The 71,694-nt window shown below is 44.1% G+C and overlaps 2 protein-coding genes across 2 annotated transcripts; both read right to left on the bottom strand.

The window, feature by feature from the left end:
• Nucleotides 1-35,961: 35,961 nt before the first annotated feature.
• On the bottom strand, nt 35,962-41,709 carry COPRS (coordinator of PRMT5 and differentiation stimulator). Its single transcript, XM_088027338.1, has 4 exons — nt 41,567-41,709; nt 39,156-39,226; nt 36,819-37,036; nt 35,962-36,377 (listed from the first exon to the last, which is right to left on the bottom strand). The coding sequence occupies exons 1-4, from the start codon at nt 41,663-41,665 to the stop codon at nt 36,208-36,210; spliced, it is 558 nt and encodes a 185-aa protein (XP_087883464.1). The 5' UTR covers nt 41,666-41,709; the 3' UTR covers nt 35,962-36,207.
• A 2,910-nt stretch (nt 41,710-44,619) lies between these two features.
• UTP6 (UTP6 small subunit processome component) lies at nt 44,620-69,585 on the bottom strand. The gene is made up of 19 exons (XM_028109321.2): nt 69,380-69,585; nt 67,828-67,912; nt 64,951-64,992; nt 64,192-64,284; nt 63,449-63,496; nt 62,946-63,009; nt 61,086-61,204; nt 59,512-59,589; nt 58,641-58,722; nt 58,072-58,153; nt 57,016-57,200; nt 56,202-56,281; nt 55,744-55,821; nt 53,200-53,379; nt 51,346-51,426; nt 51,032-51,141; nt 49,943-50,009; nt 47,174-47,246; nt 44,620-46,242 (listed from the first exon to the last, which is right to left on the bottom strand). The coding sequence occupies exons 1-19, from the start codon at nt 69,469-69,471 to the stop codon at nt 46,085-46,087; spliced, it is 1,797 nt and encodes a 598-aa protein (XP_027965122.1). The 5' UTR covers nt 69,472-69,585; the 3' UTR covers nt 44,620-46,084.
• Nucleotides 69,586-71,694: the final 2,109 nt, after the last annotated feature.

Here is a 71,694-nt window from a genome sequence, read left to right as displayed (position 1 = left end):
AGTAAAGAAATGTTTCTGAAGAAGCCACATAGGGTCCAGCTGGCTCCACCTCAGGCAAAGTTCTGGGGGAGTAGCTGAGAGTATTAGTCAAGGTTGTGGGTGATATCATCGGATGAATAAAGGGTTAATTTGAACATGAACACTCAAGGGAACAGGTGGGTTCAGCTCATACCTGTTGCGCCTGCTACTGAGGCTGATCAAAGTCTGTGTGACTAGTCAAGTGTATACTCGCTCATCCAAATGGTCTCACGTGCTCTCCTCCCTGGCATCTCTGCCTGCAGGAAGCCCCGAACTGGAAAATGATAGAAGTTCTCCCCAGTTTGGGAGTGGGCAGGCACCACAGCTGCTCCGCCTGACCCCTATGTCTGCCAGTAAGAGGTTTAGGGAGTAAAACAGAGAATTCTTAGGGTCATAATTGAAATTGAAGGTTGGAGAGGGTAAATACCATGCCCCAGGTTGCCTGGCTAGCAAGATGTGGCCGGGGCATTTGAACCTAGCCTATCTTCAAATCCCAGCCCCTTAATCACCAAGAGCAGATACAGAACCCTGTTCAGACGGTAACTTACTGTGTGACCTTAGCGAGTGAGTTCAGTTCACTGAGTCTATCTTCCCATCAGCAAAAAGATAACAAAAAGATCTACCTAACAGGGTCGATGAGAGGATTGGAAATGATATGTGCCAAGTTCACTCGGCACCAGCCTCCCAACCAAGGGGGATCAATGAACAAAAGTACTAGTCCCATTTTCAGATAGAAAATAGCATCATAGGAGTTAAGGAACATGGCCAAGGTTATACGTTCATTTGCTATCAAAACAGATCTTGGGGGCTCTTGGGTGGCACTTGGGGGCGCTTGGGTGGTACAGTCCGACTCTTGGTTTTGGCTCAGGTCGTGATCTCAGGGTCGTGAGATCAAGCCCTGAGTCAGGTTTTGTACTCAGTGCAGTGTCTGCTTGCAACTCTCTCTCCCTCTCCCTCTCCCCCTGCCCCTCCCCACTGCTCACTCTCTCTCTCTCAAAAATATATAAATAAATCTTTAAAAAAACAAAAACAAAAAAAACAGATCTTGATCCTGGGACTTTTACTCCAAACTCCGTGCGTCTGGCTCACTTGAGTGTTGGATGAGAGTGTGGGGAGACTAAATCTCAGGGCCCACCATAAGAAATTCGATTTTATTTCACTGAGGACAAGGCTGTGCATCTACTCCATTAAAGGACTGTGGTGAGCACTGCAGAATAGGACACAGTGAGGATGGCCCAGCTCTGTCCTCAAGGGTGGTGATGTGGCCAGTGAAATGGACCTGGTGTAAAGTTTGTAACAAGAGCACCTTTCCTTTCCCCTTCCATCAGGGAAGAGGGTTTAGCTAAGCCAGGGATTCCTAGCCTGGGCTGCCCATTGTTATCACCTGGGTAGCTTTGGAAAAGCTGCTCCCTGGTCCCACCCCTGGGGGTGCTACAGCCTAGACATTAGTGAACGGGCAGCCAGGCTGGGAACTCCCGAGCTAGGCAAAGAGGAAGTTCTAGGGCCGACTGGGGCGCAGGAGGTGGTGGGAGCATGAGTGGGGAAGTGGGGAATTTTGCATTGCGGAAGCGAATGACCAATGAGGAGACTGCCCAGGACTGTGGTCTTTATGGTCCTAGATGCAAGACCTAGGCACTCATGACCGGATCGGGATGGAGCCCCTGCCTCTCCACGGGCAGCTGCAGATGCCACAGGTAAGACCTCAGACATGCAGTCAGGAGGGAAATGCTTCCATCAGCTTGAGACACCGCCTTCACGGCAAGAGCTGCTCCCTGAGCTGCTTGGAAGGGAAGATCTGACTACGAGCCAAGAACTGGCCTTCCTGACCGTTGGAGGCGAGACGCATGGCCGCCTGGAAACAGTTTGTTGCATTTCCAAACACGAAGTCAGATAAATAAAATGCGTTATTATTTTATTAGGGGCCCTTAAAAGCTCCTGCAGTGCTGTGAGTTACAGCAGATACAGCTAGATTCATATATTTATTTTATGTGTTTAGCACTTAATTCACTCTAGCTTGCCTTGCGAGACACCCCGCCATAACACATTTTTACTGTTATGTCCCTCCACATTAATCAGACTTCGTTGATTACGCACAACCACTACTTCTAGAGAGCAGGCGTCTCGTTTCCAATAATTCACTTCTGTTTTCAATGTGATCTGTCCAGCGCTGTTATTGTGGGGTTTGGTTTCCATATTGCATTCTCAGTTGTCTCCTGTCTTGCACTAGTTTTTCTTCTACGGCTTTTCAGAGTTCTTACATGCTATCCTACCATTTTGTACTTTTTAAAATGTTAAGACAGAAGGTTATTCCTTTCAGGAAGAAAAATCCGAAAACACCGTTTTTTTAAAGATTTTATTTATTTGAGCTAGAGAGCAAGCGCACAAGGAGGGGGGGAGCAGCAGAGGGAGAGGGAGAAGCAGGCTCCCCACCGAGCAGGGAGCCCGATGCGGGGCTCGATCCCAGGACCCTGGAATCATGACCAGGGCCGAAGGCAGACGCCCAACCGACTGAGCCACCCAGGAGCCCCAAAAAACACAATTCTCATAAAAACTTTTATGTTCTATATTAGGTCCGAGATTTGGTGGGATACTGAACATTACTCGCCAGAGAAATTCTAAGCTTACCTTTTCAAGGACTAAATAAAAGCTGAGAAACATGCCCAGAGCTTCCCCTCAATGCCACTTCCACCCAGACCACCTGTACTGGTCTGGGTCATCCAGGAAGGAGTTAGGAGTGATAGACTGTGGGAGGGCAGGAACTCTGGAAGATGAAGGGGAAGGAGGTGGGACTGGGCGGGAAAAGCCTTCCGAGTGCCGTGCAGACCCAACCCTGTGAAAGGAACGAGAGGAGGGAGAAAAATGGGACGAAGAGAACCTCAGGCCACTGTGCAGATCGCGGGCAGTCTTGGCAATCCGGTGGGCAGCGGAACAAAGTGCCGGTTCGAGGACTCTCCTGTTGGGGAATAATGGGTGCTGGTGCCCCCACCCTGCTGTCATTGGCTTGGGAGCTGCCAGGGACGAGCAGGAAGCTGCCACAAAGGCTGCTGGAAGCTCTCTGCTAATCCAATTCTTCTTGGCAAATTTTTTCTTGAAGGGAGATGGGAGCAATGCTCCTCCATGGTTGTCATGCCCCCTCCCAGCTCCTGATGATGTACACCTTTTTTTTTTTTTAAGATTTTATTTTATTTATTTGTTTTAGAGGGAGAGAGAATCCCAAGTAGGCTCCATACCCAGGGCACAGCCCGACGCGGGGCTCCATCTCACAACCCCGAGATCATGACCTGAGCTGAAATCCCTATAATAAGTATTTTAACATCAATTCCAGGGGCGCCTAGTGACTCAGTTGGTTAAGCGTCTGCCTTCGGCTCAGGTCATGGTCCCGGGGTCCTGGGATCGAGCCCCGCATCGGGCTCCCTGCTCGGCGGGAAGCCTGCTTCTCCCTCTCCCGCTCCCCCTGCCTGTGTTCCCTCTCTCGCTGTGTCTCTGTCAAATAAATAAAATCTTTTAAAAAAATGAAAAATAAAAAATAAAATAAAATAAAATAAAATCAATTCCATAATGACACTTTTGATCCAAAATGCTATTCCCCAATTTGGAAAACCAACGATAGCTTCAAAGTCAGAGAACATGACCCCAGCCTGACCCCTGGCCCCGTGACTACTTCTATGCACACTGGGCAGGCTCCGACCCCCTCTCGGCTCCAGCTCCCTGATCCAGAAAGGAAGACACGTGTCCTACTTCTCAGCATTGCTTTATTAGATGATGTAGCCAATCAATTTTGATGCCTCCCCAAAACTGCTGGAAGTTTCTAAAAATCCGCTTTCAAAGGACAAAGATTGGCTATAGCTGAGGAAATTCCAAGTAATGCCCTAGGAAAGTCCCAAAAATGAGTTCTGGAAACCTCCTTGACAGCTGGTCCACTTCTCAGTGTATACCCAAGAGAAGCGAAAGCAGAGACTCAAACAGTTATCTGCACATCCATGCTCAGAGCAGCACTACTCACGGTAGCCAAAAGTGGACACTGCCCGTACGCCCCTCGACAGATGAATGGATAAACAAAATGTGGTACATACCTAGATGGAATATTACTCAGCATTAAAAAGGAAGGAAATTCCAACACGCTACACCACGGGAGAACCTTGAGGACATTAAGCCAAGTGAAATAAACCAGACACAAAAGGACACATATTGTATGATTCCACTTACATGAAGTACATTGAGTAGTCAAATCCATAGAGACAGAACATTGAACAAAGGTCACCAAGGGCGGGGGAAGGAAGGAAAGGGGACTTAGTGTTTAATGGATACAGAACTTCCGTTTGGGATGATAAAGTTCTGAAGGTGGATGGGGAGGATAATTGCACAATAATGTGAACACAGTGCCACTGAAATGTACATTTAAAAATGTTAAGATGGTAAGTTTTATGTTTTGTATGTTTCACCACAATAAAAAAATTTAAATGATGGTTAAAAGCCTCCTTGGCACAACAGTATTACTACTTTGCAGGAAGCAAAGCTGAGCTACTGGCAGGTTATTTTTCAAATAGAGAAGAAACATACAGCTTGTGCAATTCATTGCATTTTTTAATCACTTTTAATTATGAAAATAAGAAAACCACATTACAAATTTTGAAAATTAAAAAAAATCTCAGGGTGCCTGGGTGGCTCAGCCAGTTGAGTGTCTGCCTTCCACTCAGGTCATGATCCTAGGATCCTGGGATAGAGCCCCGCATCGGGTTTCTCGCTCAGCAAGGAGTCTGCTTTTCCCTCTCCCTCTGCCTACCACTCCCCCTACTTGTGCTCAATCTCTCTCTCTCAAATTAAAAAAAAAAAAAAATCTTTTTTTTAAAGAAAATCTAAAAAACCTCATACTTCCATTTCTTATTTTTTTACAGCATTTTTTAATAACTTAATTGTACCCATAGCATTTGGACACCAGGGGCTCTGAAGTCAGGTCCCAGAAATAACTTGCAGAAACCTCCTTGGCAATACACAGGCTCAAGATGGACACTATGATTTCTCTTGGGACACCCAGGCTTGCTTCCTCCAGGGTGGGAAGCATCCATACTTCCGGTGTCTGAGAAAGGTAGGGCCACGGGATGGTTGGTAGAGAGGAAGGAGAGCAGGAAGAAAGAAGACTCATGGCTGTCCATGTCTCCTTTACACCAGCAGCAGGTCATTGGCACACACATGTGGGCACAACAGGTGCATACACACAGGTCCTCCCCATGCTGAGTTCTATCACTTATGGCTCTGTTTCAGGCCAAAGTCTGAAAAAAAAAAAAAGAAAAGAAAAAGAAGAAGAAGAACTGGTTGTTGAGGCAGCCCCAGGCCATGGACGTAAGAACAAACTGGCTGATGGTTGAGACCCACTGGAGGGAACCTAGAACCAAGTACTCTGGGGGAAATGAAGTGGAACTATGGCCTCCTATTCAGTTGGACTCCCACCAGACCCAGCCCCTCTGGTCCCCCAGAAGCAACGCCACTGATCTGACCAACGAGCAAAAACTGCAAACCCTTCCACTGGCAGACCTGGTTGTGCACTCTTGCAAATAACTCAGCAAATTCTCTCTCACCGTTATGAAGAAACACTTGAAAGACTGAGTAAAAAGGTTTACATGAGTATGTCATTCCTTAAGAAATAAACTGACCTAATGCAAAGAACAGATTCTGGAAGTAGCTTCAGATGGCCTCTTCACACAAAAATTTGTTGAAAAGAAGTCTCCTACGTCATTCTGATTACAAATTCATGTTTAGTCTCCAACCATACCAAAGAAGGCAGGTGCATTCTCTGAGTTAGGAGAACACTAGTTACTGTTACATATAACTTCGGAATGCCAGTGGCTAAACAGGATAGAAAGTTATTTCTCACTACAGTTCATTGCAGTGTTCTAGTGGACAGGCAGGGACCCAAGCTTCTTCCCCCTGTGGGTCCACCATCCCCTGGGCTCTTTTCACAGCCGATGGAAAGATCACAGAAAAGCAGAGAAGCTCTACTGCTTCTTACAAGTTGACCCCCGAGCAGCACACATCACTTCCACTCACATGTCGTTGATGAGAACTAGTCGCACTGCCACAGTGGCAGCAAGACTATTGGCAAAAAAATATATTTGAGGGGCCCCTGGCTGGCTCAGTCCATGGAGTGTGTGACTCTTGATCTCAGGGTTATGGGTTCGGGCCCCACGTTGGGTGTAGAGATTATTAAAAATAAAATCTTCTTTAAAATGTTTTTTAGGGGGCGCCTGGGTGGCTCAGTCGTTAAGCATCTGCCGTCGGCTCAGGTCATGATCCCAGGGTCCTGGGATCGAGCCCCACATTGGGCTCCCTGCTCAGCGGGGAGTTTGCTTCTCCCTCTCCCTCTGCCCCTCCACCTGTTTGTGCTCTCTTTCTGTCAAATAAATAAATAAAATTTTAAAAATAAACAAATGTTTTTAATTTAAAATATAGATACATTTGACAAAGTTTGACAAAATTCTTGTATCTAGAATATATAATGTACATATAATGAGAATATATCATATGCAGAATATTACATAGAATTTATATACAGAATATATAAAGAACTCTTATAACTCAATAATAAGAAGACAAACAATTCAGTTGGAAGATTGGCAAAAGATTTGAAGACATACCTCACCAGAGAAAATATATAGATGGCAAATAAACACATGAAAAGGTACTAAACATCATTGGTCATTAGGGAAGTTCAAATTACAACCACAACTAGATACCACTACACACCCCTGGAATGGCTAAAATTAAAGAGCCCCAAGTGTTGACAGGGATGTGAAGCAACTGAGAGTCACACACAATGGGGATGAGAATGTAAAATGGTAACCTCCTTAGAAAACAGTTTGGAAATCTTTTATATAAGATGTTTATGGGGTTTTTTTTAAGATTTTATTTATTTGAGAGAGAGCGCACGAGCAGGGGTAAGGGAGGGAGAAGGGCAGAGGCAGAGGGAGAGGCAGACTCCTGGCTGAGCAGGGAGCCTGACCCAGGGCTCGATCCCAGAACCCTGAGATCATGACCTGAGCTGAAGGCAGACGCTTAACCGACCAAGCCACCCAGGTATCCTATAGACCACTTTTTCTGGTCACAATACAATTAAATTTGAAGTCAGTTACAAATAGAAAACTAGAAAAAAAAATGTGTTTGGAAATAAATCACATTTTTTAAAGTCATAGCTTAAATAATAAATCAGTGGAAATTTTAAAATATGTATTATATTTTTAAATAACAAAGGTACTATATGTTAAAACATATAGAGTTTAGGGGCGTCTGGGTGGCTCAGTCGTTAGGCGTCTGCCTTTGGTTCAGGTCATGATCCCGGGGTCCTGGGATCAAGCCCCATGTCAGGTTCCCTGCTCAGCAGGGGGCCTGCTTCTCCCTCTCCCACTCCCCCTGCTTGTGTTCCCTCTCACTGTGTCTCTTCCTGTCAAATAAATAAATAAAACCTTAAAAAAAAAAACAAAACCTACAGAGTTTAGCTAAACCATTACTGTGCTAGTGGGAAATGTATACTTTTATATGCTTTTATTACATATTAAGGGAAAAAAACACACTAGAAAAACTAATAGAACAAACACAAAGAAAGTTGTAAAGAAGAAAATAATAAAAATAAGAGCACAGAATAATGAAATAGTAAATAAACGCACATAAACAAAACCAGTATTTGATTCTTTTAACACATCAATAATACTAACAAAGCTTTGGCAATATTGACCGAGAAAAACATAACCGAAGGCGTAATATAGACTGAAAAAATAGAGAATATTATAAACCATTTTATGTTAATAAATTTGTGAAAACTCAGAAAACATGGATAAATTCCTATAAAAATAAGCTGGCTCAGGAAGAAATTAAAAACTGAGTAGTCCTATAACCATTAAAGATATTGAATCAGCAGTTAAAAATTTTGCCACAAGGAAAACACCAGTTCACTAGTAACTTCTACCAATAATTCAAGGAACAAATTACTCCAATATCACACAAATCCTTTCAAATTATAGTAAAGGAAGAAACACTCCCCAATTCATGTTATGAGGCTAGCATAAAATTAATACCAAAACTGACAAGGACAGAGCATAAAGAAAAATTATGAGACAATTTCACTGATGAACATAGATGCAAAATGCTTTTTTAAAGATTAGCAGGACCCACAACTCTATGGTCAACTAATCTTCAACAAAGCAGGATAGAATATCCAATAGAAAAAAGACAGTCTCTTCAATAGATGATGTTGGGAAAACTGGACAGCAACATGCAAAAGAATGAAACTGGACCACTTTCTTACACCATACAAAGAAATAAATTCAAAATGGATGAAAGACCTAAATGTGAGACAGGAAATCATCAAAATCCTAGAAGAGAACGCAGGCAGCAACCTCTTTGACATCGTCCATAGCAACTTCTTACTAGGTATGTCTCCTGAGGCAAGGGACGCAAAGGCAAAAATAAACTATTGGGACTATAGCAAGATAAGAAGCCTCTGCACAGCAAAGGTAACAACCAACAAAACTAAAAGGCAACCTTTGGAATGGGAAGAGATATTTGCAGATGACATCTCTGATACAGGGTTAGTATCCAAAATATATAAAGAACTTTTAAAACTTCTGCGTGGAGCACTGGGTGTTATGCACAAACAATGAATCATGGAACACTACATCAAAAACTAATGATGTAATGTATGGTGATTAACATAACAATAAAAAATTATTTAAAAAAAGAACTTACAAAACAACACCCAGGGGGGCCTGGGGGGCTCAGTCGATTAAGCATCCAACTCTTGATTTTGGCTCAGGTCATGATCTCAGGGTCATGAGATCGAGCTCCGCATGAGGCTCCACACTGAGTGGGGAGTCTGCTTGAGATTCTCTCTCTCTCTCTCCCTCTGCCCCTCCCCTTGTTCATGCACTCTCTAAATAGATAGATAGATAGATAGATAGATAGATAGATAGATAGATAGATGATAGATAAATCCTTTAAAAAAAAAATTTTTTTGTTGTTGTAGATGGGCCATTGCTGGCCCATCTACAGAGCACCCAGACAGGGCTCAACACCCAAAAAACAAATAATCCAGTTAAAAAATGGACAGAAGACATGAAAAGACATTTTTCGAAAGAAGACATACAGATGGCCGACACATGAAAAGATGTTCAACATCACTCATCATCAGGGAAACACAAATCAAAACTACAATGAGGTATTACCTCACACCTGTCAGAATGGCTACATTAATAACACAGGAAATGACAGATGTTGGTGAGAATGCAGAGAAAGGGGAACCCTCTTACAATCTTTGTGAAATGCAAACTGGTGCAGCCACTCTGGAAAACAGTATGGAGTTTCCCCAAAAAGTTAAAAATAGTACTACCCTACAGCCCAGCAATCGCACTACTAGGTATTTACCCAAAGGATACAAAAATACAGATTCAAAGGGGGTACATGCACCCCAATGTTTATAGCAGCATTATCAACAATAGCCAAATTATGGAAAGAGCCCAAATGTCCATCAATTGATGAATGGATAAAGATGTGGGGTGTGTGTGTGTGTGTGTGTGTGTGTGTGTGTGTGTGTGTGTGTGTGTATCCAATGGAATATTACTCAGCCAAAAAAAAAGAATGAAGGGTTGTCTGGGTGGCTCAGTCATTAAACGTCTGCCTTCAGCTCAGGTCATGATCCCAGGGTCCTGGGATTGAGCCCTGCATCTGGCTCCCTGCTCCGCGGGAAGCCTCTGACCCTCCCCCCTCTCATGCTCTCTCTCTCTCAGATAAATAAATAAAATCTTAAAAAAAAATGAAATCTTGCCATTTGTGAGGATGTGTATGGAGCTAGAGAGTATTATGCTGAGCAAAGTAAGTCAGTCAGAAAAAAGATAAATACCATATGATTTCACTCATACATGGAATTTAAGAAACAAAACAGATGAACATGGGGGCGAGGGGAAAGAGAGGCAAACCATAAAACAGACTCTTAACTATAGAGAACAAACTGAGGGTTGTGGCAGGGGAGGTGGTTGGGGGATAGGCTAAATGGGTGAGGGGGATTAAGGAGGGAACTGGTGATGAGCACTGAGTGTTGAATGTAAGTGATGAATCACTAAGTCCTACACCTGAAACTAATATTACACTGTATGTTAACTAACGAATTTAAATAAGAACTTGAAAGAAAAAGTAAATAATAAAAATTAAAATTAGTAAACAAATTCTAGCAATGCATAAAACAGTGGTGACCAAGTTGTGCTTGTTGCAGGAATACAAAATTGTTTTAATGTTAGAAAACCAATTCCTATAATTAACAGATTAAAGGAGAAAAATCACATGAGCATCTCAGTAAAGTAAAACATTTTCCACAAATTTAAATATCCATTCATGACAAAATAAATGTAAAAATAAATCCTTACAAAAATAAATCCTTACAAAGTAGAAGCAGAATTTCCTTAGCCTCCTACCAGGTCTCTACAGAAAACTGACAGCAAAAATCCCATTAAGAGTGAAACATTGAATGTTTTCCCTTTGAGACCCCCCCCAAAAAAGTAACTGCTTATATTTTCATTCAACATTGTATTGGAGGAAGAGAAGAGAAATGAAGGTATAAGATTTAAAAAAACAAATAAAACATTCATTATTTGTATATAACTGCTACATGGAAAACACAAAAATCTATAGAGAAATTACTAGCTTTGATAAGAGAGTTTAGCAAGGTTGCTGAATTAAAAAATCAATATACAAAAGTCAATGAATTTCTATAATCAGCCACAAATAAAAAAAGTAATTTTTGAAAAGATCATGCCAAAAATATAAACTGAAATGAATAAATCTAACAAAAACTATGTAAGTGTTTTATGGAGAAAATTATAAACCCTTTTAAAATGCATTAAAGAAAATCTAAAAAATGGGGATTTCATGGATATCTTTTTTTTAAGATTTATTTATTTATTTATTTGAGAGAGAGAGAGAGAGAGAGAGAGAGAGAGCGAGCATGCACAGGGTAGGGAGGGCAGAGGGAGAGAGAGAGAGAACTTCAAGCAGACTCCCTGCTGAGCGCAGAGCCTGACACAGGGCTCCATCCCAGGACCCTGAGATCATGACCTGAGCCAAAAACCAAGAGTCGGAGGCTTAAATGACTGCGCCACCCAGGCGCCCCATGGATATCTTTTAATTTTAATATAGTTTTCCTCTAAAATGTTCAAAATTAACTCTTTTAAAACATACATAAAAACAATTTTAATTTTTAATGTTTTTATTATATTCATTCATACATCGCTGGCCCATCTACAGAGCACCCAGACAGAAACAATTATGGTCACAGTTATACCACTTTCAGTACTAGGAATGACATAGCTGTACACATATCTTTACACATATTTACACATATTATTTAACCTTGTCATTATGAAGGTACATTTGTTAAGGTAGAAGGATGGAACACATTGAACATTTTGTTCATTTGATTCATAACTTCTAAATATTCGGACGGATTACCGTCTGCGGGCCCTCTTCTGAGTTCTCACCGTGGGCCCCTTGGACATTAGAGGCAGGCCTGATCAGAGGCGCTGCAGGGGTCCTGGCTGTGGGCAGGAAACCCGTCGCTGGCTCCTGCAGATTCTCGTGGAGGGCACCAGCCCAAGGGAGTCAGGGTGTCCTACTTGGAAAGGTCAGTCAAACCCCATGAAGCTGGTTCCTGAGAAGAAGCTTGGGGGCCTTGAAGATAAACCCACTCAAGCTGCCAGGAGAGGCTCCTTAGCATTTGAGGCTTCTTGCTTTGTTGAGTCAGGGCTGGATGGTGGGCATGTTTGCCAGGAGGTTCTAGAGAGGAGGCCAGGGATCACGGGAAAGTGAAGCAATTGTTCCTTTTTGTCTGTGCAGGAGCGAAGTCTGAAATTCATTCAACAAACATTTCCAGAGTGCTAATCAGCATCAGCTTGAAAACCAATAAGATTTATTAAAGCATCACTGTCCTGGGTCTCTGTGAGGTAATTTTTATATATAACCATACATAATGCACATTATACACAATAGCCGTATGAATTAGGTGCTATTATTTTCCCAGTTTTACAGATGAGGAAACTGATGCTTGATTTTAAGTGATTTGTCCAGGGTCATTCAGTTTGTATATGACAGAGCCAGGATTTGAGTCCGGGCTGTCTGCCAGCATCTAAATTACAGAAATGAGTCGGTCATAGTCCTTACCTGCAAGGACGTCATGGTCTAGTGGGAAAATCAAATATGCAGGTAGATATGTTTTAATAAACCAACCTGAACAGAGCTGGATAAACAAGAAGGACACCTAGATGAAACAAAGTAAATGAGCTGGGAATGACAGGAAATGTTGGATCGATAGTCAGGGGCCTATCAGATTCTAGAAAAAGTTCATACAGAAACAGTGGGTGAGCGGTAACCAAGTTAGGTTAATATTAGATGGTGCAAGACTTCTAATGCCTAGCAAAAGAGTTTGGATTTTATCATCCAGTTAATGTTAAGGTAGAGGAGGGACATGAAAAACACAGCATTCACTTGTGTCCTCTGTGTTGGGTGGGAGGAGTGGGCCCAGTGAAGGGCAGAATGACCCCCGGACCAGCGAGGAAGCCCCTGGTATGCAGTAATCCAACGTTAAGGCAGGGTGTTGGCCATAAGGGAGAAAGCAATGGAGACAAGGAGCTTGATAAAAGGAAGAATAGACAGGGCTTGCCGTTGGATGGCTACCCAGGGGAAACTGGTTCAGATAAAGATGAGGAAAAATAATAGGGTACCACCAGGAATGCAACATAGCCTTCAAAACTGATGGTCATGAACACTACATAGCAATACGGGAAAATGCTTATATTATGATAAGTGAAAAGAACTGATTTTTTTTAAAGATTTATTTATTTATTTTAGAGAGAGAGAGAGAGAGCACAGGCAGGGGGAGGGGCACAGGGAGAGGGCGAGAGAATCCTCAAGCAGACTCCCTACTGAGCACAGAGCCTGATGTGGGCCTCGATCCTAGGACCCTGAAATCATGACCTGTGCTGAAACCAATTGTCAGCCGCTTAACCAACGGAGCCACCTAGGTGCCCCAAGAACAGAATTTTTTAAGTCACATGTACCCGTGATTACAAATATCTTTTCAAAGCACAAGAAAGAAAAAACCAAACAAATCAGTAATCCTGCTCCAAAAACTTATTTCTAATTGGTTAGTATCTTGGACTGAGTTGTGGCCCCCAAAAATTCATACATCAAAGCCCTCACCCCCAGCGTAACTGTGTTTGGAGATAGGACCTTTATGGAGGTCAAGTTAACAAGGGTGGGGCCCTGATCTGATAGGACCCGCGTCCTTATGAGAAGAGGAAAAGGCACCAGAGTTCTCTCTCTCCCCACGCGTGCCCAAAGGAAAGGCCAAGTGAGCACACAGCCAGAAGGCACCATCTTCAAGATGAGGACAGAGGCCTCACCAGGAGCCAACGCGGCTGGCACCTTGATCTTGGACTTCTGCCACTGGATTTCTGTTGTTGAAGCAGCCCAGTCTGTGCTATTTTGTTACGGCAGCCCGAGAGGACTAATACAGGCTACCAGTCAGTCACCAAGTCCTGCTGATTCTTTCTTTGCAATTCTCCTTACGATCGCGGCTTCCTTCCTTGTCATTCCCACTGCAAACGTGGCTCAAGGCCATCTTGTGCCCAGATGAATGCAACCAATTCTTTCATCTCTCTGGCTTTGTACTTCCTGACTTGCTTCTCAGACTCCCGGCCACCAATTCGTACCTTGCCCCATCCCGACTGTCATCTCACACAGCTGAGATGTCTGAATCTGACAACCGATATCTTCCTCGAGTACCAGCCCTCAGCTCCCTCTTCTAGAACTCTCTGCTCACCTCTCAGATGTAAGTTCTCTGGCCTCTCCTGGTGAACTGTAGCTTTTCCATGGTACACGCGGAAAGAAATCCAGTTCAGACAGGTACTCAAATGGCTGGCGTGAGGACAGGCTCTTCCCGCCCCTCCTCCCTCATCTCTTCGTGTCTTTCCTGAGCTCCATACTCCCAGGCTTCTACTGCAGATGGCATTTGCTGCATGGAGGGAAAGAGGACCACCAGCAGCCTTAAGCCTAAAGCATCCCAGATTACCAAATTTCATGGGAAAACAAAGTTTCTTTCTCCCAGCATCCATACATGTCAAAATCCCAGAGGGACTGTGACTGGTCCTTCTTGGGTCCAGGGCAAGAGGAAGGGGGATCCTAACAGGCCAAGGCTAGATCAGAGTACAGTAATTTGCAAGAGTGAGAGAAGCCCCTATCATCAAAAGAGGAAAAAGATGTTGAGCAGATAAAAGCAAATGTCTATTCTTCCAGGCGACACCTGCTCTGATGCGGCCCAGCACACAGGACACCTGGCCCGGGGTCACCCTCACTGACTATGCCACACCCAGAGAGAGGGGGAATCAAACAGCACCTCCCTGGGCAGAGCCAGGCATCCTGTGCTGCCCCCAAGCCTCCTGGGCCATAGGCAATCTATTCCAATTGGTAAGCCAGTCCAGAAGCATTTGAGCACTTCTTGGAACAATGGCAATGTTTTTCTTCCACAGTGATTCATACGAGCCTGGCCGTGGGGTTTTACAAAGAGAGGAAAATAGACACTGACATCTCTGATGCAGAACTCTGAGTTCTTCCAGAACAAAGCTGGGCCCCAGTTTGACAAGGAAGGATTTGGTTCGTGATACAAAGGGGGAAAAAGTCTCCTGGCTTTAAAGTTAGGCTAACGCTGGGTTAGAGCACACAATAGGTCTTCAGAAGCTGCGTCCTGAGAGATCCTTTAAATATGGTAAGCTGATGCTGGTGATGGGAAAGTGAGTTGGCACACGTGTCCATTGTTAGGGGGGTTGCAAACTAGCATAAGCCTTTCCAGGAGCAATGTCTTTAAATGCCAATACCCTTTGACCCACAAATTTCATTTCCAGGAATTCATTCTAAGAAAACAATACAGAATGCTAAAGGAACTTAATGCAAAAAAGCTGTTCACTATCGTATCATTTATAACAGTGAAAATTTAGGAACAACACAAAGGAATGGTTAGATGCATTACAGTGAATCCTCTCCACGGGATATTTTTCAGCAATTAAAAATGGTATCTAGTCAGTTCAGAAAACAAAAGATAAGCAGCTCTGAAGGGTTATTCAGGCTTTCTTATAAGAAAAAAATGTATATTAAAGTAAAATTGAAATACTGTTTTTGACTTTCGGTTTGTCAAAGATCAAAGGCATTGTTGACATTGTGCTGGCGATGGTATGGGGAAACAGGTACTTTTATATGTTATTGGGTAGAGTTTTAATCGGTACAACTCCTATGAAAGGTAACCTGATGGTATCTATCAAAAATTAAAGTGTACATTTTATATTTTTTTAAGATTTTATTTTTCAGTAATCTCTACGCCCAATGTGGGGCTCAAACTCACAACCCCGAGATGAAGAGTCGAATGCTCTACCAACTGAGCCAGCCAGGTGCCCCTAAAGTATACATTTTAAAACGAATCTGCTGACTTGGCAAAATTTCACTGCCAGGAATTTATCCTACAGATATGACACATGTGCATGAAGAGTAAGTCGGTTGCTTGGAACACTTGTCTATGAGAACAAGAGGAAGGACTAATCCTCGATAGGAGACTGGATAATACGTTATGGTACATCCATGCAATACATATATTAGTGGCTGTTAAAAAGAAAGATCATGTCAAAACCACATGTGCTTTTGTGGGATGATTGCCAAGATATATTCAGCGAAAGATATCAGGAAAGCAAGGGGCAAAACAATATGTCTGGTATTCTACTATTTGTGTAGGGGAAAAAAAGCTCATTTTTTTTTGCATATGCATAGACTTTCTCAGAATACACAAGCAAGCAATGACAATGATTCCTCTCGGAGGGGGACTGAGGTCAAGGGCGGCAAAGAGACTTTTTATTGTACACCCGGCACTATGCAAATTTCTAAAAATCATGAGTATGTATTTCCTTTTATAAAAAAAAGACAAGGGGCACCTGGGGGGTGCAGTCAGTTAAGGTTCCGACTCGGTTTTGGCTCAGGTCATGATCTTGCGGTGGTGAGATCCAGCCCCACGTGGGGCTCCGTGCTCTGCACAAAGTCTGCTGGAGATTGGTTTCCTCTCCCTCTCCCTCTGCTACTCCCTCTACTCATGCTCTCTCTCTCTCTCTAATAAATAAATAAAATCTTTAAAAAAATAAAAATAATTGGGGCACCTGGGTGGCTCAGTCAATAAGCGTCTGTCTTCGGCTCAGGTCATGATCCCAGGGTCCTGGGATCGAGTCCCGCATCGGGCTCCCTGCTCAGCGGGGAGCCTGCTGCTCCCCCTCCTATTCCCCCTGCTTGTGTTCCCTTTCTTGCTGTGTCTCTGTCAAATAAATAAATAAAATCTTAAAGAAATACAAAAATAATTAAAAATAAAGACAAAAATAAAATACATGAGATATAAAAAAGATGTCTATATATGTTTATAGTTACATAGATAAATACCTATATTATACTGTTAAGTGAGAAAGGTAAGTTAAAAATTGTACCTATAGTATATTCAGTTATGTAAAAGGGAAAAAATTGGAGAAAAAAAACTGGAAGAAAAGAGGAAATGTATCAAAATGTTAACCTTAGGACTAAGAATGATTTATCTTTCAACTTTTTCTGTAGTTTCCAAAGTGTCTTTAATAATCACACTTTACTCGGGACATCTGGGTGCCTCAATGGGTTGAGCATCCGGCTCTTGATTTTGGCTCATGTCTTAATCTCAGGGTTGTGAGATCAAGCCCCCGAGTCAGGCTCCACACTCTGTGTGGAGTCTGCTTGAGACTCCCTCTCCCTTTCCCTCTACCCCTTCTGCTCATGCTCTTGCTCTCTCTCTCTCTCAAATAAATAAATCTTTTTTAAAAAATCACATTTTGGGGCACCTGGGTGGCTCAGTCGTTAAGTGTCTGCCTTCGGCTCAGGTCATGGTCCCAGGGTCCTGGGATCGAGCCCCACATCAGGCTCCTGGCTCCGCGGGAAGCCTGCTGCTCCCTCTCCCGCTCCCCCTGCTTGTGTTCCATCTCTCTGTGTCTCTCTCTGTCAAATAAATAAAATCTTAAAAAAAATGTTAAATTAAAATATAGTATCCATCCATCTTTGCAGTCTAAATGCAGAGGGTAAAATCAGAGAGACAAGAAGTTAGTATGCCACTCAAGCTCTTTTTGATGCCATGATTCTGCATTAATGAAGTTTGTTGTGATTTCTTAAGTCCTTTTTACTTTCTCCAGCTTGGCAACTACTGCCAATAAAGACAAGACATAGTTCATAAATCAGCCAAAAGAAAACTGTATTTATAATACCCAATACCAATGACTATGCAGTTGGATGAGCTCTATCAGACATTACTGCATTGCAAATTGATACCATCTTTTTGGAAAGCAATTTGGCTATATGAATCTGAAGCCATAAAAGGTGACCCAGTGATTTGACTTCTGGAATCCTTAGGAAAAAACCTGAAATACTGGAGAAGTTTATGTTAAAAGATCTTACTTAAGAGTGGTATGCAACCATTAAAAAATTACAATTATGAATAACATATAGCAACATGGGAAAATGTTTGTGATACAGTATTTGCACATCAAGGGAAAAAGAATACAGACATGCATATAAGTGACAATTACAACCACTTCATTAAACCCCATGAAAAAGCCCTGGAAAGAAGGACACCACATGGTCACAATACGTGTGTTCAGGTAGTAGGATCTTGGGGGAATTCTAGGGGTTTTTCTCCTTTTTTCTTTTCCAAAACGTTTATATTTTTTTTTTAAATAATATATTTATAAATACTTAAAAATCTGACGTCTGGGGTGTTCCACAGGAAATGATTACTCTCTGTGTCACTGAGTCTCTTATGTCCCATTAGTGAAAACAAAAGCCTTCCATCTCATGTAATGACAGTCACTGATATTTACTAAGCAACCCCTTCTGCCAAGGGATGGTGACATATTTTAGTTCAATTAATCCAATGAAGTAGAAGTTTGGATCACCATTTTGCAGATGGGGAAAACTGAGGCTCAGACAGGCTAAATGATACAACAAAGAGGTGACAGCATCAGGACCAAACTCAGGTCCTTCTGGCTTCAAACCCAGTTCTTCCCACCCAAAACAGTTCTTAGGGTCCAGAGTGCCAGGGAGAATGTTAATGCTTTACATACTCTTTCTCATTTAATGACCCTGTAGACATAGATGGTGTTCTCAGTTTATAAATGAGGAAACAGCAGCTATGAGAGATTAAGTCACCAGCACACGATACCACAGTTGGTAAGAGATAGAACCAGGATTCTAACCCAAGTTGGCCTATGTCAGTACCCATGATGCACCTGTTGAGCCTTCCCCACGACAAGGAAATCACAGACACTCCGAGCCTGGAACACTGGGCACCATCCCCAGCACAGCCACTGCCAAAAAAGAAGAATCTGGCAGTAGGTGAGAATACAGTAGGAGGTGGGCTCCGGGGCTGTCCAGGCGGGGCAGGGCCAGCTCTGTGCACACTCACACACCTTAGGTCCGAGGCTGGATGAGCTGGCACTGTGCAGGGAGACGTCCATGTGGCCTGGCCTGGGGCCAGCACAGATGTCACATCCTCCTCCCAGTGCTGATAGTGCTCACGCTAACCTGCCAAAAAGGCCTCAAGAAAAGCCCTTAGAGCTCTCTTTCAGGATTTCTGGTTCTTGGGTGTGTGGAGAGACAACACTGTTGGAAAGTTCCAGTGCCACCTGGCTTGGCAAGAGAAAGTCAGGTCTTACCTCCCTGACTCCCCAGGAGCCATAGGGTCCTGCTGGGACCCGGAATCCAGGGGCTCTGTGCCTGGACCCAGAGGCTGAACAAACAACACGTGAAAAGACGAACTCTCAGGGAACACAGGAAGTCCAGGTCAGCCTTGGGATGACCAAACCAGAGTGAGGACTGAGTACGGTCAAAAGGCATCTGAGTTGTGGGCAGAGCTGAGTGGACAGACCAGCACCAAAGAGAGCTCCGAGGATATGGACTATGGGGAACCCTCGCACGTTGCTGGTAGGAGTGACAATGGACCCAAGCCTTCGAAAGACAGTTTGGTGTTATCTGGTACGTATTCTATGACACAGTAACTCTGCTCATCATAATATACCTAGAGAAACTCTCCCACCACATGGGCCCCAGAATGTTCATAGCAGCACTGTTCATAAAAATAAAAACTGCAAATGGCCCAGACACCCACGGACATGAAAATATATACTGAAATAGTACATAGCCATGAATATGCAGAAGCCACAACTTTGTGAGTGAATGCCACAAACACAGTGTTAAACATCACACTGTAAACACATTGGGGTTTTAAGATTCATTTATCTATTGAGAGAAAGAGAGAGAGAGAGAGCGTGCGCATGAGCACACACCAGTAGGGGAGGGGCAGAGGGGCAAGGAAAGAGAGAATCCTGAGCAGACCCCCTGCAGGCGGTGGAGCCGGATGCAGGGCTCCATCCCATGCCCCCTCGAGACCATGACCCAAGTCAAAATCAAGAGTCAGTCGCCCAGGGGCGCCTGGGTGGCTCAGTCATTAAGCGTCTGCCTTCAGCTCAGGTCATGATCCCAGGGTCCTGGGATCGAGCCCCACATCCGGCTCCCTGCTCAGCGGGAAGCCGGCTCTCCCTCTCCCACTCCCCCTGCTTGTGTTCCCTCTCTCGTTATCTCTCTGTCGAATAAATAGATAAAATCTTAAAAAAAAAAAAGAGTCAGTCGCCCAACCAACTGAGCCACCCAGGTGCCCAATACATAGTAAAAAAAAAAAAAAAAAAACCCATTGAGAAAAAGCAAATCATAATGTAACATATCCAGGGGCGCCTGGGTGGCTCAGTAGGTTAAGTATCTGCCTTCAGCTCATGTCATGATCCCAGGTTCCTGGGATCGAGTCCTGCATGGGGCTCCCCGCTCAGTGGGGAGCCTGCTTCTCCTCTGCCTGCCACTCCCCCTGCTTGTGCTCTCTCTCTCTCTCTCTCTCTCTGTCAAATAAATAAAATCTTTAAATATATATATATGTATACATATATATAAAACATATCCAGTGTGATTTCTTTTAATATAAGTCCAAAAAACTTTCCAGACTAAACAACATACTGATTAGGGACACAGGCTTATGTGGCAAAATCAGACAAGTAAGAGAGTGGCAAACACAAAATCCGGGATGGTGATCACCTGCAAGGGGTACTGAGTAGCAAGGGTGGAATGTGGAGCATACAAGGCATGTAGAAAGTATTGTAAATCCTGTCTTTCCTAAGTTAGATGCTGGGCACCGGGTATTTATGTTTATTATTTTTCTTTAAACTGACCCCATGCATTATATACACTCGTGTGTATATAAAGTATTTTGAATTTAAAAAGAAAACCTCCAGAAAAATCCCACTGGCGAGCTGCTGCTGGTTAAGTAGAGGTGCCCCCCCTTCCTCTGCACCTGGAAGCCTGCCCAGCTCTGACCCGCGCTGTCCCCCCGATTGTGAATACCCCGAGAAGGGGGAGGGGCACAGGCACTGGTTGGCCTAGGCAAAGGGAGTGGAAGGGCAAGTGCAGCTCTGAAGTCAAACGGATGAGTTCAATGCCATCTTTACCATTGAATGACTGCATGATTCTAACAAGTAAGTAAATTCCCTGAGATTAAGTGTCCCTTGTAAAAAGAGCATAAGCTAAGACCCGAGGCTTTTATCCCTGAATCTTCAGCACAATAGGATCTTTTTTTTTAAAAGATTTTATTTATTTGACATAGAGAGAGAGAGACAAAGTGAGCACAAGCAGGGGGAGTGGCAGGTAGAGGCAGAGGGAGAAGCAGGTTCCCCACAGAGAAGGGGGAGCCCGATGTGGGCCTCGATCCCAGGACTCCGAGATCATGACCTGAGCCGAAGGCAGTCGCTTAACCAACTGAGCCACCCAGGCGCCCAGCACAATAGGATCTTGTGTGGCACAGAGTAACAACCATACTTCGAACAGCCAGACTCATGAGAAAAACATCTGACCAATTTCAATAGTGGGCCATCCTGCAAAATACCTGACCAGTTCTGCAAAAAAAACCCGTCAGGGTCAACAAAAACAGGAAGTCACAAAAAGGACAGATGCCGTAAGGTGCTGCTAGTATGAGGTCCTAGAATAGTCAAATTCCTAGAGAAAACAGTACAGGGGGTGCCAGTCGGAAGAGCAGAGCCTGTGACTCTCGAGCTCAGGGTCGTGAGTTCAAGCCCCATGTCAGGTGTAAAGATTAGTGAAAAAAGAAATAAATAAACTTTTCTTAAAAAGAAGGAAAGGAAGTAGTATGGAGGTTACCAAGGGTTGGGAGGAGGGGGAAATGGGGAGTTGTCGTTCGATGGGTACAAAGTTTCATCAGCGGTGATGACAAAGTTCTGAGTTGGACAGTGTGATGACTGTTCCACAGTGTGAATATACTTAAGCTGTAGGCTGAAAAGGGGTTAAATTGTGTGTTTTGTGTGTTTCACCGCAATTAAGAAAAAAAATTAGACCAAATAAAAAAGGAGACGCTGCCACAACAGCAGCCTAAGAAGACCTGACAATTAAATGTAAATGTGGTTTCCCGGATGGGTTCCTGGAACAGAAAAAGACATTAGGCAAAACCTAGGAAAATCTGGGGCGCCTGGGTGGCTCAGTCGTTAAGTGTCTGCCTTCGGCTCAGGTCATGATCCCAGGGTCCTGGAATCGAGCCCTGCATCGGGCTCCCTGCTCGGCGGGAAGCCTGCTTCTCCCTCTCCCACTCCCCCTGCTCGTGTTGCCTCTCTCGCTGTCTCTGTCAAATAAGTAAATAAAATCTTAAAAAAAAAAAACCTAGGAAAATCTAAATAAACTATAGACTTTAGTTAATCACAATGCGTCAACATCGCTTCATTCATTGCAACAAAGGTATCACATTAACGTAAGTTGTTCGTAAAGAGGGAAACCGGGCGTGGGGTTATATGGGAACTCTCTCAACTGTCTTCTCAGTTTCTCTGAAAATCTAAAAATAAAGTCTATTAATTGAAGTTATATATAAATCAGGGTATTTATGTAAATCCATATAATTATATATAAAACTAGAAAATATAAAATTTTATAGATACACACACACATATATATAAGACAAAGGATAAGAGGGACTCAGGGATTGAGGGAAAAGTTTCCTGGCATTGAATGCAAGGTATCAGAAGGGAAGGAAGCGGGGGATGTGGGCCAGGTCCTAAGGTTCTGTTTTCAGGAGCCTCCTCTCAGTGCGGGGCCTAGTTACCAGCCCAGTGGCAGACGCTCACCCACAGACTTACTGAGTCTTGTCCCCCCCCGCCCCGTTCTACCCACCTACCCAGAAACAATGGCCCTGACTATAAATTGGTCTCCCCCTGATCTCCCAAATCCTCCTCCCCCGATCTGTGAGGAATTGACTATTGTTCTTGATTTCAAATTTCTTACCACCGACTCTGCACTTGTCATCTCTTCTTCGAAACCAGACCCAGGGCCCTGCAGCCCACTGAGAGCACACAGAGAGGCCACCTGAAGTGGGAGCTTCTGCTCCCCACCCCTGGTCATGTGCTCCCTCAAAACAGAGACAGTCTCTCAGGACCACGGAGTCACAGAATCTACGAGGCCACCCACCCTTCAGCCTCTATGCTTCTGAGGAAGGAGCTGAGGCCCAGAGGGTCCGTGTGAGTCCATGTGACTTGTCTAAAATCACAGCCAGTTGAGGGCTGGGATCGGGACCAAGGATTCCTGAACCCCCGTCTTTTCTCCTATAATGTGCTGCCTTCCTGAATCTGACATTTAATGCACTTCTGGTTCTGGCAACAGAGCAGACTAGACACTCTGAACTACTTCCTGCCGAAACACTAAAAGTGCTGGATGGAATGTTTCACTCCTTTAAAGGCACCAAGTGAGCTGGCAGAAAGGGTCAGAGGCCAAAAAAAGAAGGGAAAGCAGGAACCCGGACAGGATGTGGAAACTGGCTTTCTCCCTGAGGAAACATGCCAAAGCCAAGTAACCTTGAGCTTGGCTTTTCAAGGCCCCGGGGAGAGCGCATGAAAGGGGAGACAGAGCCTTGCTCAGTCAAGGTGGAGAATCTGACCTAAAGCCTCCTGTCAAGCTGGGCCACACCTCCAGCACAGGAGTGGACTAGCAATCAGCTCGTGAAATAAAACTCCCTCCCCACAGAGCAGTGAGGGAAACTGCCCATGTTAAACAAACACTGGAAGTGGGTAGAAAGGGGGAAAAAAAAAACTTTTACCCAGAGAATCCTTGAACCACAAGCCAGCTCTCATATTTAAATTCATATAGTGGGCAAAAGTCCTCGAGTCAAGTGAGCAAAACTTTAAGGGGGCAGGAGAGTTGGTTGTAGGAATATCTAGGGGCAGAGCATTCCAAGGCTTAAAGGGCCTAAAGCAGGGCCATGCCCAGCTTGTTCCAGGAACATGAGCAGGCCTCAGGGTCTGGCATGGAGAGAGCCAAGGAAAAGGAGATGAAGTCACAGAAGTCACAGGAGACCAGGTTGGCCAAGGCCTGGTGGGCCGCTATAAAACTGTAAAACCATAAAACCATGGATTCTTTCTCTGCAAAGTTGAGCCCCCGGAAGGAGTTGGAGCAGAGGAGTAAGGTGATCTAACTTACATATTAAAAGGATCGCCCTGTGCTGACGGCCACACAACACTGTGAATGTCTTTAATGCCACTGCACCGTGTGCGTTTAAAGTGGTAAATTTTATGTTCTGTGTAGTTTACCACAATTTCTAAAAAAAAAAAAAAAAAAAAAAGACCACCCTGGCTGCTATGCTCAGAAGATGTGGAATGGAAGCCTGGAGACCCAAACAGAAAGGTATTCCCAGTCATCTAGATGAAAAATGGTGGGGGCTCCAACAAGGCCAATAGCAGGATGGAAGATGAGGTCATAGTTCCAATGTGTCTGGAAGCCAAATCGGTTCCCGACACTGGACGTAAGGTATCAAAAATAGGAACGATCACAATAACTCCAAGCTTTCTGGAAGGGACAACACTGCCGTCAGCTGAATGGGGGCAGGGTTATAGGACACACTAAGAAGTTACGTTTGAGACTTGCTGGGTTTGAGATGTCTACTAAACATTCAAGTGGAAATGTCAGGTGTTGGTGAAAATGTCAGAGCAACTGGAACTTTCAAACACTCCTTGGGGGGCGCCTGGGTGGCTCAGCTGGTTAAGCGTCTGCTTTCAGCTCAGGTCATGACGCCAGGGTCCTGGGATCAAGCCCCGCGTTGGGCTCCCTGCTCAGCAAGGAGTCTGCTTCTCCCTTTCCCTCTGGCCCTCCCCCTGCTTGTGCGCGCTCTCTCTCTAATAAGTACAAAAACTGGACAAAATCCATCAAAAGTAGATTCAATAAATGGGGATATCTTCACATAATGATACATTACCCGGCTATGCAAATAAGCAAGCTACTGCTTTGCAATAATGTGGATGAATCTCAGGTCACAGAACATAATCTTGGCAGAGTATAAAGTCAGACAGAAAGAGAATACAAAACATGTGGCCAATTTATTCAACAACAGATGAAACGTGTTTATACAAAAACTTGCACACAAGGAGCACCTGGGTGGCTCAGTAAGTTGAGTGGCTGCCTTCGGCTCAGGTCATGATCCCAGGGTCCTGAGATTGAGTCCCGCATCGGGGAGTCTGCTTCTCCCTCTCCCTCTGCCTCTCTCCCTCTGCTCATGCTCTCTCTCTCTCAAATAAATAAAATCTTAAAAAAAAAAAAACTTGCACATGAACACTCACGGCAGTGAGTGCTACTCATGATTGCCAAAAGGTAGAAACGACCCAAATGGCCATCACCTGATGAGTAGATGAAGAAATGTGGTATAGTGATATGAGATTATTATTTAGCCATAATAAAGGATTAAATTCTGGTACCTGCTACTACATGGATAAACCTTGACAACATCATGCTAAGTAAAATAAGCCAGATACAAAAGGCCATATATGGTATGATTCCATCTATATGAAATGTCCAAAATAGGCAGATCCATAGAGTCAGAAGGCAGATTCACGGTTGCCAGGGGCTGAGGAAAATGGAGAATGGGGTATGGGGAGTGACTGCTGCTGGCTGTGGGGTTTCCTTCTAAAGTGATGAAGATGTTCTGGACCTCGGTAATGGGGATGGTTGCATCACATTGTGAGTATACTGAATGCCACTGAATTGTATGCTTTAAAATGGTTAAAATGGAGGGGGGTTGGTGGGCACCTGCCTGGCTCAGTCAGAAGAACACGCAACTCTTGATCTCAGGGTCAAGAGTTCAAGCCCCATGTTGGGCACAGAGATTACTTTTTTTTTTTTTAAGATTCTATTTATTTACTTGACACACAGAGAGAGACAGTGAGAACAGGACACAAACAGGGGGAGTGGGAGAGGGAGAAGCAGGCTTCCCGCCGAGCAGGGAGCCCGATGCGGGGCTCGATCCCAGGACCCTGGGATCATGACCTGAGCCGAAGGCAGACGCTTAATGACTGAGCCACCCAGGCGCCCCTAGAGATTACTTTTTTAAAAAAATGGTTAAAATGGTAAACTTTATATGTACTTTACTACAATAAACTAAAAAACTAATCTACGGTGTTCTAAATCACGACAGTGGTTTCCTTGGAGGGTAGAGAGAGCTGAGTGGGAAGAGGAGAGGGCACCTGGGGGTGCTGGTAACATTCCTTTTCTTTAACCTGTATGGTAGTTACAGGAGTGTGTCCATCTTACAAAGATTCCTTAATCAAAAGAGACAAGTACAGACAATTCTCCCAAGGAGTTTTGCTGCCAAGTGGGGCTGACAAAGTGGGCAGGAGCTCGAGGGGAAGTGGGACGGAGGGAGGGTTGTTTTCAGATGGGAGAGACAATCAGGGTTCTTGTGCGCACAAGAATAATCTCGGAAGGAAGGGGGAAACAGACAACGAGGGAAAGGTGGGCGAGAATCGCGTACGTGGCCGGAGCGAGGCAGAGGGGAGTGGGGGGTCTGCAGTCAGGCCACCTGTGGGAACAAGCAGGAAGCTGATCGCGTGTGTGTCAGAGCTGGGGAGCTGTAAAGCAGCGGTTATTGCCCCCAGTTTACCAGTAAGCAATCCGAGATGCGGGGAGCAAAGCAGATTGCTCACACGCACAGCGCTGGAGCTGGGAGTGGAAGCCAGGCCCGCCTGACTGCAGGGGATGACACCAGGCTGCCCGAGAGCCTCAAGTTCACCTCCCTGACGTGAAAAGGAGCACTTCCTATGGCCTGCCCGGAAACAGCTTCTCAAACTGTTAGGAGTGGTGCCCTCGGCTGCTGAGGATTCTGGGACGTAATGAACAAGTCTGTCCCGCCTTGTAAATGAGCCTTGTCGTCTAAAGGACTGGGATTACGCCTCCTCCTCAGGCTCCATCTTTCCAGGCTGAAGAATTCTAACCGAAGAGTATGCCCTGATGGGAAAAGCCCTTCGTCGCTCCATTGTCTGGCCCCTTTCCAGTTCTAGTACGTCTTTCTTGGAATGCAGAGGCCCTAACAACAGAAACCACAGTGGCTTCCATTTTGAAGGGCCTTTTGCAGGGACAAGGGCCCCATTTATACATTCAAACCAGCGGTCCGTGGGGCTGCCGCTTGCCCAAGGTCACACAGTCAACAATAGAGCCCGGAAGAAAATTCCCATCGCCGTGATCTCTCCCTCACACCCAATTGCCTACACGCAGAACTCCAGAGGGGCACATTCAGCAGCAAGTGACGGGGGACAAGGTCCATCAGATTGGCTTGGAGCGGTAAGGAGCTTTAATTGAATAACATAACCAGAGGTCCTGAAGTAGGCAGGCTGCTGGACTGCTTGACGGGGGCTCAGTGATGTCATCATGGCCCCAATTTTATCCTTTCTTGCCATCCACAGAGCTGTATTGGGTTGAATGGCAGCCCCCCCCCAAAAAGATAGACCTCTCTCCTAAACCCCAGAACCTGCGAATGTGAACGTGACCTTATTTGGAAAAAGGGTCTTTGTAGATGCAATGAAGCTAAGGACCTTATGATGAGATCACCCTGGAGTACCGGGTGGGCCCTAAATCCAATGACAAATATCCTTATCAGAGACAGAAGGGGAGACAGACCCAGAGAGGAAGACCACATGAGACGAGACCATGACTGCAGTGAGCAGCCACAAGCCAAGGCAGGCAGGCAACCACCAAAAGCTGAAAGAGTCAAAGAACATCATCTCCCCTAGAGCCTCTGATGGGAGCACAGCCCTGATGATAACCTGATTTTGAACTTTTGGACTCCAGAACTGTGAGAAAATAAATTTCTTTTGTCTTAAGTCACCAGGTTCATGGTAATTTGTTAGGCAGCCTAGGAGACAAACACAGAGGATGGGAGATTTGATTATGTGTGTTAACTTAGGCCTAAACCCCATGCCCCGCCCCTATGTCCAGGGGTGGGGTTAGCTTTCCCCAAGGTCCACAGGCTGCACAAGAAAGGGGTGGTCTTACGGTGGAGCGGGATGGATGCAGGAGAGGCAACCAGAATGTCCACCCCAGTACCATCTCCTGAGCATCCGAGGGATGATCTCTGAGAGAGAGAAAAGCATAGGAAAGATGGGAGGGTACCCTAAGGCGTGACTGTCCCATGTTCAAGGTGCAGGGCTGCACAGCGCAGAGGCATCCTCCCAACCCTGAGAACAAAGGTGAACATCTGGAACACAGAGCACCTTCCTCTACAAACACTGGATGGGAAAGGGCTCACGAACTGCCAAGATCATTCACACAGAACCCACCGCATCCACCCAGTTGCCCAAGCCAGGACTCCAGGACCCTCCCAGACTCCTTCCCGCCCCTCGCCCTACCCTCACTCTGTCCCCACTCCTGCCAGCTCTACCTTCCAATGTGTCAATGTCCCTCCAGCTCCACAGCCATCACTCTACTTGAGGTCACCATCCTCTTACTAGCTTACGGCCCCAGACACCTCCCTGCCTTCCATCTTGGCCCCTACCTCCACGTTCTCCACCAGGAACTAGAGGGAGCTTTGGAATGAAGGTCTACCAGTGTCTCATTCCTGCTGAAAACCTCTTAAGCCCCCCGGCCTAGGTTTCAGGGCCCCTGGCTCACCTCACATCACCTTCACCACGTCCCTCCCAAACATGTCCAGTTCCCCAAACACGTGAGTCCTCTCCCAGCTGGGGCCTGTGCACACACAGCACCTCTGCCTGGACAATCCCCGCCACCGCTTGCCTGGCCAAGTCCTCAAGGACTCAGCACCAGGGCCCTCTCCTCGGAGGGCTCCGCCCTTCTTCTGGCTTCCTACGGCAGGCTGCGCTGCGGATGCAGTCCTCCCAGGCTCCCGTAATGGTGTATTCGTGTGCCGCCACCCACCCCCTAGGCTCTGAGCCCGGCCCCCCAACCCCGCGCCAAAAGCAGGCATCGGGTCCCCCACCCCTCCGGCCTCGGCACACAGCATATAGCAGGTGTTCAGAAATAAACTGATGAGTGAAGATCAAACCTGCGTTGCGTTCTCTTGCTTTTTCTTCGACGAAATTTGTCCTAGACGTTCGCTAAATCGCAGTGTTTCCCACCTTAGGCGAGCAAGCACAGAAGCCCAGATGAGGGATCAGATCCTACCCTTGTGACCTTTGGCCAATTTTTCCACCTCCCTGAACCTCAACTTCTCCTTCTGTAAAATGAGATTTATAGCCTGACTTCATAAGGAAAACCACCTCATATATCATCTGGTCAAATGCAAGATGCATTTTACTTTCCTTCACATATGTGCACACTTTGGCTGACATCAGCAAGCATATACTAAGCACTCACATACTAAGCATGAGCCGGCCTCTGGGGTAGGTGCAATGGCGACCCTTACCCTAGATTTCACAATAACCTTTTCTGAGAAATGTCATGTCTAAAATCAGGAGTAAATCCTGCCCGTGAACTCACGGGTACGTTTGCCAACGCGCGGGAAGCCCACTAACAGGAAGGTAACCCTGAGCCACTCCTCACCTCCTCCAGGGCCCCTCACCCAGTGGGCCACGCGGAAGACAGCGCGTCAGCGGGTCTTTACTGCCACCTGCTGGAGAAATGGAATAGGGCCACAGGCAGCAGCCTGGAGAAATTCCCGCATCCGCCCAGAGTTGCCAAACACATGGCTCTAACTTACATCTGCCACATTTGTGAACAGCGAAGAAGTGGTCAGAGGAAATTGCTTCTTAAGTCAAAATTATCTCACCAGAAAAAAAAATTTTTTTTAAAGGAAAACCAACTGCACCTTGCAATGGTCAGAAATGGAAGTGTGCCTCCTGGGGAAATTTCTCTGGACTCAAAGGGGAGCACCAGAAAATCCTGTAAGGTGAAAAAAAACAGCTTCTTCAGAAACCATGCCTATGTTTTACTCCACAGGCCACTATCAAACACAAATCCTGGTGGATTTTCTGCAAACCTTGGTGCCCCGGAACCCAAGGGAACTGTCCATCTACCCATAAACACCTGCAAGATCTAGCTCAGTCCCGGAACCAGCTCAGCAGAAACTGCCAGAAGTAGGGAGGCCATTCTTTCCAAAGACCTTCGCTTTGCAGCCAGACTCACTAAGTCAACAAAGTGGGAGCCAGCCCCGCCGCTCGCCTTCCTGTTACACCCTCCCACTTCTTCTCCCTGGCCTGCCACGCTCACACACACGTGTACACACACACACACACACATACACACACAGTCCTCCAGATCCAGCATTCTTAGTTATTTGGATGGGGAGTCTGTGTAGGGAGAATTGGGAGGCAGAATCCAGATAGGCTATGGCCAGGGTTTAGGGTGTTTTTCTCTTTCTCCATATTCCAACCATCTTTGAAAAGTTGGATCCAAGAATGCAAACTCTGGAAAACCAAGGGCAGTGTAGTGCCAAGGTATTTACTTAGCTGATGAGTGTGCTTCCGTCTTTCCTCAGGGCAGGCGAGCTTTGAGGAGCCCCGCCAGTTACTTTGACACACAGAGTGGTCGCCTGCAGCTTCTACAGTCAACTTACCCAGCCATTCAGGCATTTAAGAGCAAAGCTTGGGGGGGCACCTGGCTGGCTCAGTCAGTGGAGCGTGCAACTCTTGATCTCGGGGTTGTGAGTTCAAGCCCCATGTTGAACCCATGTTGGGTGTAGAGATTACTTAAAAATAAAATCTTTTAAAAAAGAAAAAAAGAGGAAAGCTTGGGGAAGCTCCACCCACCATACCCTCCTGGGGTCTCGTGATGACCAAACTGTCCCCACCTTAAACTAAACTAATTTAGGGGTAGAGTGAAAGGGTATATTCCCCCCCCCCAGAATTTCCCAAAGGGAAAAAAGTCATAACAGAAATATACTGGAGTCATCAAAAAAAAAAAAACCCACAAAATTACTTATACAAATTATGAATGGCATGGTTCTGTTTGTTCTGCTACAGTACAAAAACTGAAAAGTTTTCATCCAGATAGAAAAATAAAAACAAAGAGGGGCGCCTGGGTGGCTCAGTCGGCTAAGCATCTGCTTTCAGCTCAGGTCATGATTCCAGGGGCCTGGGATGGAGCCCTGTGTCTCCCCATGTCGGGATTCCCCCTCAGCAGGGAGTCTGCTTCTCCCTCTGTCTGCTCCCACTCATGCTCACCCGCACTCACTCTCTCACTCTCTCTCTCAAATAAATAAAATCTTTAATAGGAAAAAAAAAAAGGAAAAGAAAGAATTATGAGCACTCTGGTATTAAGCAACCCATGATGATACTTTAAGTACACCATCTCTGCCTCGCTGATGACCTGTCCCCCTGCCACAGAAGTAACTTTTTCTCATCTGTTAAGCTTAATTTTGCCTCTCTTGCATTTGGGGGTGCAAGAAGCAAAACTACCATTCTGACCATCTTACTTTCCGACCCTGAGCTTCCTTCCAAGGCCTCTGGGGTTCTCCTTACTTCCTCATGCAGTGCCAAGGCGAATGAGGGCGGTGGGCACCAGGTCATCCCATGTCCATTTTCAATGGTTCTCCCTGTCCTGTGGCCGCTCTGGGTCCACTGGTTTCTCTGCATGCTCAAGGCCTGGGCATCCTTTGCAAGATGGTCCTGACTGCCTACAAGCACCAACATCGGGGCGCCTGGGTGGTTCAGTCAGTAAAGCATCTGGCTTCAGCTCAAGTCATGATCCCAGAGTCCTGGGATCAAGCCCTACATCAGGCTCCCTGCCTCTGCCACTCCTCCTATTTATGCTCTCTCTCTGTCAAATAAATAAATAAAATCTTAACAACAACAACAAAAAAATAGAAGCACCAACATCTATCACTCTCTGAGGACCTAACTCCCAGGGACACACCAGGAAGGACTCCTGTTCCATCTGCTTTTAGCATCCCCAGATCTCTATGTCTTCTCCCATCTTTCTTCTCACAACCCAGGGGATTTGGGGGAGGGAGGTGGAAGATCATTCTTTCCCTCCAAATTTCTTCAAGACACATAGTCTTTTGGTCCAAAATCCCCTTGCCTCTTTACAAGTGGGAAAAAAAAAAAAAGGAAGGAAAGAGAAAGAAACATATAAAAACAAAGTAAGTTGCTTTCTCTAAAAGAAAAGATAGAAAAACGTCTTGGTTGTCTTTGACCCCGTCACATGCCTCCAGTAAGGCAATGACCAGCATGCCTGCATGGAGAGAGGGCGTGAGATAAACAAAGGCGTATCACAAATGTCATCCGGTCACTTGAGAAACACGTATTTACTCTCCTTTCCCTCACTCAAAACTTTTGCTGTGGTCAGTTGTGATTCTTTTCTTGGCAAGTGATACTGCTTGCAAGAAATGTCAGAATAAAAGCTTCTCTCTTGTTCCTTCTAACAGTTCCTTAGCACCTACATTTCTCCAGCGGCTTCTGCCCACTTCTGCAGACTCCTGCCAGGCCGGCTCACATCTCATCCTGAGAGGAGCTGGCGGGAAGGAACCTTTGCCCGACTCCCACCCCACCCCCCAGGCAAGAAAAACAAGAGTGCCAAAGACAGCAGCTCAAGCGGCCTCATGCATCCCCCGAAATGTTTAAGCCTGAAATGCCCATGCTCCCACCCCGCACCTGCCCCAAGTCAGTACATTATATGAACGTTTTCTAATTCCCACATCCCAAAAAGCCCTTTTTAGCCTTCATCTTACTTGGTGTCTCTCTATAAAAGATGACCGTCCCCCCTCCTTAAAACTCTCTTCTTCTCAGATTTGGCTTATGTGGCACCTATATTGCCCTGGCTTTCCTCCTCCTTCCCTGCCACGGCCTGGCTCTGGGATCCGATCCTTTCATCGATCCCTTCTCTGCTAATGCGCCGCAAGGTCCTGTCCTTGGCCCTCTCCTTACTACAAGCCCTCACAGAACAAACTCGGCTTCTGTCAATGCTACAACACCTACCAAAACCTCAAAAATCCCCACCACATTCCCTTCCCTCCCCTCCCTCCCTCCCCCTTCCTCTCCCTGTCTGATTCCAGACACATAAACGCAATTGTCTGTTGACTATTTAGCTAGAAAGCAAAAAGCCAGAAGGGAGGGAGGCTAAGAATGCTCATTTCCTATATTTGAAAGACAGGACCACAGAGCAGACCAGGACCAAATGGGTAGATTCCAACTTAATACAAGGGAGAATTTTCTAACAAGGAGCACTAGCCAGCAGTGGACGGGCCCCTTCTGAGGTAGTGAGCTCCCCATGACTAGAAGTGGGCAGAGAGGATTCCTACACATAGTACAAGGCCAAACCAAGCAACATCCAAGTTCACATGTCCCCATGAGATTGATACTTCTCAGCTTGGCATTCAGAGATCTGAATAGATAGAAGTTTTGTTGGTGTTTTGTTTTGCTTTCATTTTCTTGAATACCTAAAAATTGCAATTCTTCGTTATAGGACACTGGTTAGAAATCATTGCAATTATTTCCTTTTTTCAATTTTTTTTTAAGATTTATTTATTTATTTGAGAGAGAATGAGAGAGAGAGAGTACATGAGGCGGGGGAGGGTCAGAGGGAGAAGCAGGCTCCCCGCTGAGCAGGGAGCCCGATGTGGGACTCAATCCCTGGACTCCGGGATCATGACCCGAGCCAAAGGCAGTCACCCAACCAACTGAGCCACCCAGGCGCCCTTATTCAATTATTTTTTAAATAACCACAATTTTGTCTATCCAATAATTTATCCTACAAACTCATTTGTCATACACACTCTAGTTTTGAGAGAACAAAATTTACTTGGTCGTTGATTGAAGGCTTTTGGATTAAAGCACAGTTGAAAAACTCCCTGCTTCTGGACATTTCTCTCTGTTCTATTCCTCTATGGTATTTTTAAAAATAAATAGATGGGGCACCTGGGTGGCTCAGTCGTTAAGCGTCTGCCTTCGGCTCAGGTCATGATCCCAGGGTCCTGGGATCGAGCCCCGCATCGGGCTCCCTGCTCCGCGGGAAGCCTGCTTCTCCCTCTCCCACTCCCCCTGCTTGTGTTCCCTCTCTAGCTGTCTCTCTGTGTCAAGTAAATAAATAAATAAATCTTTAAAAAATAAATAAGTAAATAAATAGAAAAGGAATCCTAATTGAACCCTAATCTAATTTAACACAAAGACTTTTCTAAAAGTTCTTCTTTTTAAAAGTTCAAGGGGCGCCCGGGTGACTCTGCCGGTTAAGTGTCCGACTCTTGGTTTTGGCTCAGGTCATGATCTCAGGGTGAGATTGAGCCCCACGCTGGGCTTTGCGCTCCGCATGGAGTCTGCTTGAAATTCTCTCTCTCTCCCTCTGCCCCTCGCTGCCGCTCATGCACACTCCAATAAACAAAATCTTTTTAAAAAAATACGAAAGCAAACTGCCTGCAACTCCATCACAGAATCAAACTGTTTCCATTTGTTCGTGTTAATCCTTATCACTTGCATATGCAATTTTTTCATCTTTACAATATTATCAGAGCAGTTTTATAGTATGTATTTTCACTTACTATATCATTAGTATTTTTCCATTTCGTTACTTTCTTCCCTTTACTTCCCACCTCACCCCCTCAAGATAACCGATGTTCAGAGCCTGGAGAGTTACCATCTACATCCTTACTGTGCTTGGATCACCCAATGTGGGGGGGTGGGGGGGCACCAGAACACTGTTTGAATCACAACTGACTAAGCTCCCTCCTTCTCTTGTTCTCCCGACATACCCAACTTTCGACATCCTTCCTCCAGTGGACCCTACTGCCCTCCTCCTACCCGCTTTGTCGGAAACAACCAGAAGGAGGAACCGCAAAGATTAATTCCTACAAAACAAGAGTGTCCTAGATTCTCAGCTGCTCCTCGGATCACAGCAGCAGGACCTGGTGAACTTCCTTTGCTCAGCCTCTCACGCACATGGCCTTTCTGTGCCACGTTTTCTCCCCAGCCTCCAACATCCGTATATTCTCCCACCTTACGACTTGGGCCTTTACTCGGTTTTACTCAGTTTCAGCTATCTCACTGCTCCAGCTTACACATGGGCCAACACAGCCTGTCAACAGCACAGCCTTGCATTCTGCGGTTCTGCCGTCCTCCTGAAGCCCCCAACATTCCTTGGCTCAGTTTCTCAAATTTACCTTTTCACACCAGAAATGCTCATTTTCACACCGATCTAATCAGCTCTGGCACTGGGAGGAGGAGGAAAGACAGAGCAGTGTGGTGATATGGTCTATGACTGTCCCTTTAGCAAGGATGGTGGAAGGGGACATTTTTTCTTCCCAGGGTAGTTTGGGTCATGAGGCCCCTCACAGCGAAAGCCACCACTTTGCCTCATAAGGTTCTGCCCTGCTCACACACTTTGTGGGGCCTCTGAAAAATCATTTAAATGGTTAAATGTTCATTTAACAGCTATGGAGTTGACTCAGATTTCAGATCTGAAATTGTTCTTGACTCAGCTTCAACAGGGAGGCAGGGAGGTAAGAAACAATCCCTGAGCCGGCGAGAGAGGCAAAGGCGACTTAGTCTGGTGCATCACAGACCTGCCAAGGCACAGCCCCCAGAACCCATCTCTAGGCTTGTACTCACAAGGGGGTGGGCAGCCAAGGAAAGCTGACCTGAGAGTCACGTGTGGGGTTAGGGCATGGCTCTGCCATTTCCTGGCTCTGGGATCTTGCAGAAGTCAAAACATTTTGAGTCTTTTTTTCCTCACCTCGAAAATGACACAATTTCAGAGCGCCTGGTTGGCTCAATCAGGGGGAGTATGCAACTCTTGATCTTGGGGTTGTGAGTTCAAGCTCCACATTGGGTGTAGAGATTTTTTTTTTTTTAAGATTTTACTTATTTATTTATTTATTTGACAGAGAGAGAGAGAGAGAGAGAGACAGCGAGAGAGGGAACACAAGCAGGGGGAGTTGGAGAGAGAGAAGCAGGCCTCCCACCGAGCAGGGAGCCCGATGCGGGGCTCGATCCCAGGACCCCGGGACCATGACCCGAGCCGAAGGCAGACGCCCAACAACTGAGCCACCCAGGCGCCCCAGGTGTAGAGATTATTTACAAATAAAATCTTTAAAAAATAAAATAAGGCAATTTAAAAAAATCGTGACTTCATATAGTAATTACAAAGAGCAAATAATTAAATGGAAAATAAGGTTAAAGAAAAGAAAATAAGGTTCAAAATCCTTTCATACCAGTCGAGGGCTATATAATTGCTGGTTTAATTTATTTGCCATTTTATGTTCCAGCTTGCTTGTTTACTAAGTAAATGGTCAATTTTTCATCAGCAGGAACAGAAATCAGCCACAAAGTCACCAACATTTCTTAAGGTCTTAAAACCACTAGCAACGACACAGGGCCTACTCATGTGCTTGGAAAATCTCTGGCCAAAAAGTTATTTTCTTTCACAGAGTAGTTTTAAGGATCCAAGTACCTCCAATCCTTAAAATGTAAGCCAGGGACTTGAACTAAAGGAGTAAAGCTTTGCTGGTAAGTATCCAATTAAAAGGGGGGGGGGCGGGGAGTAAACAAAAGCGTATCAAATTTTTTCTACCTTTATTTATAAAGAACACAACTCCTCCTGACACAGACACAAACACTCACATGTCCCAAGGAGGAGCTCACTAAAAACAACAACAACAACAGAACTGGAGGACACTGGGGTCTTAGTTAACACCAGTCTATGCTCCCGACTCTGGGATCGCTGGGAATGGGTCCTCAAATGTGACCTCTCACCTCAATGAAAGGAAGAGAGACCTTCATCTGGAAGGCAGGCCCACCCACCAGGCAAGAAGCTGCAGACTCAATCTTCAGCATCATCAAACTGTCCTGTTTCGAAGACCATCTTGGAATAATGGGGTATCAGCGGGGGCGGATGGTGCCAACTGGGGTCATAGATCATGTCTCCTTGCGGGGCACAGCACACCCAAGGTTTGACATCTTGAGAAATGCAACCCTGGATGTCATCGGCATCTGCAAGCAGTTTAAAAAAAACAAAACAAAACAGATTAAAGGTAGGAGGGGAGGGGAGACATACAAAAAGTGTCTAGGGGACTTGCAGTTCAAAAGCACACACACAGAGCCCTCCTTGGACTGCAAATGCGTGTGTTCTGAGGCACCCCTGACTGGTGCTTCTCAGGGGAGGGCCCTTAGCAGTGCAGAGGCCGCAACTGCAGAAGACAGCACTTCTCCCTGCAGCTGCTAGATTCACACAGATATTTTAAGAGAGTCAACTACAAAATTTGCATTTTTTTCCCAATATGAAAGAGAAGCTGTCACAGACATTTCAGCCCTGTAACAGGTATCAGGCTAAGCTCACAGATTGAGTCCGTCTTCCAAACTGTCTGCCTTTGGGGTAATTTGGTAGGAGGGTCTCCAAACCTTGGTCTAGGACCCCAGAAACGCCACACCTACCATACGGATTCCCTTGATCTGCCTTCAACTCCAAGTCCCAGTCCTCGTTAAAAAGATCAGCAGCCTGTTCCTTGGGCGGACAGTCGGATACCCCTTCTGACAGCTCCCAGGTATTCAGGTCCCCATCCGAATCCTCATCATCCATAGCAAAGCCTTCCTCTTCCGAGTGGGTGCCCTCACCGTGGGTAGGACTACCATTAGGGATGCTCTGTGCTCCACTGGCTAAGAAATCAACACAAGGAAGAAGGTCTTAAAACCACTAGCAACGACACAGGGCCTACTCATGTGCTTGGAAAATGTCTGGCAGACTCCTGAGACAGCAAGAGTAACACAAGGGTACAGAGTTCCTTAGCCACCTGAGCACTTAAAAAAAAAAAAAAAAAAGTTCTTCTGTTTACGTTTTTCGAAGAAGGGTTGATCTTTTTTTTTTTTCCCCCCAGTAAAACGTTTTGCCTTAAACAAGGTCTTGTAATTCATACAGGGAATCAAGCAAATCTAGCACAGTTTATATGTTTAGGTAGTTTACAGGTAATTGAGGCAAAGGGCATCTGGAAAATGACAAGCTTTCACAATACAAACTTGAATTGAATTTGTACTCTTCTATTTCCCTCTTCATCCTCAAGGAGCAAGGACAAGGGGACGGCGGGAGGAAAGCAGGCAGAAGAGCGGAACCCATCCAGTGACAACAAACAGCCACCATGTCTCCTCCTCCCCGTACTGCGGAGGGCTGGAAGGCGTATTTTCAAAAGGTCTCAAAATAATGAAAGAACGTCTGGGAGAGGATAATGGCCCTCCCAGCATACCATGCTATAGGGAAGCCAGGTCAGAGCTGGGAAAAGAATTAGCCTGAACACAGCCGTGCTACTAACACTGTATAATAATGGCAGCTACAAGCGAAAAAGCAGTAGTTCGGGGCACGGGTTCTGGAGCCGGACTACCCCGGTCCAAATGCCAGTTGTGCGGATTAGTCACTGTGTGACTGAGCGGAAATGGACTTGGCCACGCCCTCGAGAACTTAAACACAGAACTAGCACGCAGCCCAGCGGTTCCCCTCCTAAACGGACATCCCAAAGAATCGAAAACAGGTATTTAAACAAGACTGGTACAATAACGTCCGTGACAGCACTGTTCGCGATCACCAGAAGGTGGAAACAAGTCAAACAAATGCCCATCCACGGAATGAATAAGCAAGCAAGATGTAGTGTATCCAGATGATGGGAGGATTCGGCCATAAAGAGGAATGTACTGATTTATACTACACGAACAAATCTCGGAAATATTATGCTGAGTGAAAGAAGCCAGACATAAGAGGCCACATGGCATATCATTGCACTGACACGAGAAAGCCATACAGAAAGCTGATCAGTGGTCGCCAGGGGCTCGGGGAAGGGAGTGTGGCTACTTATCGGGTACAGGGTTTCCTTGTGGGGTGCTGAAAGTGTTTGGGAACTAAATAGCCATGGTGGTTACACAGCATTGTGACTAAATGCCACTGAACTGTAGGCTTTAAAACTGTTAAATGGTACATTTTGTATGTGTTTGACATTTTTTTTTTTAATTTTTACTCTGTGCCTCAGTTTTCTCATCTGTAAATATGAAAATAGGATTGTTGTGAGAGTTGTTTTAAAAAGGGGGGAACGGGAAAAGAAACACTTGCAACTGTACCTGGCCCTTACTCAGCAAGTGTCAGCGCTTATGACCGGACCTACGTGTCCGGGTGGGCACGGTGCTTCTTCCGGACCAGCACTATCCAACGGGAGTTTCTGTGATGATAGTAATATTCTCTCATCTGTGCTCCAACAGGCTAGCTAGCAGGAACCACGCGTGACTGCTGAGCCCCTGAAATGTGGCTCATGCGAATTGGGAACTGAGGTTTTCATTGTATTTAATTATAATTCACTTAGATTTAAAGAGCACCAGTAGCTGGTGGTTCTTACAGCTCAAGATCCTCCCACCCGATCCTCAGAACCACCCTCTGAAGTAAGCATTATTATCCCCATTTTAAAGAGAAACAAAGGATAAGTGACTTATCTGAGGCCTCAAAACTGGAGCCCAGGACTCTGAGCCAGAGCTGAAAGTGCAAACAATGTTGCCTGGCTCCAAAGCCCCATACTCTTGCTGCTGCCCTAAGCTGCCTTTCTCAGCAAAAGGGAAGGGTTTGGACGCAAGGTCAGGACTTCCCTAAAGGAAGCTCCAGCCACGCTATCACACGTGGGCACCATGGAAGCACTAGGCAGAAAACACAACTCAGCAGCAAAGAGAACTGGCTGGAAAGAGGTCAACAAGATGCAGAGACAGTCCCTCCCCACATCCACCCCCGTCTTCTCCACTGTCTACTTGCCTAGCCGATTCATGGCCTTCTCGGTCTCTCTCTGCTGCCCGGAGTGGTCAGCGGGGGCAAAGGTGGCCTGCAGGAAGAAGAGAAGGTTACCCAGGACTCGGTATTAAGCTGCCATCTTGCACTCTCACCTTTGTGAGGGTGGGGCTGGGGCTCTGTAACCCCCACTTCTGCTTTGCCCTAGGAGATGCGGCAAGGCCCGAGGGAGAAGGGCCTCGCTCCTTCCTATTCCTGCAGACGCCACCCCGGCGACACTTCGCCCCCCCCACCAACGGCGGCAGCAACAGCGCCCTCCTACAGCAGCCGCTGGATCCAGTTCACAGTTTGCCAGCACTGGCGGAGCCAACCTCCTCCCTGGGCCCTCCCGTCTGGGGTCTGAGTCCCAGGCCCTCAGGCCCCCCTCCTCCAAGCTCGGAGACCCCAGCAGTAGGTGTGGGCAGCACCTCCTCCTCAGAAGTTGGAATTTCAGCTCTGCAAAGCCTCCCCTCTGAGCCTGTAAATTTTAATCATTGACACCTCATTCCTTCGTTCCCTCAGCCCTAGGGTTGGTAGCTGTTTCCTGCAGGTGCTACCGCCATGTTCATTTTTACCTTTTCAGTGACTTCACATTCTAGCAAATTCTGTCTCCCGATACAAGGGGGCAACAGAGCTGTAGTCCCTAAGTGACTCTGAAGAGAAAGAAGTCTTCCCCTACTGCCAACTATATGCTTTTCTGCTCCCATCACGCAAAAGTTCCTGAAATCCTATCACCTCCAAGACTGCTTTGTAAATGGAACAAGAAATGTTCACAGCCTGCATAAGAAAGACATGGTTTCCATCCCAGCTCTGCCATTCATTTAGAGTGTGACCTTGATAGACCACTTCAACCCCCACGCCTGGGATTCCTTCTCCAGAAACTGGAGATGACTGTTCTGACCTTGCAGGGGGCTTATGACGAGGTAACACTTATGAAAACACCTGGCACGTAGCAGGAATGTAATATTTGTTGTATTTAAATCCGCCTTCTTAGCTCCTACACTTGAAGTGCACTTGGCACCTGCCCCAATTAGTTCATGACCTAGTCATCCCTAGATTTAATGAATAAATTCCACCTCTTGTAGTCAGTGACAACCCTTGGTCACTGCTACAGGTCAGCTGGTGGCATCTCTCCCGTGGACCACTGCCATAGCTCCCTGCCCTCCCACTCACCCACCCTGCCCAGCCTTAACAGCCTCACTCTGCTCAAAAACCTTCAAGAGCCCTCCACGTGGGAACATAAAATTGGCCATGGCATTCACACCAACCCATCGGGGTGCCTCGACCTGCTGAACATAGTTCTCTCCCCTGGCCCTGCCACCCAAGCTCCCAGCCATCTGCTCTGTCCTTCCTCACCTCCACGCCTCTGCAGGCACTACCACCCTATCACCTTGGAGAGGAAGCGCACATCCCTTCCTGCTATGTCCCGGCAGAATCAGTCTCACCCTGTCCGCACTCCAAAGTAATTTTTTTTTAAAGATTTTATTTCACAGAGAGAGACACAGCGAGAGAGGGAACACAAGCAGGGGGAGTGGGAGAGAGAGAAGCAGGCTCCCCGCCGAGCAGGGAGCCCGATGCGGGGCTCAATCCCAGGACCCTGGGATCATGACCTGAGCCGAAGGCAGATGCTTAACGACTGAGCCACCCAGGCGCCCCCCTAAGTAATTTTTTTATAAGACTATCAATGCATTTTTCCTATCTTACTCGGTTTTAGTACTATCTTTGATGCTTAAACAAGCATTCTACCCCCTCCCATTAACAGCCGGGTCTATCGTGGCAGGCACGCCGCCAGGCGGCGGGTTAACAGCACTCAACAGAGGGTTCCTACCCTCGCGACGCTCACCACCCAGCAGAACTGCCTGGCTGTAAACAAGGACAGGTGATGGCTGTTAACAACGGTCTTTGAAAAACCAGGAGCTGTCTGGCGCGCAAATGAAAACAAGTTTCTGGAAACCCTGCGTCAAGCCGGGCCTTTGGTTTCAGTAAACAGAAAAGGACAGAGCGCATCAGACATCATGTGGTGCTCAGGGTGAGCCGTGCATCCCCAGCCCTGGTCACAGGTCCTTCGGGGACAGCGCGCTCCTCGCCGCCCTCACCTGGCCCCGGCCCAGGCCCCCGGCCCAGGCCCCCAGCTCTCGGTCGTCAGCATCACCTCCCATTCAGCAAGTACGCAGAAGCGCCCCCGAGCCTGCCAGCCCGCCGCCCCGCCCCCGCTCGTCCCCCCCCAGCCCCCACGCCCTCGGCCGCCGCGGCCCCGCAGTTTCCAGCGCGAGCGCGCGCCCAAACGGCGCTCCCGCGGCCCCGCGGCCCCGCAGCCCCCAACCCCGCCCCGCCCGGCCCGGCCCGCGAGCCCCGCAACTTCTCGCCCCGGGCCGCTCCTGGCGGCCGCGCTCACCCCCGGGCTGGGGGGCGCCTCCCGCGCGCTCGGCAGCGGCGGACCCCGAAGCGGCTCGGCGGCCCCCAGCGCCCGGACTCCGGAGGCCTGACGGTCCATGCCTGGAGGCCCGCGGATCGGCGCCCTGGACGCTGCTCGGCCACGTGACGCGCCCGCCTGGCTGCCAGCCGGAGGATACGCCGCGGAGGGGCCAATCAGCCGGGGGCGCTCCCGGCCGAGGGGGGCGGGACACGGGTCACGAGGAAGCCAGGGGCGGGGCTGCGCGGGGCAGGAGGGGCGGGGCGCGCGCGCGCGCGCGGCAGCCGAAGCCCCCTACCTACGGGTCCCGGGATCGAATTTTTGGCGCTCCTGCGGGTGCCCATCCCAGAGCTGACGACTAGCTGGGTCTGCGGTGCCAACCGATATCCTTGCCCCACCACGCTGGATGTGCTTCGATCCCCAAACCTCGAATTCCTGCTAGGATATTCAATTACCCGAGTCTCCCTGATAGTCTACAAAGCTCAGCTCTCAAAAGTTTGAATACAGTTGAGCTCCAACCACATTTCACTCACTCGTCACAGGTGTTTGCAGAACTCAGGCTGGAATGGGACTATAACCCACCCACGAAGGGATGTGCCCAGGGATTCTCCACCCTAAGTTAATGACAGTTCTTCTAAAGTTGATTAGAAACCAGGATAGATGATGAAAACGATGTGCAAACACCCATATGACAGTCACAGTAACCTTAAACATTCTCTGCTGTCACAGTCGTCTGGCCTGGGCTCCTATTTTTTAATGCTCAGAGTCTGGCCCTCTATAGCCTGAGGGCAGGAGCAGATGGGCAGGGCCTGAGTTGGGGATAAACCCAACTCTAAAGTCACCCTTCCTTGCCTTTTCCCAGGCTGCAACTCTTCATAAGAAACCTGCTCAGGGTGTGAGGATCATTTTAACAATGAAGTAGCAGAAAACCCAGAAACTGGGATTCCTGCTCACGAGGCCACCTTATGACGATCTTTTGGGACATTAGAGAGCTTATTCCTTCATCTCCCTCAACGAATGTGAACCATCAAAGACATTTGAAAAAAATCAGTGTAAGGGGGGACGGGCAAAACAGGTGAAGGGGAGTGGGAGACACAGGCTTCCAATCATGGAATGAGTACGTCACGGGGTTAAAAGGTACAGTATAGGAAATATCGTCAATGATATTACAGTGGACTTGTATGGTGACAGATGGGAGCTACACTTGTGGGGAGCACAGCATAACATAGGGAGTTGTTGAATCGGCTATGTTGTGCACCTGAAACTGATGTTCACATTGTGTCAACTACACTCAAATTTAAAATTTTAAATAAAAATTTTTCCTACTATAAAAAAATTTAGCCTAACAGTTGATACACAGTACCTTTTCTTTCCTCTATGTAGACTTTCCTGCAGAGAAAAGAATGTGACCAATTAATGTGTGCTCTGTTCTGACCCATGAGTCAGGTTTCCCCAAATCTAACTGGACTGAGGTCAACACTCTCCATTAGAACCTTTAATGGTGGAAATAAAAGCTCTATTAATTGTAGTGTCCAGTATGAAAAACATGTGGCTGTTGAGAACTTGAAATGTGGTCAGTGTAAATGAGAAAATAATTTCAATAGATTTAAATTGCCAACATGGCTAGAAGCTACCATATCTAACAGTGAAGCTCTGGGTGCACTAGCTAGATGTATCTTCACAACCTGCAAGAGTGAACCCCAGATATAGGGTTGTGATGACCCCTGGGTGACCCACCTTCATAGCCATGTTTTAAGGAACCAACCAGGGCGCCTGGGTGGTTCAGATGGTTGAGCGTCTGCCTTCGGCTCGGGTCATGATCCCAGGCTCCTGGGATCGAGTCCCGCATCAGGCTCCCTGCTCCTTGGGAGCCTGCTTTTCCCTCTGCCTCTCTCTCTCTCTCTGTCTCTCATGAATAAATAAATAAAAGGTTTAAAAAAAAAAAGAACAATTAAAAAAAAAAAAAAGGAGCCAACGAGCAGGGGGCACCTGAATGGCTCAGTCAGCTAAGTGCCGGACCCTGATTTCCACTCAGGTCATGATCTCAGGGTTGTGACAGGGAGCTCCACAATGGGCTCTGCGCTCAGCAGGGAACCTGCTTGAAATCTGCCTCCCCCGCCTCTCCCTCTACATGTTCTCTCTCTCTCCCCCTAATAAATCTTAAAAAAAAAAAAAAAAAGGAGCCAACCACCCTCTTCGCTCTCATCTCTTAAAAGCAACATGTATCTTCTTCCTAAAACAAAAATGCCATGTAAGGATTTAGAATGCTAAACTTCCTTAATGGAAATGTGAGAGAGGAAATTTTAAAACAAGTGGCAAGCAAACAACATTTAGAGTACAAAAGCTCAAAGTAAAAATGTCCTAAAACAGATTCTAATATCATAGGAACTTAATATGTAATAAGTAGTACCACAGGGGCACCTGGGTGGTGCAGGCAGTTAAGCATCTGACTCAACTGCGGCTTGACTTTGGAGCAGGTCACGATCTCAGGGTCGTGAGACTGAGCCTCACATTGGGCTCCCCACTCAGCAGGGAGTCTGCTTGAGATTCTCTCTCCCTCTCCCTCTAAAAATAAACAAATCTTTCAAACGGGGCGGGGGGGGGGCGCCTGCGTGGCTCAGTCGGCCGAGCATCTGCCTTCGCTCAGGTCATGATCCCAGGGTCCTGGCATCAAGCCCCCCACCGGGGTCTCCACTCAGCAGGTAGTCTGCTTCTCCCTCTCTCCCTTTGCTCCTCTCCCTGCTCATGTGCGCTCTCTCTCAAATAAGTAAAATCTTACAACAAAAAAAGTACCACAAATCAATAGAAAAATGACTGGCCACAAACCACATTGTAGAAAATTTAGTTAACTCCTTGGGGAAAAAAAAAATGAGTTGTCTTCAGCAAGAGGAAGAGTTTTCAACAATAGAAGTCATACACACACCAAAATATCCTCTGGGAATCAAAAACCACCACATACACACATACACACACACACAAACAAAACAAAAAGCTAGGGGCAAATTATTTGCAATAAAGGAGAGACAAACTAAAAATTAATATTTAAAAAATTCTTTCAAATTAGTAAGAAAAAAGTTTAGAAAACAGTCAACATTAAAAAACAAGAGAACCAGGAAAAGCACATTAACTTCATTAATATAAAAAATGCACATTAAAACAATGACATAGCACTTTTTGCCTATTCAAATGGTAAAAATTTAAAACATAATACCCACTACAGGTAAAGGTATTGACATTCTCCTACACTGCTTCAAAGTATTCTCATACATTGCAGATTGGCAATACATGTCAATATTCTTCAAAATAGTTATATCCTTTAATTCAGTAATTCTACCAACAAATGTCAATCTCCTAAATAATCAAGGATGTGACAAAGATTTATGAGAAGCCTCATCAACAGCATTTATAAGAAAAAAATTAGAAATGACAAGGTCCAACCACAAGAATTAGCAAAGTTAAGTCACGGCTCATCTATACAATACAATGTTAAAGATTCATTAAATGTTTTTAAGGCTCTTTAATGACATGGAAAAATAACATAAGTGTAACAATATTAAGTCAAACTAAACTGAATGCTTCTCCCAGTGACATCAATGTTCAGTTAAAGGATGTAAAATTCAAACAGTTGCCTCCCCTGCTCCCAGAATGTCCTCTCTGCTCCAAGCCATCCTCCACCTTTGCCTCTGAAGGCCTTCTCTGCTGCTCTAATCTACTCCCTACCCATTGCCCTCCTTTTGTTGCTGGGCCTCCCCACTGTAGACACTTCTCTAAAGATCAGTCCCAGGGATAGAAGGCACTTTTATAATGTCTTTATCCTCTTAAAGGTCAACTTTTGACCCCAATACCCAGAATCCTCTTCTGTGGCAACAACAAGCTCTCTCAGGATGTCCAGCCCTGTTCCTCCAACCCCTACCTCCATCCCAAAAAGCTTCTCTTCTTTCCTGCTAATAATGAACACTTAATGAATGAATGAATGAGTAAATGATCTAATAGTATAAATCTAATTCTCATAAAGGAAGTAAGTTTAACTCCAGACGATGAGGTTATGGGATGCTTTTATTTTCTTCCCCACATTATTCTGCTCACTCCATATTTCCTACAACAAATGCACACCATGTATACTTTTTTAATAAGAAGAGAAGAAAAAATGGAATTGTACTTTCTCCTCCACTTTCACTGGCCCCCCTAGGTCCCAGTTAGAGATACTCATTCTTGACCAGGGGTAACAAAAGAAACTCAAGTTTATGATTTCTATATATTTTGGAAAACATTTAGGACCTACAGTAAGTCCGGCCTTAACAAGTAGCCTCTGGGCCACTAAATAGCAATTCTCTTTTCTGGAATTAAAGATTAACGCATTAACAAAATTAAAGCATGTCCCAAAATCAGACCGCCATCTTGTCTGCCATCTCTTAGCAAACTGCAGATGAACTCACAATACAAATCTGGCCAGAGGGCTTATAACACTATTTCACAAAATTGGCTGTGTTTTTCCTCTTCTCACAAACGGCCAGCTTGATGCATCGCATGTTTAGCTACAAAAACCTCTGCTGGCTCTCCCTGTAACATTTTCATGGCTCGCCAATAGATCTGTCCGCAGTTCGCAGGTCTACCAAGTGGGTGGTTCAATTCTTCTTTGATGTAATCCATCCAAAGACCTTTAAAAGGAACGAAAAATTACTGTAAACATACAATTAGATCATTGACAAGGCTTTATCATGTAAACTTAACTATTTAATATTGATTCAGTGTAAGATTTCTAAGAAACTTAACTTGTTGTCATTTCCCTAGAGCCCTGAGTGAAACAATATCTCTCTCAGCTTCTTTACACTAGGCGCATCAAACTTTTTTTAAAGTGGAAAACTTCACTTTAAATCATGACAGTCTATGTAGTTCATAATCCAAAAATACTAAATATTTTAGAGGGAGGATTTTGCTGAGTCTCTTTCAAGGTGAAACTGAGCTTCAATGCATTCACTCTAATTTTGTTACCAATGCCTAATAAAACTTGCTTGGGTTATTAAGAATGCCATTTTCATTCATTTCACCAGAAGGTCTGCTAAAACTTTGTAAAAGCTAACGTATTTTTTTTTTAAATCTAAGTTTAACTACTAGACATTGTTTTTAAGTTCATAAGTAAACAGATTTTATACAACATACCTATACCCAGAAATATGTTTCACAAGTCCTATAAAAATGAGGACAGTGTGGCAACAGCCAATGACAACTAATGTCAGTTAGCATCCCACTACCCCTTTCTATCACTCCTTTTACTCTGACCTATATTATTAACCTCTCCCTTACAAATATCACATTTTTTTTAGAGAACCAAACCAAGCAAATTGTTCTCTACTCCAGAGTTCTTAATGGAAGACCCATAAACTCTTGACCTTGTGAACTTGGAAGTTATAAGCCAAATTATGTCTGCAAGTATTTATGCACAAAGTAAGGGGGAAGGCAGGGCAAAGATGCAAGTTTTATTCTCAAAGAGGGCCATGACCTAAAAAGAGTTAAGCACTGTTCTAACCATACTGATGGGCTACAGACCACACCTGCAAACAGATGTGTCTATAACTGAAGTTTACTTACCATAATCTACAGATCCAAACTCTCTCAAAGCTCTCTCATAATATTCTCTTAAGTTCGCCATCTTGCAGGATTCCTAACAAAAATAATCAGACAATCTTGCCTCAAAAGCCTAATTCATAATGTCACAAATTCCCTTCCACCACACTGTTAAAATAGCTACCACCTATTAGGTATGTGAAGGGGAGAAGGCTCAGGGTTTAGGACGAACACAGCCTGGCTCTCACCTTATCCAGAGAAAAGCCAAATACAGCACTCACCAGAGTGAAGTCAGTGTCAAACGGTGATAAAAGCACTCTGTTCTGGCAGCATGGAAAAAAGCCTAATTGATTCTCAGTTGGGGGAACATGGGCAGCTTCACAGGAAAATACATTTGAAAGCCCTGAGGGAAGACTAGGATTTAAATAAATAAATGGAGAAGGTTTACTCCCTGTAGCTAAGGATTTCTTTCTTTTGAAAGTGTCTGGGCCCCGGCAAATATTAGCTATGTCCACCTTAAAACTTTTTATATGAAGGCAAAGCATATACAAATAGTAATTATATAACCTTCCCCGAGTTTTTTAAACCCTCTGACCTTAAAAGTTTCCTCACCCATAAAAGAAGGATAATGATATCTCTTATAGCAACTACAAGAATTCAATTAAAAAATGCTGACTAATTATGAACCTAGCAGAGTAGCTGGTACTAACTTTACAATCAATGAATGTTCACTCTTTACTTCTATTTCCATTTAAATGTATTCTCTTTTGTTTCATTTTCAAAGGAGAGTAAACTCTACAGTTTAAAAATACTCTTGTATAGTCAAGTAACTATTTCCTCATTCAAAATTCTCTTCCCTAAGGCTGTGTTATTTTATAGAAAGTCATCTTCACTCCGTATCATACACATGCATGAAAAACAGAATCACACATTGTTAAGGGTTCACTGTGCAAAGTCCTTTCTACGTAGTACCCCACCCTGGCCTTGTAATCTGCACACCCCTGGAACACGTATTATGACCTTCTTGACGGAGAAGGATGCCAACGCTGAGAACTGCCCAGGACACACACCATTATGTTATTAATCCAAAGCCTAGTTATTATTATGCTATATTACCTCTTGTATGAAAAGGACAAGAGGTGACCCACACAATGATTAAAGCTATGAGTTCAACCTCACTAATTTTTCAAAATTCAAGTAAAAATAATAAACACCCATCAAAATACCAAAATAAAGGAGAAAAAGCAAAACTGCAGATTTAGAGAGTGTGTGAGGAAATAAATATACTGATATATCTGATTATCACTATAAAGAAGTACACTTCTTTTGAAGGACCATCTTACAATATATAAAGAACTATTCTCTCCAGTCCCAGAAACTTATCTCAAAAAAAGAATTCCAAAGAAGAAAAAAATGCTGTCTAAACAAAATGTTTACAGCACTCTTGTTTTCAGTATCAAAAATCTGGGAAACAACCTATTGTAATGGACTAGTTAAAACTGTGGGTTTAAGAATAACACCACAATTGTTCAAGATGACAACCATGGAAAAACACAGGAATGTATTCATAAATTAACGTTAACTCAAAAAAAGTTAAGAGAGAACCTCCACGTGGCACATAAGACAGAAATAAAACTTGTGTGTACACATGTAAACAAAAACTAATTTTAGTAAACTAAAAATTAAAATAAATATGGTTGGCTGCGTTACTGCGATGGGATTACAGACACCTTTGGATTTTCGTGTATTATTTTTTACACTATCTCTTCTCTTTTTTGAGAGAGGGGTGAGGAGACACAGAGGGGGAGAGAAAGGGAGAGAAAGAATCTTAAGCAGGCTCCACAGCCAGCACGGAACTCAATCCCACAACCCTGAGATCATAACCTGAGCTGAAATCATGAGTTGGACACTCAACCAACTGAGCCACCCAAGTGCCCCTCGTGTATTATCTTTTAAACGGAGACCTTCCTGTATTTTCCCTCACTCACAAGTTCAGTTAAAAACACCAGAAACATGGGTCACCTAGGTGGCTCAGTCAGTTAGTTGAGTGTCCAACTCTTGGTTTCGGCTCAGGTCATGATCTCACGGGTCATGAGATCAAGTCCTGCACTGGGCTCTACGCTCAGCAGGGAATCTGGTTGGAGGTTCTCTCCCTCTTTCCCTCTCCCCAACGTGTGCACACACGCTTACTCGCTCTCTTTCTCTCTCTCTAAAGTAAATAAACAAGGGGCGCCTGGGTGGCTCAGTCGTCAGGCGCCTGCCTTCGGCTCGGGTCATGATCCCGGGGTCCTGGGATCAAGCCCCACATCGGGCTCCCTACTCGGCGGGGAGTCTGCTTCTCCCTCTCCCACTCCCCCTGCTTGTGTTCCTTCTCTCACTGTGTCTCTCTCTGTCAAATAAATAAAATCTTTAAAAAAATAAATAAAATAAACAAATCTCACAACAAACAAAAACCACACCAGAAACAGTTACTGCCTACTCTCTACCTCATAACCCAATACAAAAGACAAACAGGGTGCTCCAGATGCAGAGAAGCAGCACCTCGTCCAACCTGGTAGGGAGGGTTTCCTCTATGAGGTGACATCTGAGTTTTCTATTTTCCAGACATGGACTTTCTCTTCTTTGCTTGGTTACCATTCCTTAACCATCTCTATGAAAAAATGGTTAGGTGAGGGGACCGGAAATTTATACTATATATGATGAGAACTTTTTAAATGACAAAAATGCTGCCATATAGGAGAGTAACCACCAGTTCATTTTCTCAGACAAGAAATGAATAGACAGAACACTTACTTGCTCCTTTTCAAACTGGATTATTTTCCTGAAAAAATCAACTGAAAATGGACGGCTTTCCTGTAAACTACATAAAAGGAGAAAGCAGTTATCATCCACAAAGACAGCAAGCCTCTTACATCCCATGACTCTAACTACCTGCCTATGCCCACGTCTCCACAACGCATGGTTTAATAAAGACCTGGCCACAAGGACTGGACTTGACCACCAGTCACTCTCAACACTTTCGGTGTCCAGTGACTTACTCTTCACCCCCACCAAACTCTTTCCCACCCAGTTTTCTTCCTGTTCTCCTCTTCCCCACTTTTACAGTCTTTCGGACTTTTACACTTTTAAGGTCTTTCGGAAGGAGACCAATAATTCCACTTCTAAGAATATATTCTAAGGAAGTGATTTCCAGTATGAACAAGTAATATTTGTGCAGAAATGTTCACCCAAAGCAGTATTACTATGACCATCTAAATTATGGCACATCCCCAGAGCGACGTACCATACAGATATTTCTAAGGAATGACGTTCATGAAGAATTGTTACTGACAGGAAAAAGGCCAGTGCAATGTTCACCAACAAAAGCGGCATACAAAATGTGATTATAGTATAATCTCAAATATGCAAAAACAAAGGTTTTTTTTTGTTGTTTTTTTTTTTTAAGATTTTATTTATTTATTTGCCACAGAGAGAGTGAGAAAGCACAAGCAGGGGGAGAAGCAGAGGGAGAAGCAGGCCCCCCACTGAGCAAGAAGCCTGATGCGGTGCTCGATCCCAGCACCCTGGGATCATGACCCGAGCCAAAGGCAGATGCTTAACCGACTGAGCCACCCAGGTGCCCCGAAAACAAAGTTTTTAAATGATACATTAAGCATGTTTTTTTCTCCTGATTACAGTGAGTTAATAGTTATCTCCCTCTTTTTTTTTTTTTTTAATTTTCCACCAAGGGGTAAGAACTGCTTTTATTGTTCAACAAAAGACTTTCTGAAAAAGTCTCTTGAATTACTTCCTCAGATACTATTTGCCATACATATAACCTGGGCATGGGGGGCTGAATGCAGGGTGGGGAGACGAATAACAGTGATGAAAGTTTGTGAGCACCTTTTAAACACAGCTCTGGCCTTTTTGTAGCCACCGCTTCGGTAAGCCCAATCCAGGTACTTATCCTTCAGAGTGACTGAGTCAGCACCTTTGACAGCTAAGAGAGCTTTCTACAATTAAAAAAAAAAAAAAGACACAAGCTGCATGAGGATATTTATAAATATCAAAACAAATTTTCCCAGAACCATACCAGGCTGCTCAATTAACAGTGGTTTAGGAACATCTGCTATAAAAATAACCCTAAAACTAGCCAACTAGTGAACCTATCTGCTCATTCCCCACCCACCACAAGACTCAGAACGTAGGGCCTAGACCTTAAAAATGGCTTCCGTGTCTTCTTGGCTTTGGGCACCTTCACTCCACTCTGCCCAAGAAATCCACAATGGCAGACAGACCTGGTCACAGTGAGAAAGAAAAAAAAAAGTTAGAAATTGATGGCTTAGCTCTATGCTCTGAAAACTAGTCACTATAAAGACAGGCTCCTACTGAGATACTCAATATGTAAAATATGGATTCACTCCCAGTCTGTCTTCACCATGACCAAATTCTCAGTGCCCAGTAGGGATGGCCTGCCAGAGCACAGACAGACTTGTGACCAACACCCCCAAAGCAGCACTCTCCTGTCAAAACTAGCACCCTTCTGTTGGAGTACTACCTACAGTTATTACCATCAGCTATCTGTGAATTAAGCAATGAAGTGTCCATAGCTGGTCAGACCCCCAGCTACCCAGGTCACATCTCTGCTGTCTAAGACCCACGACACAAGTACTACTTAATCCAAACTCAATTATCTGATCTTCACTCATGCCCCAGAGGCACACACAAATGAGAATTAAGATTTTTTCCCCACTTTAACTTCCAGAATACTTTTTTCCTAATATAAAAGGGGGTGCCTGGCTGGCTCAGTCAGGAGCGTGCAACTCTTAATCTTGGGGTTGTGAGTTGAAGCCCCACACTGAGTGCAGAGGCTACTTAAAAATAAAATCTTAAAAAAAAAAAAAAAAGATTCTGGAAGGCACCTGGGTGACTCAGTCAGTTAAGTGTCAGATTCTTGATTCTGGCTCAGGTCATAAGCTCAGGGTTATGGGACCAAGCCCCAACTCGGGCCCGCGCTGAGCAAGGAGTCTGCTGGAGATTCTCCCTCTCCCTTCCCTTGCCCCTCCCTCTGCTCTCTAAATAAATAAATAAATATCTCTTTAAAAAAAGATTGACTGCAAAGCTTTAAGATTTAGAAATATATGTCTGTTTAGGGATGCCTGGGTAGCTCAGTCAGTTAAGTGTCCAACTCTTGCTTTCCCAATGTAGTCCCACATTGGGCTCCCTGCTCAGCGGGGAGTCTGCTTCTCCCTCTCCCTCTCCCCCTGCTTGTGCTCTCTCTGACAAATAAACAAATAAATAAAATCTTTTTAAAAAACTATATATATATATATACATATATATATATGTCTTTTTTAAAACTCGGGCTTTGGAGGAGCCTGGGTCGCTCAGTCAGTTAAGTGTCCAACTCTTGCTTTCGGCTCAGGCTCAGGTCATGATCTCAGGGTTGTGAGATCAAGCCCCACACTGGGCTCTGCACTCAGCACAGAGTCTGCTTGTCCCTTCCCCTTTGCTCCTCCCCCTGCTCTCTCTCTAATAAATAAAAACTTAAAAAAATTAAATATATAACTCGGGCTTAACTACAGCTTTGGAAGCAAGGGAGAAAAATACTCAATATTTCTCACTTATAACATATCAAAATAAAATAGAGAATTTCACATAATTTAGTCTTTCTTTTTTTTAAAGTATTTATTTATTTTTTGACAGAGAGAGAGAGACAGCAAGAGAAGGAACACAAGCAGGGCGATGTGGGAGAGGGAGAAGCAGGCTTCCCACTGAGCAGGGAGCCTGACACGGGACTTGATCCCAGGACCCTGGGATCATGACCTGAGCCGAAGGCAGATGCCTAACGACTGAGCCACCCAGGCGCCCCTTATTTAGTCATTTTTCAAATAACAAATTAGAAATAGGCTAGTAAATGGAAGGAAATTGTTCCACTCCTACCCTTGATATAGACACACATGTACTCTGGGGCCAGCCCTCATCACACAAGCACAACTTCAAATGAGCTTTGGCTCAGTCTCAAAAGGTTTCCCAAACACAATGAAATACAAAAGACCCAACTCACAGACCTGGGCTTTCAGATGCACAAAAGCTTCTTCAAAAAGCCCGGCTACATCAGGGCTCTTAGAGTCAATCAGCACCTGCAGCTTCATCTGCCACATCATCACAGAGTCTCTAAACGATTCAGTCCCGGCTACTGCTACCTCCAGAGCTTCCTTTAAGAAGTCCTGATGCAGCAGCAACTCAATCTGGGTAAGACAAAGGATCACTGGAGAATTATCCACTGAAAGCTAGATCATCTACGTTTTGTGGGGGGGGTACAAAAAAAAGACCTCATTTAAGGCAGCGATTTCAACATCATCTCCACTTAACCTTTGACAATGGCTGCCAAACAGGCACAAAGTAAACGATCTGAAATTCTCTTCCATTGCCTGCTCTTATTCCTAAAGGCTACCAAAAAATAGGTAAGACATACAAAGTAGAGGGCCTAAATAATTTAGATTGAAAGTTAAGTTTTTAATAAAATAGTTCACTATAATAAAACCCACACCCACCAAACAGAATATAAAAATCAGACAAAACCAGTATTTGTGGGTTGATAATGAAACATGTTTATTCATTCAAATGGAGTTGGGCACACAATCAACTGGTACCATTTTTCTGAAATGTAATTTGACACTGTGTAACAAGAGTCATGGAAGTGTTCACATCTTAAACTTGGAAATTTTAACAAATATAACCCAACACAGAAGGAAATCTTACGTGTTTTAAAATGCTTAAATCCACACTATTGTAACCGAAGAGGGAAAAAACCTAAAACCAATTCAATTTTAAAAAAACTGTGGAAGAGCAAATAAATGGCAATATGCAGTCTGCTCATTTGGCAAGCACTTTTATTGCTCCCTATACATGCTAAATTTATTTTTTTAAGCATTTTTTTTTAAGATTTTATTTATTCATTTGAGATACAGAGCGAGAGAGAGGACGAGGAGGGGGAGAGGCAGAGGGAGAGGGAGAAGCAGGCTCCCCGCTGAGCCAGGAGCCCGACATGGGGCTTGATCCCAGGACCCCGGGATCATGACCTGAGCTGAAGGCAGATGCTTAACCATCTGGGCCACCCAGGCGCCCCTATACATGCTAGATTTAATAATGAGGAAATCAAGTACATTCTCCACTGCCCCAGGGCCTCTAGTCTAGAAGTAGAGACAGTCTGATACTTGCCTTGACAGAAAAAGAATCGTATGCTAAAAGAGTACAAAGCAGGAACACCCAACAGGGTCTATGGCAGCTATGAGACAGAAAACACCATTTATGCTAGGCTTAAGGAAGAGTAGGCATTAGTTAGAGAAGGCTCTCCCAACAAGCATGTGCATAAGAGAGAGCTTATGTTCTCATAAGGATAACAAAAGGAAATCCAAGTTCAACACGGCTGAAGGAGTAGAATGTATACTAGAGAACTGGCAAGTGAGGCCAAGACCGTATTAGGGAGAATGACCAGCTTTATCCAAAGGACAGTGGAAGGCACAGAATAATCTGATCATCGATTTTTAAAGATCATTCTGTGGAGAATAATCTGGAAAAACGACGGATGTAGGAATCAGCTAAGCATTTTAAGTTTAGAGGCAGTATACTGAGGAGCTCTCATTAAAGGCAAGGGTACCAGAGTGATGAGGTAAATGAGGTAGTAGGCTTAGGAAGGGCAGCATCAGAGATTTGGGGAGCACAGGATGTCTGAATAGCCAGAGTGGTGAAGGACCAAATAGTCATGACAGAAAGAGAGCAGGGCTGCCATAGCAATACTCAAAGCACAGTCCACCTAAATTTATAGGGGGTGACTGTCCTGCCAGTATTCAATAGCTCAAATGGGAGCAGCTGAACTCTTCCAAGCCTGGGATTTTTCATAATGGGAAAAGGGCATCTCAGTCATGGTATAATACAGCAGACAAGTATACAGCATATGCATGACTTAGCTGGATGTAAAAAGTATTTTTTAAATGTTAACGTATGAACATTTTTGTTCACGTCAAGAACTTTGTGAGCTGGCAAAAAAAAAAAAGGTAACTATCACTATTTTAAAATCAAGTAAACAAACTCAGAAAGGTTAAGTGGCTTGCCCAAGCTACCTAGCTATTAAGTGACAAAACCCGATCCAGACTACGTATTCCTTCAGCACATTATCCTGGTCGCCGTAATAATCCTTACCCACCGGAGAGAGTAGGGATGGGTTAATAAGCTTCTTACTGAAATGTCAGCTTCTGAAACATAGGAACACATCTAATTTGTCTTCACTGTTACCATACCAATGGTTAATCTGGGTCAGGCATACATTCAGGAAAAGGATGTTCAGGAAAAGATGGATGGGGAGACACACAAAATCTAACTTGTGACTCCTTATTCTGAGGGTTTTCCACTATATAACATTCCTCCCTTTACTGGTACACATTTCATTTTTGGCATACACCAAATACTGAGATCCCAAACGTAATGTCTCTACGTCTTCCGTTCTAAACTTCCAAATGGGCTTAGTCATATAACTATACCTTAAAACACATGACACCAGCAGGAACCAAATGAAATTAAGTACGTGTTATTGGCAGTGAATGTGTCCTTACCCACTGCTTGTACTGGAATTCTGGTAGAAGTCTGAGTTCATGTGCCTTCCTGAATGCCATCATGGTTCTTTCCAGCCTCTGAAATCAGAAAAAATCCTTCAGTTCGTTATAAACATCCCACTAGGGGTCTTTGGCCTCTGACAGGAACAAGTACAGTTTTGCACATTTCTGAAAACAGAGAGGGAACCTGAAGTGGTTTCACTTATGATTAGACCAGGCAAAAAGCGGCACGAAGCACAGTCCAGTAAGAGAGCGCCTCCTAACCAGGTGGCCCTAATAAGGATGCAGCAGACTCAGACCTTTAGAACGAGTAGGTCACCCACAAAGAGAAAGAACTTAGGTTAAGCATGAAGTTCTTGGAAGCTGTCCCAGGCCCCAAAGGAGCCATGTGTCTGCTCTTCTTCCAGAAAAGTCACTTTCTAGTCAGCCACTATAAGCATGTAACTTAAGTCCCTTACCCTCTCTCTGAGGAACTGACTGCTGGTCTTCTTAGCGAATCTTTCCAAGCAGAAGTTGACGTAACACTTCCACATGGCCTCTGGAAAAGTCAGAGATTACATTGATCAGATCGCCAGTTTCTCTTTTTAACAGTCATCATACATCTTTTCTGTGAGGGGAAGATTCCCCGGAAGAATGTAAACTAGTCTGGTGAAAAAAACCTAGTTATTCCCATTACAGCCAATCAACATCTCAAACACTGGGGGGAAAAGCAACTGAGTAACCACTTATATAAAAAGTAAAAGCCTCGGGGGCGCCTGGGTGGCTCCGTCAGTTAAGCGTCTGCCTTCGGCTCAGGTCATGATTCCAGGGTCCTGTGATCGAACCCCGCGTCAGTGGGGAGCCTGCTTCTCCCTCTCTCTCCACCTGCCGCTCTGCCTACTTGTGTTCTCTCTCTCTGTCAAATAAATAAATAAAATCTTTAAAAAAAAAAAGTAAAAGCCTCATCCATGTTATATATCCCTTCTACCTTAATACTCCCATATTACAAAATCTGAAAGTAAATCTGTGTCAAAAGATAATTAGGGAAGGACAATCTTCTGAATTACTATTTCCTAAGTATCATCTCCCCCAAACAGATGAACATAAACATCACTACTGTTGAGGAAGGTCATAAAAGCTCCATCTTCCACCACCAAACAAGAAGTTGGAAAGCCAGGCACATGGTCAACTACCACAGAAAGATTCCTGAAAACTGATTTTGGAAACAGAAACAGAAGTTTCGGTTTCATGTTTGTGAATACTACCACTTGTATACCACACCACGAAGTTCACCTGTGGGGAGAGTCTTTACTGCCTCTTCATACACAGCACAGCACCTCTCCTCCTTCCGGCCCACCTCCACTGCTCTGGCTTGTTTCGTGGCAGGCTGCTCTCCGGCTGGCTGCGTCTCCATCGCTAATTCTCGCCGTGCCACGTAATCCCAAGTAAGAGGGTCATCTGTGTGCAGAGCCTGAAGGCTGCAAAGTGGTTTAATGGTGTCAGCCCTATGACATGAGACTAACTCAGAATATCAAACAGAGAAGTTCCCTATGCTCTAAAAACGGACCCAGGACACCCCTTTAACAATTCCATTACCACAAGACAACTCCCCACTAGGCTCTCCAGATAGCTTCACACTCACCATATAAATTTTGTCAATCAATCAGAGTTGTGACACATTAGGTTTCAGAATGTTTTAGATATCATTCTCAAATGTTAATTTTTAAGTTAGCTCTCAAAGTCAAATCAACAGGTATGTGTGACAAGACAATTCTCTTCAAGCCCTGGAGAACTTTATTATATCCAGGCTCCTGATTTTCTATAATAGAGGCAAAGAAAAAGCACAACCTAATTCTCTACCAAAGCCCTGAAAACTCCGAAGAGAAAACTGATCCAAGTTCTATTTTATCTCCTGTGAAAGTAAGGGGTGCTACGTAAGAGTGAAGTACCCATAAGGTAGGCTGCAAATAATTCTCAAACCATATGCTCAAACATTAAAGAATAAAATTACCTGCAGCAATCAACTATAAACATTCACAAGGACCACTCTCATTTTATGGACAAAACACATGCCAGCAAAGCAGGAATATACATTTTGATATAAGCTGTAGGATATTTGTTATTGAATAAAGACAAACTATTTCCCAAGGGAAGCCCATAAGGGTGTCAAACAACTTTTTCAGCAATCTATTTTTTTATATAACTTACGATGATACAACAGTCCTAAAACTTTGCTTTCTTCCAAGGATTTAGTGTGGTAACTTCTCTCCCCCTTTCTAAACACCCAGTCTCAAACTTTTACCACAAAATTAGAAAAAGACATATTCACCTTTCCATGACTTTACTTACTCATCATAAATTTCTTTTTGCAGATCTGTGGCAAAGTCGAATAGCTGTGCAACTGAAAGCAGTGACACATGAAATTCTGCATCTAAAATTTTAAAAGTGGGGGAGGGGAGTAAGACTCTCAAGTATCATTTTACTCTAAAGTATCACTTTCTTCTACAAGAAAGTACTACTTTCTTATGTGCTAGAGTTCTTTTGTTTTGGGGTTTTGAGAAATAGGACAAAACAGAAAAACAAAGCACCCACTACACAAGCAAAACCGTTATTGATATTTGGGAGTATTCATAAGTACTTCTGTTCTTCTAAACTTCTTCCCGATATAAAGAAATGTTCTACCTGTTTCTTTTCAACTCCCCATGTGACTAAAGTACTCAATGTACTGAAATGTTCAAGTATATCCTAAGGGGCAATCAACCTTTTCTTAAAGAAAGAGGATACTATTCATACAGAATTTTTATGCACAGTCTAACAGAATTTCTAACAGAAAATTTCCAAATTAGCTAAAGGTCTTTCTTATTATAAATAGAATGTTTCACTCTCCCATCATAAATAAATTTTCAAAATATGCATACCTTTCATTATGCTTACAGAATTTTTGTAGATGATCCGTGCCAACTCGCCCTTAAGGATTTCTTCAGGATAATCAAGATTCCCCTAAAGAGTATTATATTAAACATAACTTAACAGATACGGCCAGTAACTAGAAAAAGCACCAGGATGAAAATTAACAGTCCTAGACTACCCATGCCATATGTAGGACCTCTGGCAAATCACGTCTTTCTCTGGGCCAGTTCCCTCACTTGTAAAATGTGCAGCTTGAACCAGACCACTGAACTTCTACAGTGAAAGTTCTCTCAGGCTCCTAGAGTGATAGCAAGATCACACGGCCTAAGGCCTGACTCTCTACTTAGACCCAAACAGGTCAGAATTTACACACCTTGTTTATCCTTATGTGTCAACTCTTACTTGAATAAAAAAATTCACAGCTGGAAACTACAGTAACAGATGATAGCAAAGTTCCTTTTTCAGCTCTAACATTCTAAAACTTCTTTCTTTAAAATTATTGTCACTAAAAAAATTGTATAAAACCAAAAAGAAAGAAGGCTAGGAACCACAGATATCATAACCCTCCCTCAAACTCCTTCAACCGATTAGTATGTCATTTAATGAAACTATAAAGTATTAAAGAAAACCATTTACCATTCCATCAGTAATAAATAATCTTGAAGATACTTCAATTACTCCAAATGTCTATTTTTAAAGCACAAAATTCCATTTTTATTAAAAAGCCCATTTAATTAAATCAACTCTAGACTCATCTTAAAGTTTCAAAATAAGACATTAAATTGGGAACAAAAATACCTTCCAAAAATTTTCTCTTACTCCTAAGCAGGCTCGATACACTACAAATTGTTGACATGGGACAACACACTCAGATCTTACCACATCCATTTTGGCTTTTTCAAATTCTTGTTTTTCTTTCCTCAGTTTCTCAGCATGCATCAACTCCATCCTAAAGTACTACACAAGGGAAATAATAAACTAAAAACCTTTGGAAATAATTTCTTTTTATCAGAAATACATAAGATGTCATTTTACACCCATTAAGTATCAGATCTGGGGAAGTCTGGGAGTAGTATATTTTGTTATGAAACTAGCAGACATTTATAAGGAGGGAGATCTCTGTAATGGTAGAACAGCTCTGTATTTTGATTGTGGTAGTGGTTACACAAATCTACACATGTAAAAAAATGACATAGAACCATATGGACACATCATACCAACGCTGATTTCCTAATTTTCATATTATGTAATTTTATAAAATGCAACCATCAGGAGAAATTATCTTTATAATTTCCTGTGAATCTATAATTACTTCAAAATAAAAAAATCAATGGCAAATATTTACTGTCAAACATTATGAAGAAAAACTAACATACAACTAACATGTAAACTTGGACTTCCCCAGAATTTCTAATACTTTAAACTTTATGTTACAAGAATATGAAAATAACAAGTTCTTAAAAAATGTTTATACCGTAGGGCACCTGGGTGGCTCAGTTGGTTGGGCGTCCAACTCTTGGTTTCAGCTCAGGGCATAAAAAGGAACTTTGCTCAGGGCATGATCTCAGGGTCATGAGATCAAGGCCTGCATCTGGATCCGCACTCAGCACAGAGTCAGCCTAAGATTCTGCCCTCTCCCTCTGCCCCTCCTCCCGCTCACATGCACGCATGCATGTTCTCTCTAAAATAAGTAAAATCTTGGGGCGCCTGGGGGGCTCAGTTGGTTGGGTGACTGCCTTCGGCTCAGGTCATGATCCTGGAGTCCCTGGATCGAGTCCCACATCAGGCTCCCTGCTTGGCAGGGAGTCTGCTTCTCCCTCTGACCCTCCCCCCTCTCATGTGCTCTCTCTCTCTCTCTCTCATTCTGTCTCAAATAAATAAAATCTAAAAAAAAAAAATGAATAAATAAAATAAGTAAAATCTTTAAAAAAAAAAGATTTGGGGTGCCTGGGTGGCTAAGTCAGTTAAGCGTCTGCCTTTGGCTCAGGTCATGATCCCAGGGTCCTGGGATCAAGCCCCACATTGGGCTCCTTGTTCAGGGGGAGGCTGCTTCTCCCTCTCCCTCTGCCTGCCGCCTCCCCCTGGCTTGTGTGCGCGCGCGCGCTCTCTCTCTCTCTCTGACAAATAAATAAAATCTTAAAAAAAAAAAAAAAGTATAAAGATGGCTGAACCCTGGCCCCACAACTAAAAAATGTAGGGTCCAGTTCCCTAACCCTCCCAACCATAATGGGCAGGTCAGAGTTCTCATCTCTCACTAACAAGATGGAAGTTGCACATGGTCAACACCTATTACTGGCCAAGAAATATCTTTGTTACCCCTTTACTCCAGCAGCAATCCCTACTTATCCCTAACCTCCATAAATCAGAGTCTTTTTTAACTTAATAAAGAATATATGTCCATAAAGGACCAAAACTCAGACATCACTCGCTCATCTTACAGGTACACAACTCACTTCTTGATAAAGTTTCGGGCACTCTGGATGAAAGCGCAGAGCTCGAAGAAATAGCTGTCTTGCACTTTCTGAAGACAAGCGATCTTCCATTTCCCATTTGGCTGCCATAATCCACAAAGCTATAAATGAAAAACATCAGACTTCATTTCAGTAAGTCGACCAAGTCAGACCAAAAAAAGATCAATGTTCCAATTTTAATACTTAAAGAATTTTTTTTTAATCTTACCAAAAGAGAAAGGGGATGGAGAGTGTTTCTAGTGGTTAACTGTAAAGTATTACTGCTTTATTTAGAGTAGTCTGAAACAAAGACGTAAATGATAATATCCGTGGATACTTACTTATGTGCCTCATCCAATCTGAGATCAACATCATTATAAGTCACATAAAAATTTTAAAAGTGTGAAAATGCTGGAAAATTATGCATTTTAGAATCAATGAAATAAAAATATTTCACTCCTTTGCTTTATTATTAAATACTTCATGATTTTTTTTGAATGGCTCAATTTTAAAAATAAATTTTTTATCACACCTGTTGGGAATAAAGCCTTTAAAAATCAAAAACCTTTGTCTTTCTACACAAGAAATTAACCTTAACACTCGAGCTATTTCCCAACTTAATAAACTTAATAAAAGTCAGCTATGTCGGGGTGCCTGGGTGGCTCTGTCATTAAGTGTATGCCTTCAGCTCAGGTCTTGATCCCAGAGTTCTGGGATCAAGCTCCGTATCCGGCTCTCTGCTCAGCAGGAAGCCTGCTTCTCCCTCTCCCACTCTCCCTGCTTGTGTTCACTCTCTCAGGTGTCTCACTCTGTCAAATAAATAAATAAAATCTTAAAAAAAAAAAAAAAAATAGTCAGCTATGTCACCAGACAAGATTGCTTTTGGTAAAAACGACTTATGGTTGGTAACCACATCTGGACTAGAAGGGTTGTGAATGAGGGAGAGCACTGCTCTGGGCTTTCTTGAACACGTGACTCCTGAAATTGAGCACAGTCCTTTCTAGGATCCCTGGAAGCTATGCCCATCCATAGGTCTTCCAAGCCAGAGTGGCTCCTCTACCCATTCGTGTGATCTCATTCCCTCATACCTGAACTGTCATCTTGGGAAACAGAGACCAGCCTCCCAACTGCTAAGAGTACTCTACTAAAGATACACACCTAATGGTGTCCTGCTGTATCCTTCTGAATTAACTGGTGCCAAATGTAGCCTACCTTAGCCTGTGCTGTGTGAACCTGGTTGAGCCTAATACTTGAGAATAGGCACTGGAGCACCCCCACTATAAAATTATGTACCATTTCACAGTATTCACAAGAGAAGTCTTTCTCTTAGAAAACATGAGTATCTACCCTGTGCCAGTCACTCTTGCAAAATCTGTATTAACATCTTCCCCTTTAAGTTTTTAAGTTTTCCCCTTTAAATTCTCCTTAAATGTGACTGCATCCAAACAGAATGTCCCTCAAAGGACCAATGAGTTTATTTGATCATCATCTAAAAAGCAGCTTAGTGGGGTGCCCGGCTGGCTCAGTCAACAGAACATGCAACTCTTGATCTCTGGGTTGTGAGTTCATAGGCAGAGCCATCCAGATGCCCTGGGTGTAGAGCTTCCTTCAAAAAAATAACAAAAAACTGGGGCGCCTGGGTGGCTCAGTTGTTAGGCGTCTGCCTTTGGCTCGAGTCGTGATCCCAGGGTCCTGGGATTGAGCCCCACATCGGGCTCCCTGCTCAGCAGGAAGCCTGCTACTCCCTCTCCCACTCCCTCTGCTTGTGTTCCTGCTCACTATCTCTCTGTCAAATAAATAAATAAAATCTTTAAAAAAATAAAACAAAAGGTAGAAGAAAAACCGACAAGGATCTCACCATACCTGGTTTGTTTGAATGAATGGCCAACATGGCAGAAAATACCTTGCTAAGTTGAGCTTTGGTAGCCTGTAAAAGAGAAAAAGCAATTCTACTTCCTATCCAGTGAAATCATCGTTACTAATCTCTAAATGATCTGGTACTGTTTCCTACCAACTTAAAATCCAATGGGGCAAGATCTGCTGCTGTAGGGACATATAAATACAGATACATTCATGGTTTTCTTCTACCTAAACCACTACATGTAAACATTCTAAACATCTAAAAATTTTCAACTTTACTGAAGAAATACATACATAAAGATCATTTTCTGGCTTAGAAACCATTTACATAGTCATTCAGATATATAGAAGTTATACTGAAGTTCAGCCTTCTTGGGTTCTTTTCCCACTTGCTAACCCTACAACTTTGGAGAAAACATGGAATTCAGTAACCAACTGTGGGACGTAAAAGGCAGACTAACTGAAAGAAGGAATAAGGAGGCAAGACACAGCTGTCCAATACTCACCCATTTCTTACAAAAGACTATATAGGATAGCCAAAGTTGAACATCATCCTGCAAGAAAAGCAATGTAGTGAGCTGCCTGAATTTTAATTTTATATAAAATACAACTTTGCACTAAGTTTTTTTTTAGAAACAGAGGTAGATTTCAGAAAGGCCAATGTAGTAACACACTGCTCAGCCTATTAGGCTTTTCCTCACTAAGGCCCTAGATCTCCTAAACGTGGTAACTCCATCTGGCCCCCACTCCCACCTACCGTGCTCCAAGACAAAATGTGTTGTCTACCCAATGTGTTCAATGCAGCTCTTAAATGGTCTCAATCAGAGGTAACAACCCAAAATTTGTCATTCCCAAGATCCAAAGTACTCTCTATATACTATATCCTAGTCCCAGAGCCCAACTTGAAGAATATCAAGTGAGTGAGGTCCTGCCCCTACTCTAACCATTCATCTTCGACCTCCAAGTCTTTGGTGTACTTCACTTAGAGATTTATCCAAACAAATCCCAAATTTCTAATCCTTAATTATGTATCAAATCTACCATTTTCAGTACCATCTTCAAAGAATAACTGTGAGGTAATGAGATCAATTTTCTTAATGGTTTGGTAAGTGGTTTCAAACAATGATATTATAATTACGTTAAATACTGACACACCCAAGTATAAATAATGCATTTGAATATTGAAATCACAGTATATACAATACATATCTTCACATCTCTTATAATTAAAGATGTTCTGATCACTTACTTTCCATTTTGCTGAAGCTCGTCGGAAGACACCTTGTACCCGGTGTACAATGGAATTCTCAATCTCATCCTTCTTAAATGAATAGCCGATGCGCTAAAAAAAGACATACACAAAGCCTCAATTTAATCACATTCATCCACAGCAATATTCTTACTTAATCTTAAACAGTACTGGTGATAAAGAAAACAAATAATTACAAACATCCATTATGAGGGCGCCTGGGTGGCTCAGTTGGTTAAGCGACTGCCTTCAGCTCAGGTTATGATCCTGGAGTCCCAGGATCGAGTCCCGCATCGGACTCCCAGCTCAGCAGGGAGTCTGTTTCTCCCTCTGACCTTCCCCCCTCTCATGTACTCTCTCTCTCTCATTCTCTCTCTCAAATAAAATCTTTAAAAAAATTAAAAAATAAAAAATAAATTAAAAAAAAAACAAATATCCATTATGAGCACAGCACCACACAATTTATCAATACCAACTGCTTCCCAAACCCAAATTCTAACTATAGAGCCATGCTACTTAACTCTAAATTTTTCCAGCTTCCAGAGGCGCCTGGGTGGCTCAGTCGTTAAGCATTTGCCTTTGGCTCAGGTCATGATCCCAGGGTCCTGGGATCGAGCCCCACATCGGGCTCCCTGCTCAGTGGGGAGTCTGCTTCTCCCTCTCCCTCTGTCCCTCTCCCTGCTCATTCTCTCTCTCACTCTCTCACTCTCAAATAAATAAAATATTTAAATTTTTCCAACTTCCAGAATATCTACTTACAGTTCTCCTTCTCTGAATCAACTCCAAAAGATTAATTTCGTACTATGGAAAAAAAACATACAAAATAAGAGAAAACAATTAACATTTATAACCTTTTAAATACAGGAAGTACATTTAGCTAAAATCATAAAATAAATAAAAATCAAGAATATAAAACAAGATTGAGGTTCGCAGTGCCTGGGTGGCTCAGTCGTTAAGTGCCTGCCTTCGGCTCAGGTCATGATGGGATCGAGCCCCACATCGGGCTCTCTGCTCAGCGAGAAGCCTGCTTCTCCCTCTCCCACTCCCCCTGCTTGTGCTCCCTCTCTCGCTGTGTCTCTGTCAAATAAATAAAATCTTTTTAAAAATAAACAAACAAATGACTCTTGATTTCAGCTCAGGTCATGATCTCAGGATCATGAGATTGAGCCCCACATCAGCTTCTGCACTGGGTGTGGAGCCTGCTTAAGATTCTGTCTCCTTGGGGCGCCTTGGTGGCTCAGATGGTTAAGCATCTGCCTTCAGCTCAGGTCATGATCTCTAGGTCCTGGGATTGAGCCCTGCATCAGGCTCTCTGCTCAGCGGGGAGTCTACTTCTCCCTCTCCCTTTCTCCCTGCTTGTGCTGGCTTTCTCGCTCTCTCTCAAATAAATAAAAAATCTTAAAAAAAAAAAAGAGAAGATTCTGTCTCCTTCTCCCCGTAAACCAACCCCCCCCGCTAACATGCTCTTGCTCTCTCACTTGCTCTCTAAAAATAAACAAATAAATAAAATAAAATAAGACTGAGGCAGCTAGCTGGCTCAGTCAGTACAGCATGCAATTCTTGATCTCCAGGTAATGAGTTCAAGCCCCACATTGCACAGACAGCTTAATTAAAAATAAAAAAGAATATAAAACAAGATAATTTGCTATCAAGCATAATTTGTAGTAAATGTCTTAACAGTCACTGAAAATTCACCTTATATCTGCAAAACTCACAAATCCATGCATTAGCATGGTTATAAACATCTTAGATACAAAAAATGCATGTTATCAAAATCATAACACTTAAAAGATTTCAGGCACCCCACTGGTTCAGTCGGAAGAGCACATGACTCTTGATCTCAGGGTCATGAGTTTCAGCCCCACGTTGAGTGTAGAGATTATTTAAATAAATAAACTTTAAAAAAGAGAAGAGGGGCACCTGGGAAGCGCAGTTAAGTGTCCGCCTCTTAGTTTCAAGTCGGGTCAATATCCCGGGGTCGTGGGATTGAGCCCCGCGTTGGGCTCAGCACAGAGTCTGCTTGGGACTCCCTCCCTCTCCCTCTGCCTCTCCCCACCACCCCCGTGCTCTCTCTTATCTCTTTCAAATAAATAAATAAATCTTAAAAAAAAAAAAGTTCTTAAAATGTAGTCTCAGGGCCCCTGAGTGGCTCAGTCAAGTTAAGCGTCCAACCCTTGATTTCAGCTCAGATCATGATCTCAGGGTCATGAGATCAAGCCCCATGTTGGGCTCCACTCTCAGGGGGAAGTGTGCTTAAGATTCTCTCCCTCTCAGGGCACCTGGGTGGCTCAGTCATTAACGTGTGCCTTTGGCTCAGGTCATATTCCCAGGGTCCTGGGATCAAGCCCCACATCAGGCTCCCTGCTCCACGGGAAGCCTGCTTCTCCCTCTTCCACTCCCCCTGCTTGTGGTGCCTCTCCCGGCTGTGTCTCTCTCTCTGTTAAACAAATAAATAAAATCTTAAAAAAAAAAAAAAGATTCTTTCCCTCTCCCTCTGCCCCGCCCCACACTCATGCTCTCCCTCTCTAACAAATAAATCTTAAAAAAAAAAAAAAAAAAAAAATGTAGTCTCAAGCCTAACACAATGCTCCAGGCATGGTCTGGTAAGTGCAGAAGTTTTTTTCAAACTAACATCTTCTCAATGCCTACTGTTTGCAATGTCCTCGGCTAACTTGCCCAATACTCTTCTTTTGTTATACAGTCAATCAGATTATTCTTTCCCTTTATCTTTTTTACTGGGGGCGCCTGGGTGGCTCAGTCATTAAGCCTCTGCCTTCGGCTCAGGTCATGGTCCCAGGGTCCTGGGATCAAGCCCCACATCGGGCTCCTTCCTCAGTAGGCGCCTGCTTCTCCCTCTCCCACTCCCCCTGCTTGTGTTCCCTCTCTCACTGTGTCTCTGTCAAATAAATAAAAGCTAAAAAAAAAAAACAAACTAAAACTTATTACTGAAGTTTAATTGACATAGAGATTATATTTTTTGATGTAATATGCTCTTGGCTCATTTTGATCTAACAAACTACTATGAGTTCTCAAACCTCTTCCAAATATAGGATTCATGGCAGGGTCTCACTTGTTCACCTGTTGTTTTGTTAAATCTAAGGTCAGAATCTTCAGCATTGTAACATTTCATCTTACTGCTGGGTTCTGAAGCTAGAGTTTATCATCCAACATATTAGCTATTCTATTCTCCATCTGAAAATTGGTCCAGCATATATACTTTATATTCACTCAAATCTTCCATCCATTTATAGTACTGAAGAATTTGCAGCATACCTCTTTCTAAGGTAGCAGACTTAGAGACACATAAATATTAACTTTCCAACCACCTATTGTCAAACCCACTCTCCTCCCCCTAACCCACAAGAAATAGTAAGTCAATTCTCTTGCTGACATCCTGATACACAATTTATCTGGCAGTACCTGATTTACTAACACTATAAAAGAAAAAAGAAAAGTTCAGTTTGCCAAGGACTATAGCCTTAGCTATAGTTATTCCTAAATCCCTTTATTCCTGGTCAAAAATTACCACTTAATTGTCAATTCTAGAATTTTATAGAAAACTGAATCAAGTTCACCCTTCTAGAACTGATTTAAAATTTGTGAAGGGATTAAAAAGTAATGAACTCATACACTTACTTGAACATAACTGATAAAGTCTTCCTTAAAAAGAGCTCTTCGCTGTATTCTATATTCCAGATCCGAAGCCTTTTTAATGATAGCCCTGAAGAGAAAGCCATTTAAGATGTAACGCTTGAAAAGAGTATAAGTTAAAGAACTTTGGGGTTTTTTTAAAGTTTATTTTTAATATATTTAAAACCCATTTTCCAAAACCTGAAATTCCCAAATAATTATCCTTCGTAAGCAAGTATTCTTTTATGTGATTACTTCTGTGTGCTTAGGGGCATCAGGATGTATTTTAAAACGTTCATGAAAATCATCTTAATAGACTGCCAGGACCACTGACATTCCCACCACCAAAGCAAATAATGTTAAGTACTTTACAGCATTTTTATGTGATACTAGTAAAGATTTACTTTCCTCCAAATTCAGGTCACTTAGGTTTTAATAATAATCAAGTATCTTTTCTAAACTCCTCTTACCTGAGTTTTCAACATGCAGACTAAAAAAAAAAAAAAAGACCTAGATTGTTCCTACTGTTTCTACCTAGGAAGGTTTATTATCACTACAAAGGACTCACAGGAAGAGATTCACTGTATTTAGCTAGAAAGAACACAACATGTGTATATTAGGAGAATTTAACACAAGATGTGCAAGACTAATAACTATCTTTAGCTAACAGTAATAATAACAGGGGCGCCTGGGTGGTTCAGTCAGTTAAGCATCTGCCTTCTACTCAGGTCATGATCTCAGGGTCCTGGGATCGAGCCCTACATTGGGCTCCTTCCTCAGTAGGCGCCTGCTTCTCCCTCTCTCTCTGCCTGCTTCCCCTGCTTGTGCTCTCTCTGTCAAATAAATAAAATCTCAAAAAAAAAAAACAGTAAAAATAACATTTATTGAACACTCATTAAGAGTCCACATTGCTATGTTCCATTTCACTAACAAATGTTTAAGGCCCCCATAGTCACATTACTACATTCACAACCATTGTAAAATGCAGAAAACAATCACAGAAAACCATTAAAAAGTATTCTACTTAATTCTAACAAAGTACTGAATCCCAACCATGTGCCAGACGTTGTTGGCCAAGACGTTGTAGAACACGAAATTGAATTAAATGGTCCCCATCTTCAAGTCTTATTAGAAAGATTTAACCACTCCTCCTGGGCTCCCATAGCACTCTTTGCATCTCTAGGGCAGTACACTATAGTACAATCAACTTACAGTACGCTGCATAATGTTTAATTTGCATAATGTAAGCATAATGTTTAATTTGTCTCCCCCAGCAAAAGGCAGGTAGCTCCTGATGGGTAGGCATCCTAATTTTATCACCTTTATAGCCCTAAGAACTGGTTCCATGAAGAGCTGTCAGACGTTTGGTGGGTGAGTGGACAGACCACCTTGCATCGAAGGAGAAATGCTGGGCATCAACAAAATATGAAAATGGGCTTCTGCCAGATTAAGAAAAATAAGCCCAATTAAGTGCCCCCCGCATCCCTGCCCCCACCACAGACTCCCTCCCCTCCCCTCAGCCCGCCCCAGCCCCTCCACTTCCTCAGCTCTCTCTCACTTAATCTCCGCATGACTGAACAGTCCAATGCGCTCCAGCTGTTCCAATTCGGGGACTCGATCTTCTATGCGTTCCTGAATTATCTCCGCCATGAGGTCACAAGTCTACAACCCACCGACGAATCTCTCAACCGCCAACACGCGCGGGAAGAGCCCACCTTCGATTGCGAAGACCGGGCCCCAGCGCTCGCACGTGCTTACGTAACGTGAGCCCTAGGTCCCGCCTTTTCCGCTTCCGCCGCCGCTGCCGCCGCCGTTGGAGGAGGCCCTCTGGCTTTCGCGGCGGCTTTCACTTCTCTATGGCGGATTGTGGGGTTGCCGCGAGGACCCGGTTGACGCAGGAGGACTCACGTGGACGGGAGTGGAGGGGCGGAGCCGGCGTGGGGGCGGTGCTAAACGCGCGCTAGGCTAGGCGAAGGCGGCGATCTGGGAAAGCACCTCCCGGTGTCCAGAGGGGTTACCTGAGAGAGACGTGCTATGCGCTTTCTGCGGAATTATTGTCTCCTTATATTGTGATGCCGTCCTATGTCCTCGTTTTCCAGTAGCAAATATTTGAAAATGTCAGTAATGAAAATCGTAAAAGACGCTGAAACTGGCCGGACTATCCATTAACACTATGGCTTTGCTTTTGACTAGACTTAGTAAACCAGTGTGACAACACCAGTTTTTCACGTGCCAATTAGAATCTCTAATTGCCCGATTAATTTTTAAATGGGAAGGCCTTTTCATTATTTAAATAATTATTCTGCCTTTGTAGACAAGATCGTTTAATAAAACACATGGCCCTGGGTGGGTATCAGAAAGTATATATTTTTTAGAAGAGGGGAGCTTGGTGTTGAAAAGTTTGGGAGTTACCGAAATAAATCAGTACGGTGTAGACCCTCCTTAAACCATTGCTCAAGCAAGTTAGCATTTCTAAAGGAATCATCAGACAACTCAGCTTGGAAGCGACATTGTTGGTATAATTACTAAACCTAAAATAATAACTTCATGGCTGAGTTTAAGTTCTGGAAGATGATAAAAAAACCAAAGCAGGAGTTCTTGCTAGACCTGTTTATTTCAACATTGGCATTAGCACCTTGTGATTTATGAAAGGGGACTGTTTAGCAATTAACCATGTTCCACCTCTGTACCTTTCCTTTTTTTTCCCTTTTCACATTTTACCCCACTGGTCTCAGAACTGAAGCAAAGGTTGGCTTCAGCTTCATTTCTTGATCCCTCAGCTGTAAGAGATGAGAGAGGGGAAGAAACTCATGGATGTAAAACAAAGATGAAATCTCTTGGTAAAGAAAATCCCCAGCCTGTGTTAACAGTGAAAGTAGGGATGCTACTAGATAGTAAGTTCCAAACAGGTAGGGAATATTTGTTTTGTTCACTAGATATCTGAGAGCTTAGAACAGTGCCTAGAAAATAATAAGCACTCAATAAATAAATGCATGACCGAATAACAAAAGGCACTTGCTGAATTTCTTCAGGTCCAAAGGGGCTCAGCAAGCTGAGAGATTTTAATCTTTCATTTCAAGGCAAAGTTGATAGCTAACTATGATTTTTAAATCAATCCAACTATAAATACTCTCCTCACTTCTTTTCTTTTTTTTTTTTTTAAAGATTTTATTTATTTGACAGAGAGAGACACAGCGAGAGGGGGAACACAGGCAGGGGGAGTCGGAGAGGGAGAAGCAGGCCTCCCGCCGAGCAGGGAGCCCGATGCGGGGCTCGATCCCAGGACCCCGGGATCATGACCTGAGCCGAAGGCAGACACTTAGCGACTGAGCCACCCAGGCGCCCCTCTCCTCACTTATTTTCAAACTTCGCATCTATGTTTATCTTGCTCTAAGAATTATTATAATTTTTTATTTTTAATTTTTTATTGTTATGTTAATCACCATACATCATTAGTTTTGGATGTAGTGTTCCATGATTCATTGTTTGTGCATAACACCCAGTGCTCCACGCAGAACGTGCCCTCTTTAATACCCATCACCAGGCTAACCCATCCCCCCACCCCGAATTATTATAATATTAATGGCAGGGTCGCCTGGGTGGCTCAGTCAGTGAAGCACCTGTCTTCATCTCCCAGGTCATGACCTCTAGATCCTGGGATGGAGCCCGGCATCAGGCTTCCTGCTCAGTGGGGAGTCTGCTTCTCTCTCTCTCCCCTTCTCTCAGAACACCTGCCCCCCCTTGTGTGTGAGCGTGCACGCATGCGCTGTCTCTCAGAAATAAAATCTTTAAATAAATAAATAATAATAATAATGGCAAAGCCTTCTTTTGTTTCCTCTGAATCTCAGTATAATAGCTATCTCTTATCTAGGG

This window comes from Eumetopias jubatus, unplaced genomic scaffold (assembly GCF_037043125.1).
Source record: "Eumetopias jubatus isolate StellerSeaLion01/CBP00866 unplaced genomic scaffold, mEumJub1_p1.0 scaffold_10, whole genome shotgun sequence".
Classification (NCBI taxonomy): domain Eukaryota; kingdom Metazoa; phylum Chordata; class Mammalia; order Carnivora; family Otariidae; genus Eumetopias; species Eumetopias jubatus.
This window is presented reverse-complemented; position numbering and strand designations above follow the sequence as displayed.

Coding starts and splice junctions, on each gene's coding strand:
- COPRS (XM_088027338.1), bottom strand. CDS start 41,665: ATGGACCGTCAGGCCTCCGGAGTCCGGGCGCTGGGGGCCGCCGAGCCG. Junction 37,037..39,155: donor GCCATGAATCGGCTAGGCAA/GTAGACAGTGGA, acceptor TTTCTTAGCCAG/TGGAGCACAGAGCATCCCTA. Junction 36,378..36,818: donor AGATCAAGGGAATCCGTATG/GTAGGTGTGGCG, acceptor AACTGCTTGCAG/ATGCCGATGACATCCAGGGT.
- UTP6 (XM_028109321.2), bottom strand. CDS start 69,471: ATGGCGGAGATAATTCAGGAACGCATAGAAGATCGAGTCCCCGAATTG. Junction 61,205..62,945: donor CATTCATTCAAACAAACCAG/GTATGGTGAGAT, acceptor TTTCATTTATAG/CTTTGTGGATTATGGCAGCC. Junction 50,010..51,031: donor GCCAGAGCTGTGTTTAAAAG/GTGCTCACAAAC, acceptor CCTTTTATGTAG/TTTACAGGAAAGCCGTCCAT.